At 36.3% G+C, this 71588-nt stretch overlaps 4 protein-coding genes across 9 annotated transcripts; 3 read left to right on the top strand and 1 right to left on the bottom strand.

The window, feature by feature from the left end:
* The first annotated feature begins 5680 nt into the window (after positions 1–5680).
* On the top strand, positions 5681–9590 carry LOC137959001 (probably inactive leucine-rich repeat receptor-like protein kinase At5g48380). Of its 2 annotated transcripts, none has more exons than XM_068806256.1 (4): positions 5681–5974; positions 6941–7045; positions 7130–8008; positions 8086–9590. In XM_068806256.1, the coding sequence occupies exons 3-4, from the start codon at positions 7172–7174 to the stop codon at positions 9100–9102; spliced, it is 1854 nt and encodes a 617-aa protein (XP_068662357.1). In that variant the 5' UTR covers positions 5681–5974; positions 6941–7045; positions 7130–7171; the 3' UTR covers positions 9103–9590. The 2 variants fall into 2 exon arrangements, with proteins under 2 accessions (XP_068662357.1, XP_068662365.1); XM_068806264.1 differs by having other exon boundaries at positions 6936–7045.
* A 17383-nt stretch (positions 9591–26973) lies between these two features.
* Positions 26974–28966, top strand: LOC137944970 (2-alkenal reductase (NADP(+)-dependent)-like). Of its 3 annotated transcripts, none has more exons than XM_068790817.1 (4): positions 26974–27265; positions 27649–27894; positions 28055–28221; positions 28324–28966. In XM_068790817.1, the coding sequence occupies exons 1-4, from the start codon at positions 27070–27072 to the stop codon at positions 28783–28785; spliced, it is 1071 nt and encodes a 356-aa protein (XP_068646918.1). In that variant the 5' UTR covers positions 26974–27069; the 3' UTR covers positions 28786–28966. The 3 variants fall into 3 exon arrangements, with proteins under 3 accessions (XP_068646918.1, XP_068646902.1, XP_068646911.1); XM_068790801.1 differs by having other exon boundaries at positions 26974–27270; positions 27675–27894; XM_068790810.1 differs by having other exon boundaries at positions 26974–27306; positions 27675–27894.
* A 478-nt stretch (positions 28967–29444) lies between these two features.
* On the bottom strand, positions 29445–48499 carry LOC137958982 (acetolactate synthase small subunit 1, chloroplastic-like). Of its 3 annotated transcripts, none has more exons than XM_068806226.1 (9): positions 47984–48499; positions 33235–33317; positions 32936–33004; positions 32505–32825; positions 31889–31975; positions 31644–31746; positions 31426–31524; positions 29891–29956; positions 29445–29752 (listed from the first exon to the last, which is right to left on the bottom strand). In XM_068806226.1, the coding sequence occupies exons 4-9, from the start codon at positions 32633–32635 to the stop codon at positions 29669–29671; spliced, it is 570 nt and encodes a 189-aa protein (XP_068662327.1). In that variant the 5' UTR covers positions 32636–32825; positions 32936–33004; positions 33235–33317; positions 47984–48499; the 3' UTR covers positions 29445–29668. The 3 variants fall into 3 exon arrangements, with proteins under 3 accessions (XP_068662327.1, XP_068662344.1, XP_068662335.1); XM_068806243.1 differs by lacking the exon at positions 29445–29752 and adding an exon at positions 30997–31113 and having other exon boundaries at positions 29889–29956; XM_068806234.1 differs by lacking the exons at positions 29445–29752; positions 29891–29956 and adding an exon at positions 30712–31113.
* Positions 48500–53072: 4573 nt separating this feature from the next.
* Positions 53073–61696, top strand: LOC137944960 (integrin-linked protein kinase 1-like). The gene is made up of 12 exons (XM_068790789.1): positions 53073–54023; positions 55053–55127; positions 55225–55329; positions 55732–55817; positions 57404–57524; positions 57795–57874; positions 57976–58038; positions 58160–58281; positions 58365–58450; positions 59530–59654; positions 60138–60269; positions 61237–61696. The coding sequence occupies exons 1-12, from the start codon at positions 53604–53606 to the stop codon at positions 61241–61243; spliced, it is 1422 nt and encodes a 473-aa protein (XP_068646890.1). The 5' UTR covers positions 53073–53603; the 3' UTR covers positions 61244–61696.
* The last annotated feature ends 9892 nt before the right edge of the window (positions 61697–71588 follow it).

Here is a 71588-nt window from a genome sequence, read left to right as displayed (position 1 = left end):
GGTTTGTTGGGTGTTAAACCGATAAATACTCTCATAGAAGTCAACCATAGTCTTCATAACACACAAGGGCCTACTCTCAAGGACATAACTCAATATTGACGTTTGGTAGGTAAATTGATTCATGTTATAGTTGTCAGGCCATATATTTTATTTGTTTGTGGGAATTGTGAGTTAATTCATGGAAATTTTGCATTAAGTACATTTAAAAGTTGTTTAGCGGATTTTATAGTATTTGAAGGGAAAAATGTCCGTTGTATATTTAGAATAGACAAATTGAAGTACTTGGATATTCTCATGTTGATTATGTTCGGTGTAAGATGGATAGACGGTCTACATCAAACTTTTGTTGTGTTGTTGGAGGTAACCCAATAAATTGAAAAAGTAAAAAACAGAAAGTTGTAGCTAGATCTAGTGCAAAGGTTGAATATCGAGTAATGGTTCACACGGTTAGTGAGCTTATGTGGATTAAATATGTTCTTCTTGATTTTGCTTTTCAATCTTATGGTCATGAAGTGTGATAATCAGACGGTCATCTTTATTGCAAGCAAATCTATATTCTACGAGAGAACTAAAGATATAGAGGTTGATTGTCATTTTATTAAAGATGCATTTATCCAAGGAAAAGTGGTAACTCCATATGTGAAGTTTTTAGATCAATTGTGTGATGTATTTACCAAGCTATTGGGAGGATGCGAACATGTATCCTTCTATGACAAGTTGGGGTTATTTGATATCAATACTCTCCAACTTAAGGATGAGTGTTAAAATATCAATTTAGGGCTATTTTGGTAATTTTATATATTATATTTTTATTTTATATGATGTCTATAAGGTAGGCAATGTAGATATGTAAGTTTATGTTTTGAGGAGTATTTTTTCTTTTATGTAAAACACACTTAAAACCCTGATTAAAAGAAAAGTGGGCAATCTTTATCAGGCAAGCACTCCAAAGCACCGGTGGTTGCTCCTCTTCAAGATCTTATTATCTTATATTTATCTTATTTTTCTCCCAAATATAAAAAAAAAATTATTTACAATAATAACATTTTTCATATTAATAATTATTTATAATAATTAAAAATGCATTATTAAATAAAAAAATAAAAATTATTATTATATAATAACTTAATCATTCTATTCTAAATAATTGTATAATTTGCATAAATTTAAATTTTAAAATAATAATTACTTTAAATAAGTGCGTTTTAAATAAAGTAAAATATAAAACTTTAAACCAATATATTTAAATACTTTAACTTACATAAATTTTAGTTTAAAATTCATAATTATTAGATTGTATTGAATTATATTATTTGGAAAAAAAAAAGAATTCGGAAACACACTAAACCCCTTAGAGAACGAAGGGTGAAATAAGGATGTGACACTGACCCATGTGTCCGCGTCATTCTCCTAGACAGGACGCGTTGCCTTTGGTTTGGTTGGTTTGATACTCCATGTAGTCTCAGTGGAAATGACAGGACGCGTTGACTGGCCCTCCAAGGACCGGAATCTGTGCACCACTCTGAAATTTGAAAGGACACTTGATTCTGCTACTTGTTTCCTCCATCTAAGATTCCAGGAATGCGTCGCTGTCCTACCTATTTTCCACTTCAGTCAAAACTTTAACTATTTGATTAGAAGAAAATTTTACCTAAAAAATTAGGATTATAGGAGAAAAAAATTTTAACTCTTTGATTAGAAAAAAATTTTACCTACAAAATTAGGATTATAGGAGAAAAAAAACTTAATTTATGTCAATGCACGAAGAGGTAATTAGAGATAAAATAGGAAAATAAGAAGTTTTTGGCCTAACCGACCTTTGGCACTCCTAATATCAAATCTTTCAAAATATAGCTCAAAATAAAGACTTTCACCTAAAGACTTTCTTTGAACATATCCTGTATTTTGAATCTTCTAGTGAGATTCTTATTTCTTCTAAGTCTTCTTCAAATTGACCAATTCTAAGTCTTTTTTTTAGCTTCATCAGGTTCCTCTCTCCTCTTTGTGTCTATAGGCGTCGTCTTCATATTACTATAGTGCCTTTGATAGATAAGTTTATAGAACTACCTTCTCATGCCCTGTTACTTCCTCTTTGCCAATGGGTTTTGTTCTATCAGATTTGGACTTACCAATTAGTCTACAGAAAGGCAAATGATCTTGCACTTCTCATCCTTTCTTTGAGTATGTTTCCCTTGACTTTTTATCCCATTTCTTTAAATCCTTTGTTATGTCATTGTCTACTTCTACTATACCCCGTTCAGTATAAGATGTTTTGTGTTTTCCAAAGTGAAAACAAGCTATGGATGATGGGATGAGTGTGTTCTTGTCTCGAGGAACTTGGTATCTATGTGATCCTTTGACAGATGCTGGTTCGGGGTGTCATTGGATTTATACTATAAAATATATTATTGATGGATCTATTGAACGACATAATAACCAACTAATAGCAAAGGGATATATCTTTGGTGTTGAAGTGTTTGAGACGTTATCTCTTGTTACTCGACTTACTTTGATAAGTATTATAATAAAAGTAGACCTTTTTTTCAGTTTAATGTGAAAAATATTTTCTTGTATGAAAATTTATATGAAGAAGTTTATACGGAGCAATATCCTAGGTATATTACCTAGTGGGAGACAAAAAAAGTAAACTACAAAAGGCCAATTAGGGATCCAGGGTGTGATTTGAGAAATTTAGTATAATAGAATTACGATTTGGGTTCCACCTGAGCCATTATAACCCTTCTATGTTCATAGTTAAAGAGAATATTGGCCAGGGATAAACCATGATAGTTAAGGCATTAAGTTGGTGAGTGAACGAAGGGTGAAATATTTCCGCGTCATTCTCCTAGACAAGACGCGTTGCCTTTGGTTTGGTGGTTTGATACTCCATTTAGTCTCAGTTGAAATGACAGGACGCGTTCACTGGTCTTCCAAGGACTGGAATCTGTGCACCACTCTGAAACTTGAAAGGACACTTGATTCTGCTACTTGTCTCCTCGATCTAAGATTCCAGGAATGCGCTGCTGCCCTACCTCTCTCCACTTGAGTCGATACTTTGGACGGGAAAAAAGTTCGCGGTCTTCACTTTTTTTAATGAAAAAATATTTTTCATGTAAAGTTTTCATCATTTGTTATTATCCATTATTGAAGGTTGGACACAAAAATGACATAGAGATTTATCTAGATAAAACACAATGAAGGAGAAAAAAATGGGTCCTAGCCTAATGATAAATCTCTGCCCACGATCAAAACGGTTATAGTTTGAAACACACTTTGTTCAACTTCAAATATGAAAAATTAATCTAATTTTAGGGCACCATAAAGAGACTACTTATTTTTTAAGGGTAGTTCAAACATAAATCACCTATTATGTGAAGAATAAAATACTTGACTTAAGGTGGATGTCGGACACACTCATATACTTTTTAGATAGTGGGTCTAGGTATTACTATGTGAAGTAATGAAAACACAAGATGATAAATTGAAAAAATACTAGAGGAAAACAACTTTAATCTAAAGGAGGCGACTATGCAACACTCGTACTTCTAAAAGAATCTAGAATGTCACACTCTTCTTCATTTTTTTTATTTTTTATTTTTGGAAAATAAGGGAGACTGTAACTGTAGAATTGTAAACATAACAAACAAGTTGGACCCAAGTATGACTTCAAAGAAAATTTTGGGGGGTGAGCATAATTTTTGGAGATGATAATACAAAAGATATACAACTAAGTAAAAAATATAAAAATTGACAATAACATCCAAGCAAGATATCACATACCATCTCGAATAAACATATCATAGAATGATTAAGTTTGATCAAAACTCTTTGATTAGAAGAAAATTTTGCCTAAAAAACTAGGATTCTAGGAGAAGAAAAAAACTCAATTTACGTCAATGCACGAAGAGGTAATTAGAGATAAAAAAGGAAAATGAGAAGTTTTTGGCCGAATCAACCTTTGGTACTTCTGATATCAAATATCTCAAAATATAGCTCAAAATCACTTTCAAGAAACTAGACTCAACTAGCTTTAATTTGATACCCAATTTGACAAAAAAAAATCATTTTTGAATTTGTTATTATTACTTGATTTGCTTTGTTCAATAGCATGATTTTTGCAATATCTCCTTACATATAAATTAGATTCACATAAATGTTACTCCTTCTAAAACTAGACTTTGACATATTTTATTCAAGTATAATATTTTTTTATGAAGTATACTTCTTTTGAGAGAGAATCATATAGATTTCAAACTCAACAATTGGTTGAACTAAGTAGTCTTTTTTTTTTTTTGTCCAACATGACCGTTGACTCTTTCGATATTGATATCTCTATCTAGAAAACTCAGATTGAAAATCTATTCAATAGGTTAGAAAATAGACTTACATATTTTTTTTTTTATATATATAATTTTTTATATAAAATCTCGTTCTTGATAGCGTAAAATGCCTAAAAATGAAGTTTTTTTTTGTTGCTCAAACATTTCTTATTGTTGACATTTTCTGTTTCAAATATTGATTTTTCTTTGTAAAAATTTATTGCTATTTTTTTTTGAGTTTGAAAGTAAACTCAAAGATGTTTCTCTCAATATATAATTTGCAATATGATAAGTTTACTATAGAGGTGCGAACACCATGGAAACAACGGGTACTTGGATAAGAAAGGAAAAAAAATATAAAATACGAATTCAAACTACTTGAGACGATAAATAAAAAAATAATCATATTATCTCTATGAGTTGATCGAGTCAACTCACAAAATCCACTCTGATGCCATGTTGAATTTCTAGAATCAAATTACAAATTAAACTACCATTGTTTCAATACACCCAAAGTGTACTACTAAAAGAATAAGTTTTAATATAATTAAATAACTAAACATAAATAGAAGATTAACCTAATTAAAATACCTTTTAACTGTGACTATTCTGTAAGACCCCCTTCCATGAGGCGCCTCTTAGATTCCATCATATTAATTTGGTTCTATGAGATTTCTTATTACTAGAGTAATGTAAGATTCTTTTATATATGTTCTTTAATTGTATTTTGATATATATATATATATAATTATTCTAAAAGAATATTTTTTAGTAATGCTACGAATTTGGACATGTAGATTTAATATTTTAAAAGTATATAAAATAACTATTCTATACTAAAATTGACTCGAGCGATTTCCAAGATTCTTCCCGAGTTTATTCATTTTTCCACAAGGACTGACCCGAGCGAAAGCAGAAACGCGCATAAATCACAAAGACTAGCGGGAGGTGTAGACGGTTGACGACGACCACTCCAACCTTCACGGTCTTTCTGGGATCGCTTCCAACCCTGTGGGCCCCCTTAACTGTGGGGCAGGGCCCACCAATTTACGTCAGAGTCAGGAAAAAAATGGAGTCTTTTTCTTTTCTGTTTTTTTTTTCCAACGTTCGGATGTCGGACCTCATATCGGATCTTAACCTTCGCTTCTCTCTTCGTTCTTTCGGCCAGTTGCAGGATTTTATTCCCAGTCGGAGTTCCGAAGCTAAAGCGGACCTAAGTCGATGAATCGAACCTGGAACTGCGACCCGTCTTAATGGGCGATGACGATCATCCGCAGTTTGCTTGAGAGAGGAAATGGGCCCCTCCTGTTCAATTGGAGAGGAGACCCGATGTGAAAGCCGAGAAGTCGGAACGGAACAGCTACGCAGGACGAAGGAGCTGATTCCAATTGCCAACTGAACTGAGTCAACTCGGAAGATAGACTTGATTCATGTCGTCGTCGTCCTTTTTTGCCCCAGAAAAAGTGATTCCTTAAGCTATTGGCTGGTTTTCAATCTTCAAAACTGCTCACACTTTTTGGTCTACTAGTGCGTAGAAGAAAAATTACCTCGAAAGTCTTTAGAACAGCGACGACGCTTCCGACCTCCTTCCTACTTAGGGCAGCTATCCGTGGATTGAGAGTGTTCCAGTCCTTTGGCTATGCACGAAGCTGCAGGTAAGAACTTGAAGAATACTTCTTTTCTTTTGATAAGGGATGTTGTTGATCTGGGTCGGCCGACGTGGTAGTTCTGTACCTGTTAAAAGAGGTGTATTGACCCTGTAAGTTACTGAACTTTGGGTTTTAAGGCTGAAAGAAGGGAGTTTCAGGGAGAAGTTTTATTTATTCAGTTAGGATTTGTGAAGCAGTTCTGTTTCTAGCTCTAACTCTGCGGCAAATAGCTGGTGAATTGAATTTCTTGTCTTGTGACTCGCGTGTTCATCTTTTCATGAAGGTCTTTTTAAGGCAACACTCTTACATCGGATTTTTGTGTCATCGGGGTCTATCCGTGTGTGATTCATTCGTTTTTTTTTTTTTCCGTTTTTCTTTTAATTTTAGAAATTAAAAACAAAGTGGTTCAGTTCCTTGTGTTCACCAACCTGGTTACTGAATTACATTATCCTGACCTTTAGAAAATTTGAAGAGACTTTATTGGTTGAAGAGATAAAGCTGGTTTTGTTCTGCCAATTTTTGTAGACAGAAAAATGACCCCTTGAATTTTTGGATTTAGGGTTTTATAATGCTGCATGGTTGTGATTAAGTCCATCTGATTGAACTTCTTTCGCATCACGACTCCTGCGAGATCGTTTTAGCTGAATATTGAATTCCATGAATTGAGATCGTAAGTACAGTTGAATGGAGTATGAGATTCTTCTCATATACGCTATAATTGCATTCAAGGGGTGTGATATACCCTCGCCTAGTAGTCTAATGAGCTGTGTGTTGGGTTTCTGTTTTTCTCTTGAAATCACATCCTAACTGCCTCTTGAGGTTAAGAGGCCTAGGGTTGAGTTCCTTAAAGAGTCTTATTGACAGTTATATAGGTATCCTCTTTCTGACTCTATTATGTCATCAAGTTTAGTAGTTGACATCTTTGTACTTTTTCTAACCCCTTACTTACATAATTCATTTTTTTTAGCTCAGGTCTTTCTTTGGACTTTGAAGGATTTGGTTAGGGGTTAGAGCAGAGCAGCAGTTCCTAGTTTCTCTTTGTTTCACAGTGGAAGTTGATTGAACTAGATTGGGCTCGTGAGGATCCCTTTTTTTTTTTTTTTTTTTTGTGTTACAAAGGCTTTCTTTTGGCTTTTTGACTTTCAAGGTGGTTAATGGCAGATAAGGATTAAGCAGAGTCGGTTTGATAGATCACTACGGCTGATGGAAGTTTTCAAGGATACTAAAGCTCTTGTCTTCCTTCACGCTCTTTGTTTGCTATCACTGTGCAATGTTGTCTTGGGTGTTGAAAGTGACATTCAGTGTCTGAAGGCATTCAGACATTCACTAAATGATTCTTTCGGCTATCTCCAAACCTGGAGTTTTGAGAACCATACTGAAGGGTTCATCTGTAAATTCGCTGGAGTAGAATGCTGGCACATCGATGAGAGTAGGGTGATAAACATTAAGCTTTCCAGCATGGGCTTGAAAGGTCAATTTCCATCTGGTCTTCAGCTGTGTACAAGCTTGACTGGATTAGATCTCTCAAATAATGAACTCTTTGGGCCTCTCCCTCACCACATCTCTCACTTGATACCTTTTGTTACAAGTCTTGATCTCTCATCCAACAATTTCTCTAGTGAAATTCCTGAAAGCCTTGCAAACTGCTCTTATCTGAACACCCTTAACCTCCAAAACAATCGGTTAAGTGGTCAGATCCCATGGCAATTCAGTACCCTGAATCGGCTAGCAACATTTAATGTTGCCAACAACAATCTATCAGGGCCCATTCCCAATTTCAGCTATGTAACAACACCATCAAGCTTTGCTAATAATCCAGGGCTTTGTGGGAAGATTTTAAATAGAGACTGCAAGGTGACTCCGAGGAAGTCTCATACTTCAGTCATCATTGGTTCTGCAGTAGGTGGTGTTATATTTACTGCGTTGGTTGTTGGTGTGATTTTGTATTTCTGCCTCAGTAGAGTGATTATAAGGAAGAAGGAAGATGATCCTGAAGGAAACAAATGGACAAAAAGTATTCGGGAGTCCAAAGGAATCAAGGCAAGCTCTTGCATTTTCTATTTTGATTAATAATCAATGATCGTGCAATAATTGACCATTCATTTTTCTCAATACAGGTTTCTACATTTGAGAAGTCAGTTTCAAAAATGAAATTGGGGGATCTCATGAAGGCCACTGATAACTTCAACAAAAGCAACATAATTGGATCTGGAAGAACAGGCACAATTTATAAAGGAACTCTTCTGGATGGTTCATTTCTTGCGATCAAAAGACTTCAAGATTCTCAGCATTCAGAAAAAGAATTTATGTCTGAGATGAGGACTCTAGGAACTGTGAATCATCGAAACTTGGTTCCTATTTTGGGAGTCTGCATTGCAAAGAGGGAGAGGTTTCTCATATACAGACACATGGGAAATGGGTCCCTCTATCATCAGTTGCATGAGAAAGCACCTGGAGAGAAAGTTATGGAATGGTCAGTGAGGCTGAAAATTGGTATAGGGGCTGCAAGAGGCCTGGCTTGGCTTCACCATAGCTGCAATCCTCGCATACTTCACAGAAACATAAGCACCAAATGTATTCTATTGGACAATGATTATGAGCCTAGAATATCAGATTTTGGACTTGCTAGACTCATGAATCCAGTTGACACCCATTTAAGTACTTTTGTCAATGGTGAATTTGGAGATCTGGGTTATGTGGCACCTGAGTATACACGAACTTTGATGGCTACTCCAAAAGGTGATGTGTATAGCTTCGGAGTAGTGCTGCTTGAACTGGTTACTGGTGAGACAGCCACCCATGTGTCTAGTGCCCCAGACAGCTTCAAGGGAAGTTTGGCTGAGTGGATTAGTTTTCTCTCAGATAACTCCATTCTCCAGGACGCTATTGATAAGTCCCTCATAGGGCAGGGTTGTGATGGGGAGCTCCTCCAATTTCTCAGAGTCGCATGTAATTGTGTTTTGTCAGCTCCCAAGGAACGGCCAAGTATGTTCGAAGTGTACCAGCTATTGAGAGCCATTGGGGAGAGATACAACTTTGCAGCCGAGGATGAATTGATAATGCCACCTGACAATGGTGATGCCGATCAACTCAATGAGCTTATTGTGGCTCAAGAAAAGAAAGGGTCTCAGTGAGTTGTTAAGGTTCAATGTATCACTTAGCAAATGTTTCTGTAAAAAAAGTCACCTGCGCTGCTATTTTCTCTAACATATTATGATAAAGGAGGTAGGGGTGCAGAGACAGCCAGGAGGTTTGCCTAGAAGCAGCCACCCTTGAAAGAGTGCGTAATAGCTCACTGATCGAGCGCTCTTGCACAGAAGATGAACGGGGCTAAGCGATCTGCTGAAGCTGTGGGATGTAAAAATGCATCGGTAGGGGAGCGTTCCGCCTTAGAGGAAAGCACCTGTGCGAGCAGATGTGGACGAAGCGGAAAGAAATAATGTGAATGTGTAGTTGTATTGTGGTGTTCTATCAGTTGCCAGAAGTAAAAAATCAGTACTATCTTATTAGCTCTCATACTTGGGAATCTTACTACAGAATGAAACATATTCTTCATGTTACTTGACATCATTTCCGTAATTTGTGTTTCGAAGGTAGAAGATGACAGGCTGTGTATTGGAAAACCATGGGGAACTTAAATTCTAATAGATGCCCAATTTTTCTAAATCCTAACTTTGATCCAAAGTAATTTGAAGTAATATGGCCACCTGACTCGACTCTTCTCCTCTCAAATGCGAGTCAACCTAGCTGAATGGTAGATCAACCCAGTGAGTCGCTTGACCATACTAGGATTTACTAGCTCCTGTGGCACAAACTTGGTTTTTGTGTTCAAACATTTGTTAGTCGAGAACCGGGTGATTGCTTCAAATAAGTAAAACTTTCATATTTAAGATAATTTGAAAGTTAGATGTAAAGAATTTTAAATATTTGATTAAAATAGCTTTTAGAAATAAAAATAACACAAAATTTGCCTACTTCAAAGGATGGGTAGTTGTCACAGGGAGAGGAAAATTGCCTTTATATTAATAAATTTAAATCCAAATTTCGTCGTGAATGAGTCTTAAAGTATGTTAGGGACAAGTTTAGATTAGCTAGTATGTGTACTAGCAATGGATAGGACAACTCCATTGAGAAAATCAATAATTAAACAATAGATGTTTGTCTCAAGATAGATAATTTTGATGACAAAAAATACTCAAGTTATTTATAATGTGCCTTAAATGTATCCTGCAGCTAAAACAACCTTTGGTAGTGTATTCACTCAAATGACAAAAGATTGCCTAAATGGCCCATACATCGAAAGCGAACAAATAACTTATACTAAAAAATACATCATCCAAATGGCCTAACATCATTGTTTGACTGAACAAGAAAAGGAAACAAGCAACCAACATAGAAGAAATAATAAGAATAAAATAGGCCAGATGAGTCAACTACATCAGTTAGAAAATTAATAAATTGAAGTGTCAACGGTCAAAAAAGTCAAACATATGGTAAAAAGGGTGCAAATAAATCAAGAAAACATAAGTTGGAAAATCAGGCTTGTACTTACTTATAGTAATTGATAAGATAAATCCATGCACATAAGGATTAACCAAAAGAAGTGAAAATTAACAGCAAAAACGTACCCACTATCTTTGAAAAAAAATCATCGATCCCTTCCCAAGATACAACGAACCTTCAAGTTCTTAATCAACACCAAATTAAGAATTCCACACATACTCGAAAATAATGGAGCTCGCATTCAAAGAAAAGGGATAATTTCACAAAAAATAATTTTTGGTGAGGAAAAACAACAAAAATGGTGAAGTAGGGAGAAGTCAAATGCACAAATAAAGGAATTTCTAGATAGAGAGAATTCATGTTCTCTTCCTCTCAATCTACCTTATATATAGGCTCATCTAGGGTTTAGAGTTCAAGTATGGTTTGATTTTCAAAACTGACTCATACTTTCCTAGAATAAGCTATCTTCTAATAATGCCTTTGTAGTTTCAAAGATGTATTCGGATTTAGAAACTATTGTAGATTTTGAATTTTAAAAAAATCTCCAATATTCTCCACTATTGGATTTGGAAATAGTAATATATATTGAAAAGATAAAAAATTTGAAGATAGGTGTCTTTTGGACTTGAGACTTCATCTAGTTGGAATTTTTCTACGCATAACGGTCTCAAGTGAACAACTTTTAAACTTGGACTACATGTATAAGATTTAAGAATACCAAACAACTAAGTGTTGGTTTTGCATATGAGTTCCAATGAGGTAACAAGTTATAATCATATGTACATATTTTGTCTGTGGAGTCTTTAATAAGCCATGATTCTCCATTTAACTATGGTCCCACACTCACACTCACACTTGTGATATCTTTAAAGGTATAATGAATCTCTATACGCTGCTATAATGACCATTGAATCATTAAGGTATTACACCATCCTCATATCTGATGTTGTTGAGTACCTACTGAATAGAGAAGAGATGTAAAATAAATCCACTTAGATTCGATGCTCCTACTATCCATGTGGTTGGTATATTGTTTTATTGAACCTTCATCATGGGATTTTCAGTCCAGATAAATTAGTTTGGCACTAATAGTGACTCAAAAAATGACTTTAATCCCATCCCTTCCAGGTAAACTGTACTTGTTCTCTCAACAAGCCTTATTTGTCAAGTTCTCTATTGATCTAGTATAACTTAAAGTTATAACCTTAGTGGATGTCAACTTCTTCAAAATTTTATATCAAACCTCAATGTACTCAAATGAATTTGAATTATGATTCTTACTTTTGACTTTTGTTTTCATAGTTAGTCTAAATAATAGGGATATGATTATTTATGATGGGAATGTTTGTTATCTAAATCATTCTACTTCTCCACCAATCAACTCTAAGTCTACCATCTCAGCCTCCATAGTCTGGTAATCAAGGTTTGCTTGGAAGATTTCCAATTGATAATTCCACCATGTAGCATAGATACAAAACCACTAGTGACATTCGTGTCATCAAAATCAAAAGACCAATTAGCATAATTATTGAATTTATGGAAAAGAGAAATATTTCACTAACTTATTGTAATTTAAGTATATGCGCATCTATTTATAATAGAGGAAACAAGTAGAATCCAAGTAGAAATAAACTACATTTTGTCCGCTTTACGCCCAAAGTTAAACACTAAAAGATAAATCCGAGAACAATTGAACAACTGAATATGAAATAGAAGACTAACATAAGTACAACAACTTTAACTTAGACTCTTCTATGAGACTTCCTCCAGTGACTCTTGTAAGACATCACCATATTAATTTTGGCTCTATGAGACTTCTTGCTGTGAGAATCATGTAAGACTTCCATACTTTCTCTTCAATACTCCCCCTCAAGCTGGAGTTTATAACTTCAGCTTACAATGAAAAAGATACTTGGTCTTCTATCTTCATTGGCTAAAAAAATTTCATATATGTAAAATCTTAATATTTTTTGAATATTTTGGTCACATCAAAATTACCACAACATGTGGAATAACATAACCTGAAGAAACACAAGAGGAAATCAACTTTAACATGAAGGAGGTGACTATGCAATAATCATACTTCCAAACGAATCTAGAATGTGACCCTTTTAAAAAAAAAAAAACAAGGGGAAACTATAAAGTTAATAAATTTGACCAAGTAAACTTTTTTGGGATGACCACAATTTTTTGAAGTTGATGATGCAGAAGATACACAACCAAATAATAAAAAAACAAAACTTAAAAACAATATCGAAGCAAGATATTCTATACCATGAATGAGCACATCATGGAGTGATTAAGTTTAACCAAAACTCTCTAATTAGAAGATAAATTTGTCTAAAAAGCTAGGCTTCAAGGAGACAACGAAACTCAATTTACATCAATGCATGGAGAGAAAGTAGGAGACAAAATAGGAAAAGAGAGGACAATGAGAGATTTTTTGCAAAATTGACCTTTGGTACCTTCTTATATTGATGTATCTCAAAATATAGCTTAAAATCTCAAATTTTTTGTTGGTAAAGAAACTAGACTCAAAGAGATTTAATTAATACCCAATTTGACAAAAAAAAATTCTAGAATTTTTATGACCACTTGATTTGCTTCATTTTTTAAGGTAACCCTTGCCGACTCCAAAGAAAATATCTCCTATATGTAGATCAGATTCACTTGAAAGTTACTACTTTTGAAACTAGACTTCGATATCTTTCATTTGCGTATGATTTTTCTTCACGAAATATATATATTTTTTTAGAGAAAGAATTTGATAGACTTTGGACTCTACAACCTAGCTAAACTGTTGAATTTATGGAAAAATGAAATACTTCATTGACTTTTATAACTTGTTGTAATCAGAGTACATGAACCTCTATTTATAATAGAGGAAGGTAGTAGAGTCCAATTACAATAAAACTACCCTTGTCTCATTTACACCCAAACTCTTTCACTTAAAGATAAGTCCTAACATAATTAAATAACTCAATATAGATGAAAGACAAATATAACTCATACTAAAACTCTTCTTTGATGTGACCATAAGATAAGATACTTTTGTGAGTCCTTCTTGATCTTCTAACTGATGTGATAAGGATGTCAGCTTATAGTAATCATTGTGGGTCCTACTTCTTATGGGCTTGGACCCATCTTGTGGGCCTTCCTTGGTCGTGGGACCCATCTTATAATAATTTTAGATATGTGGGCCTTCCTTGGTCGTGTGGACTTGAGCTTATCTTCCAACACTCCCCCTCAAGCTGGGGGTGAGAGAACAACACGAACTCCCAACTTGCTGCAAATGATGTATAGAATTTTTTGTATAAAATGACACATCTTCCAATATGTCTTCATCTTCCAACATTCCCCCTCACGTTGTTGCATCCTTCCATGAGGCCCTACGGCATTATATAAGTGAAAGTGAAAATCACTCCTAGTCGGTAAGCCATTGCTTCATACTCCAGTCTTAATGCTGGATGTAGGGCACACTCCGTCTTCTATCGGTAGTGTGTCTATGGGCATTGCTTTGAAGTGTCCACCACCGTGTCCCTCCACAAGACAACGACTCTCAAGCGGTAGGAGACATAAAAGCCATTACAGGGGGGGATAACATAGATGTAAGAATAAGTTTCTCCATCATGGTTTCCCAATGTGATATATAACACGAAAGAGAACCCAAGAAATAATGTCCCCAAAGAGACATAATAGCAGCAACTGTATATAATACGACCATCTTCCAACACATATAACACGAACCAAATAATAAACTTTGTAAAAGAACCCATAAAATAATCCGATATAAAAATTTCTTCTTAGATGCACAAGCTTCATCTTTTGTGTTCCCCCTTTCTTGAATATTTTTGTCACATAAACTTCTTCACAACATATAAAATAAAATACCTCTTTCTTGTACTTATTCTACTTCTCCCCCTCAAGCTGGGAGGTAATGACAGTGATCCCAGCTTGAACCAAATATCATAGATGTAGCAATAGGCCCAAATAACAGAGATGTATAAATAAGCCCTCAAACCAGGGAGAAGTGAGATATTTTCCTGATATATCAACTCAAAAAGTGACGCAAAACAATTGGCATAAATTTGGATTTTTCAATACAGCAGAATACCAGCATGATCTTTGATTCTTCCAATGCAAATATATATTTAAATATAGATCAAATTGACATAAATTTTTTTCATTCTAAAAGTAGACTTAAATAATTTTCATCCAAGTATAACTTAACTTCATAAAATATAATTTTCAAAAGATATATTTCAGTATCTGTCATCTGGCCGAACTAAATATTGTTTCTCCTATTTTTCCAGAATGACCATTGAATCTTCAAAGATCAATATCTCCTTATAAAAAGATCATATTGAGGATTGGTCGAATAGGTAAAAAAATAGACTTACGTTTCTTTATTTTGATATATAATTCTCCATATAAAGTCTCTTTCTTGATAGCATAAAATACCTCTGAATTTGAAGCTTTCTACTGCCACTCAAACCTCTTTTTCAATTTGTCCTTTGCTGCTTCAAATATCAATTTCTCTTAGTAGATAACTTAGATTAAAAATTGGTTCAATAGGTAAAAGAATATACTTACATATATTTCTTTTGATATACATTTATCCATATAAAGTCTAGTTCTTGATAGCAAAAAATACCTCGGAATCGGAAAATTGTTGTTGCTACTCGAACCTTTTTGCAATCTGACCTTTTCAGATTAAAATATCGGTATCTCTCTGTATATAACTTCGATTGGAACAAATAGGTTTTCTTTGGAAATTAGACTCAAATATCTTTCCGTAAATATATAATTTGTAATATAAAAAACTATGTATAGAGGTAAAAAAATGCAAATAAATTTACAGGTGAAGGGACTGGAAAAAATAACTACGAACCTAGACTTAGGGTTTAGGGTTTAGAGAAAAGGATCACATTACCTCCGTGAGTTGACCAAGTCAACTCACAAAACCTGCTCTGATACCATGTTAAATTTATGGAAAAGTGAAATACTTCATTGACATTAATAACTTGTTGTAATAAGAGTACATGAACCTCTATTTATAATAGAGGAAGGTAGTAGAGTCCAATTATAATAAAACTACCCTTGTCCCAATTACACCCAAACTCTCTCACTTAAAGATAAGTCCTAACATAATTAAATAACTCAATATATATAAAAGACAAATATAATTCATACTAAAACTCTTCTTTGACGTGACCATAAGATAAAATACTTTTGTGAGTCCTTCTTGATCTTCTAACTAATGTGATAAGGATGCCAGTTTATGGCAATCATTGTGGGTCATACTTTTTATGGGCTTGGGCCCATCTTGTGGGCCTTCCTTGGTCGTGTGGCCCATATTATAATAATCTTAGACATGTGGGTCTTCCTTGGTCGTGTGGGCTTGAACTTATCTTCCAACATGAACAAAGTACTCTTTCTTCTTTGGCCAGCATGTTTATTGACTCTTCCAATATTGATATCTCCCTCTAAAAAACTCACATTCAGAATTGGTTTGATAAGTCAGTAAATAGGCTTAAAAATATTTATTTTAACATGTAATTCTCCATATAAATTTCCATTCTTGATGTCATAAAATGCCTCAAAATATATAGTTTTTTTGTTGTTACTCGAATATCTCTTATTGAATGACCTTTGTTGCTTCAAATATTGACTTCTCCTAGTATAAAACTCCTATTGCCAAAATTATTGTTGTGTTAGAAAGTAGACTCAATGATCTTTTTGTCAATATTACAATATAAAAAGTTCACTATGAAGGTGCGAACACCAAGGAAGCAACGAATATTGGGACAAGAAAGAAAGAAAAAGGCAAAATACAAACCTAAACTATTAGAGATGATAAACCAGAAAAGGAGCACATTATCTTTGTGGGTTGACAAAGTCAACTCTCAAAACCTGCTTTGATACCATGTTGAATTTTTGGAAAAGAGAAATATTTCACTATTTTTTTATAATTTGAATACAATAAACGTCTATTTATATTAAAGGAAACAAGTAGATCCAATTACAATTAAACTACCATTGTCTTAGTTACACCGAAAGTTAAACACTAAAAGATAAGTCATTGAACAACTGAATACAAATAGAAGATTAATATAACTAAAAATACATTTAATTGACACTCTTCTGTGAGACATCCTCTTGTGAGACTCCTGTAAGACCCCACCATATTAACTTTGGCTTTATGAGATTTTTTGTCGTGAGAGTCATGTAACACTTTTTCATACTTCTCTTCAACAATAACTATACCCTTCTAATATAGTAAAAAATCTTTAATAATGTATTTCGAAGTTAATGGTACCTTTCATATAAATAGCATTCCAACAAGATAAGATGGGTGAATGAGACAGGTTTAAAAGTGCCAGAAATGTTGTAACGCCCAAATTGAGCGAAGCACCAATGAGAGCCATTAGTAGGGATGAATATACGTAATAAGCAAAATTGGTAAGGGATTTTCCATTGCTCGTATTGATTGTTCATAACCCTTTTCCACAATGTTAATGGATGGAACAAGGTAAGGAAGTCTTTCAATAGCATTCCAAAGAGATAAGATGGGTGAATGAGACAGGTTTAAATGTGCCAAAAATGTTGTAGCATCGAAATTGAGCGAACTACCAATGATAGCCATTAGTAGGGATGAATATTGGTAATAAGAAAAATCAATAAGGGATTTTCTATTGCTCGTATTGATTGTCCATAACCCTATCCCACAAGGGTAATGGATGGAACAAGGTAAGGAAGTCTTTCGATAGCATTCCAATGAGATAAGATGGGTAAATGTGATAGGTTTAAATGTGCCAAAAATGTTGTAGCGCCCAAATTGAGTGAACTACCAATGAGAGCCATTAGTAGGGATGAATATAGGTAAAAATAAAAATCGGTAAAGGATTTTCTATTGCTCGTATTAATTGTCCATAACCCTATTCCACAAGGGTAATCTCCTTTTAACACTCAAGATAGGCTTTTATTCCTATGATACCATTTTTTTAACACTCTCCGTTACTAAGAAGCCTAATCAAAGTATAGTAATCTATGACAGTATGAGACCTAAAGTTCTCTAGTAGGGCCCAACATACCTTCTGTTGCTACTTAGTGTTATTTCGGGTTTGACCCTATTCCTGTCAGTTTACCACCACGTGGGCTAAATCGTCATGCGACCTCGCGGTTTTCAGATGTCCCCAAGTTGTACATGTCAACCGATGCGGCTCCATGGCTGCTTCAGCAGGGTAGAGTACAACTCCGTTTCATTATCTACCTCAGAGCATAGCCGAATAATATTAAGTACCTAGCTTCTGTCCTATTTGGCACTATTTCGATATGATTTAAGTGACACTATTCTAAACAATTACTATTAAGATTACAAAATATGAATAACATCAATACCACACTTTGGAGATCAAATATATATATGCGGAATTTGAACATAAAAAAATACTCTAAAGATTCTAATATTACACTCATGCGAAAATTAAAACATTGTTCAGAACAAAACAAAATATAAACACTAAATTACATAACTCCCGAAGTTACCGACCGTGTTACCAGTCGGCTCCCTCTTTACTTCTCAGCCATTACGGTTGTTTTGCACATATCGTGCTTTAGGAACTTTGTCGGAGGAAGCTTGCCGAAAATTGCCTTCTTTTCTCAGACCACCTTCTTCTTTAGAAAACTTTGATTCATTTTCGAATGCGTTCAACTTCCTCTGGGCTTCGATTTTATAGCTAGGAGTGAAAAAATCTTTTCCCCCTTTGCCCTTGAACGAAAAGATCTAGTTTAAACACGAAAGGTATCTTTCGTCTTTTTCTTATTCCATTCTCACCCTTGTATTATTGTCTTTCGGCACCGAAAGTGGGGGTGAATGGGTCTTCTAACTTCTGACGAAAAAGAATCTTTTGGTTTAGCAGTTGCCATCATTCTGACATATTGTCATCAGATGGTTACTTTTTCTTGCACAGTTGACACGTATGCTTCTTCTGGAAGGTCTTCTGGGCCATATTGCAAAAACCTTCTTTTGTCAATTTGCTGAAGGGGATATTACCGTTATGTAATTTCTTCAACGTTTCTTCAAGACTCTTCTGAACTATTGTCGGGGTCTCTTTATAGCTTCGTTGTACAATTGTCAATGGTACTGAGGTTTTATAGACAAAACATTTCTTTTTCTATACCAGTTGTTCTAAGTACTGGATCAGAGTTTTGAGTCCATGTACTCGTCTGGTTTGCCAGACTGACTTGGGCAAGGCTTTGTTTTTGGAATGTGAGTGGGATCATATCCATTTGCTTCACCTCCTTTGACTACTTCAAGTGTGATGACTGCAATACTCAAAAATAACTTGATGTTTTTAATTATATCAGCAATACAAGAAATAATATTAAGTCGGATCCAGTTGCATTTAGTTATGGTAATAAAGCTTTTGCAAGCCTCCATAACTTCTTTCGGCATTCTCTCAAGTGTCGATAAATCGGTAACTTGCAACAAAATTTGCCCTATAAATCCATATGTATAAAGTATAGATACATATTTAGAGTCAAATTCTTGACTCATTATCACTTGATTCCAGCGATTGCTAGAATCTGTAGTGAAAAATGGGAGAATTCATCCCTTGTCCAATTTGTTCATCCCATCTCTGAAATTGAACAATATGATCGGACGTAGTTTTTGAATGTACGTTGTCCACCTTTTGAAGGTGTAGCGAAGGTTATTCAGACATGATGTCTGTTAGTTTTAGAGGTTTGATTTTCTTAAGAAAATTGTACTCATTAAACTCAATTTTATCCGTTTTTTAAGAAAATCGTACTCATTAAACTCAATTTTATCCGTTTTTCCAAGGCTTTTCAACCTGGTGAATTCGGATGGGGTAACTAACCTTGCCTTGAAAGAAGTATCTTTCTTTGGCTTATCCGTTTTCATAGGTTCTAGAGGCGTTATGGCTTCTTTTCCAACTCGAGACTGGTAGAAGTCCCTAATTCTTCTGTCTTACTAGAAGACTGAGTTATGACTTCCTTTCCAGCTCGAGATTGGTAGGTAGAAGTCCCTAATTCCTCTATCTTACTAGAAGACTGAGTTATGATTTTATTTTTATGCTGAGCATAATCAGTAGAAATCCCGATTAGACTCGTATTCATTAGAATACTATAGTCTTCCGTCTGCTGTGAAGCGGACGTTAAGGTTTCCTTTTGCCGTGAAGGGGATCCAGTAGAAGTCCCGGAAGAACTTGGCAGGCTTCACCTTTTTTGGAGTTCTTGTAGTTCATTGGTTAATTGCTTAATCTTGAGTTGTAAATCATCTCTGTTTAACCCGAAATGGTCACAGTTTTATGATAGTTCTCCTCGTTCAGAAAGAACTAGGAGGTTGTCGAAAAGCGATTGTAATGTTGAGAGCAATACCATAAGAGTGGAGATTGCTGCTACTAGATCCATCAACGTGCTACTGAGGGGATCCATTTTATTTACTTGTTTGTAACACAAGAAAATTCTCGAGTAAGAGTATCAGGTAAATAATTTTTGTCTCCTTTAATGTGTTCAACAGTAAATGAGAATTGAAAGAACCGTTGCTGCCATCGGAGTAATCTATCACTACAAAGTGAATCTTCTAAGTTTCTTGTCATAAAATCGACAAAAGTTTTACAGTCAGTTCTTTCTAGAAATTCTTTGGGGGCAAGATAAATGTAAAATTTCTTTATCCCATTTTTTATCGCTAAAATTTCCTTTTCATAGGAATGATAATTTATTTCAATAGATGTAAATGTTCTTGAGGTATATTTGCATACTCTTTCAGAATCATAGGTTTTACATTTTAGTACCGCTGCCCATGTATGGTCTGAGGCATCGATTTCTAAAATTATTTTTGCATCTAGATCAAGTAGAGTTAAAGTCGGGAGGTGTTTTAACATTTGTTTGATCCTGATTACTTTGGAACTATCATTGGGACTCCATTCCCATTTGACATCTTTCTTTAACTTTTGTTGGAAAGGTTTTCTAATTTCTGCTAAATTCTTTATGAATTGTTCAACATATGTTAGACATCCTAAAAAATGTTGAAGTTGTTTTTCATCTTCTATTTCATTCGGGAAAGCTGATAGTTTTTCCAGAATATGATTTTGGAGAATGATTTCTCCTTTAGAGATGTTTAAACCTAAGAAATCTATCTTAGTTTTAAATAATTACGATTTCTTTTTGCTGAATGTTATCCCAACATTTTTTAAATCATTTAATACCTTAAGTAATTGCTCTTTATGTTGATCTTTGTTTTCAGAGAAAACTAGGATATTGTCAACATAAACTAAGGAAAATTTAAAGAATGGTGTGAGGATATTGTCCATTCTTCTTTGAAATATATTGGGTGCTTGTTTTAACCAAAGGGCATGACAAGCCACTCGTAGTGTCTAGGCGGACAACTGAATGCAGTAAGGGGAATAACTCGTTCTGTTAGATGAATTTGCCAAAACCCTGACTCGCAATCAAACTTGGAAAACCATTGTTTTCCCCTTATTGCGGCTATTAATCTTTTTTTTTTAGAAAGATACTAGTCATCCTTTTTTTTGGCTTCATTAACCTTTTTATAGTTAATGACCATTCTTGATTTTCCACTTTTTATCTCTCCATAATTTCGTAAAAGGAAAGCAAGAGATTTATATGGAGAATAACTTGCTCTAATTAAACCTTGGGTTAGCAAGTCCTTTATCTAAGTTGAGAACTCTTCAATATCAGAGGGAGTGTATCTCAAATCTCTTTTTCAGGATCAAAAATTTCGAGATCGGCATATGGTTGTTGTTTATTCCACCATTCTAAGGGTTTCTCAGAACAAGTGGAATCCAGAAGCTTTTAAACTTCTGTATTGCAGGATTCTACGATGAGGAGAGATTCTAGGGGGGAACCTCTTCACCACGCTTGTTGCATTTTTTGAAGACTTGATGGAGGACTTCTCCATTGCCGAAAATGGCAAAAGCTTCGATGGATTTTACTGTGTATACATATACGACAGAATTATCTATTTCGCGTCTTGTACGACAAAGAAATTTGTAGTAGTTTTGAGTTTGTTCTATAGGGGCATGGAGCATTAACCATTCGTTTCCTAGGACTAAGTTGGGTCCTGAGTTTATATTTGGTCCTAAACTTATTAGTTTTGGGATCATAAATTTTTCACCTCCAATGTTGAGATGAACATTTTTGAACATTTTTGACTACTGCAAGAAGGGAAATGTTCTCTTCTGAGCCAATTGTTACTTGAAGCGGTACTTCAAGTGTTTTTCATAAATTGATTGGAAGTAAATTTTGTCGGGCTATACAATAAGAACTTCCAGTATCTACAAGAGCGTGTATATGGAATTTTATATATCCCAGAAGCTTTAGCATGACTGTGATATATGAATTTCCATAGGCTACATGCTCTGTAGTTATGCGGACACTCATTCGGAAAATGTTCCTGATGAGTCCAACATGTTTTCTGAGTTTTCTGAAGTAGAAGACTTTGTCTCGAGATGAAGTTCATATACTTCATCGTTTGACTGGATTTCATCATGATGAATGATTTCTAGTCCTTTTTCTTCGGCTAATACCATATAGGTATTGTAATGCTATTTTTTTCTTATCATTAGGACAATCGCTGGCAAAATGTCTTTCTTACTGGCATATCCAGCATTTGCATTTGCTCGGGGGTTTTCCTTTTGGTCAATATGCATTTGACCCTTTACTGGATGTGGAGGGGCAAGGATTTGTTCTTCTTCGGAAGTATCTTTTTCTAGGAGTATACTTCTTTTGTTAACTTTTTTGTATCCTAAATTTTTTCTTATAAAATTTCTTAGGATATCTTCTTTGCTTCTGGTTGTGGTTTTTACAACCATAGGCTCCTACATTTTTGTTATGGTTGGAACAACATAATGTTTGTTTATTCGCTTTACAACTTTTCTTTAGTAGTCTTTGCGCTTCACAGAGGTTTGCCAACATGTCTTGCACAAACCTTTGTCTTCTTCCTAGAGTATCCATATGAAGAAAAATGTCCATGGTAAGGGCTGAAAACTCTGGGTTGTTTTGCCAATATTTTGTAATGTAGTCTTTTTCAGCAACAGTTGCAAAAGGTTCTGGCAATTTTGAATAAAAGATGGGCAGATAAGGCTTTTGATCATCTTTTTGTAGCTTATAGAAGTAACTCGCAAATTCGCAATAATACTTCTCGTAAAAATAGATGTTACAGATTTGTACCTTGTTTAGTTTTTGAAGAGTCTCTAAATGTTTTCTTTGTTTAGTAATCTCGTTGTGAGCTTCTAGGGTGGGATGTATTCCTAGAAATTCTTTTGATATCTTAACCACTAATCCTTTTAAGATTGAGGCTATAGATGTTGATGTAGCTGTTTTTTGGTCTTTGGGAAGGTTGCCCCACCAATGAGCTACGTTACCCTGTAAGGCATGGGTAAAGAAGTTAAATGTTGAATCTTTATCCCAAGATTCGTGCATATTGGCAGCATTGCTCATGTTTCTTTCCCATTCTTTAAGAACTCTTTGTCCATCCTTGGAACAATCCAAGTTGAGATAAAATCCAAATGGGTTTATGCTATCAATGGATTGGTGTCCTTTAGTTGCATGTGATGGATCGACATTTGTGTATTTTGTCGAATATCTTTGTCCTCCCAATGATATTTTGGAGTGGGACCAATTTTCTCTTTTGCGAGAGTTATCCGTTGTGCGATCTCAGAAGTTGTCTTCCATGTAGGTATCTCTTACCCTTGAAGTTTTTGCTTCATGATGGCTGGTGTTGCTGCCTCGAAGCATTCTAAATCTTTTACCAAGATCATTTGCCTTTTTGTCTTTAGTAGAGTAGTTTTTTTTCTTGGTATTTTCTATTGCAACTTCGTCAGAGTCCCATACCTCTGGTTAATTGTCTTGTTGCTCTTTTTGTTTACTAGGGGATGGTTTTTCCTCTTGAACATAATAAATCAACTATCAACCAAAAGTATTATATTCTGCGTAAACTTCATCATCAGTGATGTTACTTTGGAAGCGATCCTAAAAGCATGGTGCAATATACACTAATTTTTTAAGCCATTCGGTTATGTCAAGAAGGCCTAATGGTAATGGAGTTTTCATATCTGTTAAATAGAAAAACTCATTCATTTTATAAAGCTATGGCATTTAGCTTTCTTTTAATTCGTCCGATCTTACATCTCATTTTGTAAGCTCGATCATTATTTCTCATCCACCAATAATGATACATTACTTGGGATAGGATTGTATCATCTTCTGGTTGAAGATTATTTCTTTGTTGTAGTGCGAGTGCTAGTTCTTCTCTACAATATTCTAGATGATCTAATAGTTTCCATCTATAGATCATTCTGGTGTCCAAGGTGTAAAAGGATTTTTATACCTTGATGGACTTAAAGAAGAACCTAAATGTTCTTTTAATACTAAGACTTCTATTAGAAGTTTCTGTATCTTTGTTTACATTTTCTAAACTTTGTTTTAGTTTTGTTAATTCTTGAAAGAAAACATGACTATTTCCGTGGTCAATTTTTTCTAGAATATTTTCTAGGATTGTTTGACATTTTATTATTTCTCTATGTCTATGTTCATCATAGAGGAAATTTACTTTTTGCCTTAAATTGTCAACAACATTTTCTAACCTGGTAAGGGTCTTTCCATAAGATTCTAAGGTTTGATTGGAATAGGTGATTATGTCATTGTTTCCTATTGTTGGGTCTAAGGTTTTATATGGGCTATGTGCCATCATCAATGTGAAGTAGAACATAGGCATTGGGCCTTGGGTTGCCTGTTCCTTCGAATTGGGAACTGGTAGAGGCTCTATTGGAAGAGGTAAAGGGCATATCCTATTCGAGGGAAAAGCTGGACCTAGCATTGGTAATCACTAGTTTTCCTTCTATCTCCTTCATGGTTTTTTGGGAGAGTGGAAGGTGTCTAGGAGCCTGAGGTTGGATTACCCATTATGTTGGCCAAGTTAACTCTCTTGGGTCGAGTTCTTCTATGGTCAAATTTTCAAAATATCCAATATTTTTGGATAATTTCGTAATTTTATTTGAATCTTTAACTGGAACCTTTCCAGTATTTATTCCTCTTGCAACTACGCATATGAGTATGTGCATTACTCTTCTTCCTGGTTGAATGCCATTTTTTCGACCAATTATCTGTATAAATTTTTAAGGACAAGGTATCTTGGATATGCTTGTTGTCTAAATTTATTTGTAGGTTGGACCAGGTTGTAAAAGAAATTGGGCCTAAACCTAAGTTTTCTCTAACTCCTCCAAGTAGGGCTTTTTCAAAATTATTCTACACTGAGTTATCTACGATAGCTGCTATGAAGGGTAAATTTTGGTTGATTCGTATTAAAGGGTCTAATCCTATACGAACTAGTCCATAATGTACATATTTGAATCGTTTTAGCTTAGCTAAATCAAATTAACTTAAGAATCTGTAGTAGAAAGTACCAGAATCGGTATCTTCTATTTCTATAAATAATTCCTTCTAGAAGATGAAGGATTTTTTTTGGAACTCAAATCCAGTCTTTGTTGTAGACTTCAGTTATCCTTAGGATACTGAATGTCCATCCAGTCTTTGTTGTAGACTTCATTTATCCTTGGGATACTGATTGTCCATTGTTGTCCATCCTACATAAGGTTAGGATGTTCTTCGTATTCTCCCTGTGTTTCATGATATACATGAACACTATTTTGAAGAGAAATACATTGTATTCCTAATTGTTCAGACATTTAGGAATTTTAGTTGAGATGTTGTCTTCTAATTTTGGAACAAAATCTGGAGAAGACGTTCCAATGGATATAAAGTTATGAACGGAGTGGTATGTTGAATAACAAGTTCTCTTTGTTCATTATTTTGAGTTAAAGCACAAATGTCTCGTATTAGACGATCTTTATCTACACTTTGTTGATTTTTTACTGAAGCTATTTTAAAAATAACTTCTTGTAATTCTTTTCTACTTGGTTTTTTATTAACCAATTTAGTTTTCATCTCTCAGATAAGTTCTAGTATCCTAGAGTGTTCAATTTTATGATCCACAAAACTTTGTAGATCTGTAAAAAGATTTACTATAGGTTGAGTATATCCTCCTTTTAATTTCTCAAGATGGGTTTTTATTCCTCTCTTGAGCAATTGTACTTGTTCATTTATGTCGCTTTCTATTCCTAAGCATAAGAAAGCTATGTATTCTGTAGTGTATTTTTCACATCAACTTTTCATAAAGAAACTGTGATGAATATCACCTACTAAATCCATTATATTGTTTAATATTGGATTATGTTTATCATGTCATCTATGTGGATAACCTATTATTGGATAAACATGAGTTTGTCCAGTTTTTAACAGTGTCATAAGAAGGTTCGTTAAGTTCCTTCTGACTGATTGATTTACATTTATGATTGACTGTTTTGGGAGTACGTAAACCTAAATAGAAATAACCAAAGTTAATTCTTGGCTTTGATACCAATTTTTTAACACTCTCCTTAACTAACAAGCCTAATCACGTTATAGTAATCTATGACAGTAGGACTGTTTATCATAGAGACTTAAAGTTTTTTAGTAGGGTCCAACATGACTTCTACTGCTACTTAGTGTTATTCGGGGTTTGACCTTATTCCTACTGGCTTACCACCACGTGGTCTAAATCGTCATGCGACTTCGTGGTTTTCAGAGGTCCCCAAGCCATATCTGTTAACCGATGTGGCTCTATGGCTACTTCAGCAAGGTAGAGCACAGCTCCGTTTTATTTTCTACCTCAGAGCATAGCCGAATAATATTAAGTACATAACTTCTGTTTTATTTGGCACTATGTCGATATGATTTTAAGTGACACTATTCTAAATAGTTACTATTAAGATTACAAAATAAGAATAACATCAATACCACACTATGGAGATCATATATATATATATATATATATATGCGGAATTTGAACATAAAAAAATATTGTAGAGATTCTAATATTACACTCATGCAGAAATTATTTTGTTATCCATTTAGTTACTATATTACCTGCAATTAATGGTTAAATAAAACCTATAAAATATAACGTATAAAATTATTATGTTATTATAAAAAAACTTATAATAACATCAAAATACTATAAAAATATTAATGAAGTATATAATAAATTATTTTTAACCAAAAATATTTAAATTAACCACTTTCCTATATTAGAGGGAGTTTTCCACATATGAAAGGAGCTAAAATTACAAAGTTATTTTTTTTATTTGGATAATCGGATACAAAATAACTTTATTCGTATTTGTTCCACTTAACGAATCAATATTTTTAACCCAATTACTAATCCAATCCATTTATTTGCATATTGGATCAGCCATTTGGATTCCAAGTCTCCTCAAACTGAATCAAGGTGATAACAAACTGAATCTCGTGTCATTTTTTCTGTGTCCACCTATTTAGGCTGTCGGTGCACTATCACATGGTTCCCCTTTGTCATGTGCGACAAACGCAAGCCACAAACTTCCTTCTTACCCTCCCTTTTCTCTCCCTCTTCATTTATTTTATAGGCTGAGACGCTTAGTTTCCGTCGCAGGAGAAATTAGCTTGGTCCAGAGCAATCGAATTTTGGCAGAAAGATGGCGGAGGAAGGAGCAGAAGTGTGCAACAAACAGATCATCTTTCGTGACTATATCACTGGTTTCCCAAAAGAATCCGACATGGTCCTGAGCTCCAGTAAGATGAGTCTGAAGGTTCCCCAAGGTTCTAAGGCCGTCCTAGTGAAGAACCTTTACTTGTCATGTGATCCCTACATGCGCAATCGAATGGAAAAACTGAAAGCTGCCAGCTACATTGACTCGTTTGTGCCTAGATCCGTAATCTCTCTCCCACCCCCGCTCAGATCTTACCTTCTTTTATGCGTTAGGTGTTTACAAGTTTGGTTTGCTTCTATAGCTCAACTGCTCCCACTCTACTTTCTTATTTCAAAGATCTTTGTGCAGCCTCACCTCCCCGAGACGAAAAGAATAATTCACATTGATCATGAATTAGTAAAATTGTAGATCAACGTTAACAGGAGAGCAGGAAGAAGCAGTTCATATAGATTATATTCTGAATTTGATCCATAGTTGATATTACTTAAAAATTACTAAAAGTAAAAAGTATAGACCCCAGAAAAATAAAAGAAAAAGTCTATTATCTCTAACAAAAGAAAGAAACTGATAAAAGTAAATTAATTTCCCAGACATGTAAATTATGTTCCTATAGCTTTGGCTCATTGTTGATAGGATTTGTGTTGCTCGGTGTTGCCAAAGTCATAGATTCTGGTCATGAAGAGTTCAAGGAGGGTGATATTGTATGGGGAAGGACTGGATGGGAAGAGTTTACTCTCTTAACGGAGCTAGAGACTCTATCTAAGATCAAATATACAGATTTACCTCTCTCCTATTATACGGGAGTTCTCGGTAAGGGTCGTCTCCACTGTCAGGTTTTGTTTTATTCTCTCTTTTTCAGTTAAAATAGCTATTCCTTTTTATAATAACAATGAATCAAATTGAAACAACGTACAAAATCTTTCCGGAGAGAGGCAAAACGAGCCTTAAGGTCGCAAAATTTATGTTGCAGGCATGCCTGGCCTGACAGCTTTTGTGGGATTTTATGAGGTCTGCTCTCCTAAAGAAAAGGAGTATGTTTTCGTCTCTGCTGCTTCTGGTGCAGTCGGCCAGCTAGTTGGCCAATTTGCTAAGCTCACGGGTTGTTATGTAGTTGGAAGTGCTGGCTCCAAGGAGAAGGTAACTTAACCTTGTCGATGCTAAAACAGGACTTGCAAGGCCTGTACAGCTTTTTTATTTCTTCATTTCTGCTGCAGCTCACTAAATCCAGTGCCAATTCAGGTTGACTTGCTGAAGAACAAGTTCGGATTTGATGAAGCATTCAACTACAAAGAAGAGCCTGATTTGGACGCGGCACTGAAAAGGTACTTCCCAGAAGGAATAGACATCTACTTCGACAATGTAGGGGGAACCATGCTTGATGCAGTTCTCTTGAACATGAGACTGCATGGTCGAATTGCTGTGTGTGGAATGATTTCTCAGTACAGCCTAGACAATCCTCAAGGCATTCACAACTTAACCAATCTCATTTCTAAGCGTATACGCATGGAGGGATTCCTTGTGTTCGACTACATCGCTGTACAACCAAAGTTCGAAGAGCAAGTCCATCGATATCTCAAGGAAGGGAAGATAGTATATGTAGAAGACACTGTCAATGGCCTTGAAAGCGCTCCAGCTGCTCTTGTAGGACTCTTTACTGGCCGCAACGTTGGGAAACAGGTGGTTGCAATTGAGCATCTCTGATCCTTGCAATAAAAAGTCTTCAGTGATCTGTTCATATAAGAATAACAATGTCTTTGATCTTCCAATTAAAGAACATTGAGGATGACGATATAGCAAGGATTCATGTAGGTTCGTGATCTGTTTCACTTGTATAGGGGTTTATCAAGAAGCCAATATGATTGAAGTTCAAGGGATAAACAAATTCCCCTTGTGCTTTTTCTTTTGTTTATAATCAGGCAACCATGTTTTCGTCTTTTGCCTGTATCATCAGGCTCTCCAGTTTTTAGGGCCTGGAGGCCAGAACTGCCAAAAGAGAGGGAAGGGAGACAAGAAACCCACCTTCCCTCTCCCTCCAACTTTTCAGCAATGCTAAGAACCTAAACTGTCAAACCCAGCTTGATCAACTGGACACCAACTTATTCCAAACTAATGTGCTATTGGACCCAGTAAACGCACCAAGTCTGGTTGAAGAACTTAAGGTCTGATAACAACTAGGGTGAGTAAGTGAACCATTTATTTGTCAATAAACTAAAAATAAGTAAAATTTTCAAAAGATATATAAATGAGAAATTTTGCCTGCAAACATAAAATGACTTAAATACTGCACAAAACCTTATAAATATTTACAAGACAAACTATCAGAATTCAATGGTTGGTCATCAGGAATATATTTCTGCATTTAGAAACATGGATTTCGTATCCACTAAAGAAGCTCACATACATAAGGCATTGAAAAATTTCTCCGTTTTCAAAACCATGTTCCAAAAACTCCAAAGCTACAACCACCTCTCTATTTTTTTTATTTTTTTAATCAAATAATAAATCTTACAAAAACAGGAACAGGGAGTAACAGCCTGATCTACTTATAATGCTCTACAACAGTGATAGAAAGAATCCTTATTGACTACAATGGAAGAGAGAAACCACAAAGGTACCTCGAGTCCACTCCACTCTCCTGTATGAGTGCAACACGCCCAGTTCGAGCCACCTACATGAAAGTACCAACCGAAAAGAGGACATTTGAAAATATTTCGTAAAACAACTAAACCATGAAATAAACAAACATAGTCAGAGAGACATTAACCCAAAGCGGTTTGTAATAGAAAGTAGATAAGTTCCAACAGACCTCACAGATGCCATAGGGCTCCAACAGCCTCTGCAGTGCAACCATCTTATTCAAATCTCCAGTGAGCTGATATGAGATAAACCAGAATTGCACTTAGTATGAACATAAACTACAAAAACAAGACAAACAAAATAACTTCTCTCCACACTCCTTCCAATCATATCTTTTATTTTGTAAAAAACACAATTTATTTATTTTTTGAGAAAAAAAATAAAATTTATTTATAATATATTACTTATATATGGGGAGAAAATAGTATCCTTTGGAATAAGGCATTCTGACTTAAGAATACTCTAGTACATATATGCAACATATATAACAGCTCCTAACATTCAAACCATGGCCATGAACTTTTTGATACATCAAGATCTTTTTTTTCTTTTTGAAAGATGACATCAAGATCTTGTCAAGCCCAATACATTAATTAATTCTGCACCGTGGCTGACATTGGAAGCTCCTAATTAACCTCGTCTTATGAACCCACTCCAATAAACAAGTAACACCATTGTCCAACAACAGTTCCCAAAAGAAGTGCAAATCTCAGATATGTTTTTCAATAAACAAGTAACACCATTGTCCAAGTGAATCATAGGATCACTCACCAACCAGAAGTTAACAGCCCCATCAGACTCCCTCTACCAAGATAAAGAATAAAATTAGAATATACCCTTGCAGTACAAAGATCCACAGTTGGCTTGCAGAAGTCCCACAGGGCCAGTTTCCTTACAGACCATTTTCCATAAAAGATAGTCTTTAATTAATAATTATCCGGCTTAAGTATCTCAACAACCAAACCAAACCTTAGTTGAAAGCCATAAGAATTGAAAGTGAGAAACTAATTCCAATCTCAGTTACTTAGGATCACAGCTACAGTTTGAATACATGCCAGCAAGCAAAATTTTCAAAAGCTATACCAACAAATGGACTTAATTTGTCAATTGCACAATAGCCAACAAGAATTTCACTTGAAAGTGGGTTTGAAGAATTTCCTCACTTCTAGAAATCAAAAGTTTAATGTATAGCACTGACAAATAAAATGATAAAATATAAATAAAGCACATCCATGCGTCTCAAGAGTGATTGTGTGATCAGACACATCCACGGACTTTGGCTCAAAAGATACTGGCAATGTCGAGTACATTCCTACAAGCACTAGTATTCGCAGCAATTTTTATTAACATCAGCTCTCGCTCAGCAAATGGCAAATGTGTCAGATCCTGAACCTGAAATGCCAGTTATCACTCTTAGAATTTCACCAATCATTGCCACACAAGATTACTCAACTGAAGTATGAAGCCACCTCATGAATTTCAATGAGTTTATACAATTGCTGAACCAACTTGCCAATAGATTCATCAGTCCCAGGAACTACATTGTGATGCAAGAAACCCCCTTTTTTTCGGCTGGACCCACAGCTAGACTCTAAAGAATGCATGAAAAAGCAGTAAGCATGTGTAAGTGTGTGGGTGCAGGTCTGGAGGGTGCTGAGAGAGAGTGGAGAAAAACTGAAAGATGCATGTCAATCCAAATATTACCTGAATATTGTAACCCCTACGAGAAAATACACCAGTCCCAGGAACTACATTTGTGATGTAAGAAATCCCCTCTTTTTCGGCTGGACCCACAGCTAGACTCTAAAGAATGCATGAAAAAGCAGTAAGCATGTGTAAGTAAGTGTGTGTGGGTGCAGGTCTGGAGGGTGCTGAGAGAGAGTGGAGAAAAACTGAAAGGTGCATGTCAATCCAAATATTACCTGAATATTGTAACCCCTACGAGAAAATACACCAGTGACCCCATTGAGAACTCCCGGTGCATCATTTACAAGCATAGATAATGTGAGATTGAAGGCCACTGGACTGAAAGATACAGCACAGAGACTGAATATTAGATAAAAGCAAACATAGAGCCATAGTTAAAGGTCAATACTTTTGAATCAATCTAATAATCTTGGCATCAACCTAAGCCAATCAATTAGGATTAAGAGGAGTTTATACTTACATCTTCATCATCAAGGACACCCCAATGAGCATCAAGCACTTGAGTCGCCCAGGAACTCCCACTGGATTCCACAGGATAAACATCCCCCTGCATGCAACACAGGGTCAGGAAATTCCAAAAAATCAAATTAATACCAGAATAGCAAAGAAATGTTTTGAAAGGGGAAAGGGAACAAAACACTCAAAATGGAGACAGCAGATACAGGAAAATGGAACAGAAGAACAACATAGAAAACCTGAATAATGAGGTCAAAAACAAGAAAATGCAAAAAAAAATCCATCAGTCATAGAGCAGGGATACTAAAGAGTACATATCTGTCCAGGAAAAAACTATTCTCGAAAAACATGCTGGTAAATAACAGTTAGGACACGAAATGGTTTGTACTTCTTTGAGTTAATGAAAGGTTATCTGAATTTATCAAGAATTTTGATCAGGTAGTGATCAATTGAATGCAGAAAATTCATCCAAAAAAAAAAAAAAAATTTGAATGCAGAAAACTCCACAAATTTGTGGTACAGAAAATATATCTCAATAAAAGAAGATGCATGCATCTAAATAAGGACAAGAAGAAATGCAAAGATTTCAATAATGAAAATGAATAATGCAAAAAGCATACCCTAATGGAAGATCTGAATCGCCCGCTAATGATCCAACTGCAGCTGCTGCAAAAGATTCTACAAGCATTGCACCCACAATATCTGGATAGGAAGCAGCAGAAAATCTCCAGAAAGGTGCAGTTGCTCCCATCTTCTCTCTTCTTATAGCAATCTGTGGGACCCAACAGATTGAAAATTTGCTCTAGAAGTATGTCAAACGTTGATCATTACAGAAGTAATGACATCAAAACAGATGCCTTGCCAGTTCTTGCAATCTCTTTAATCCCAAACTTGGTTAGATTTCTTTGCACAGTAGCTAGCTTTCCAGGATCTCCTGTTACCTGAATTGCAGTCATTAAACAACACATTATCATTTTGAGGCATAACAGTCTTGAAATGACACAGATGAAAGTAGCAGGTCACTCGTTGTATATTACAGTGAATTTGTCACCTCAATTGTTAGGGTATCTTCTGAAACATCTACAATTTTTGCTCTGAATATATTCACAAGTCCCATGACCTGAAGAACATTAAACAGGGGTGAGATAAATGTGTCCCTAAAAGATGGGTGACATGCAAAATGATAAAAAGTAAGTGGTCCAACTAAAGAAGAGTTCTTGGAGAGAAACCCTATCCTCTTTCCTTGAGTAACTATTTGTGGCGCTAATGTAAAAAGAATTAGCATAGCAACCCTGCTATCCACAAGAAAAAACTGATGTCTTCTCAATTTGATGAGATCTAGTCACTCACCTTCCCACGCTTGCAGGGTCAATATTGAGTTTTATCAGCATCAGTTCACGTTCTACCTGAGGCTCCTTAGATAGGTCTTCCACCTAGACACAAGAATCAAGATGTTTCTTCAGCAGAAGGAAAAATGCAGTACACTGGAATGTAGAAGAGCTAGCTGACAAATACAGAAGGAAAAATGCAGTACACAGGAATGTAGAAGAGCTAGCTAACAAATACTAAAGGACAAGATATCACCCAGACATCTCTCAAGTTTATGAAAGAAAAAGAAAGAAGCAGACTCAATTTAAATAGACCTGAATTTCCTATTTTTTGCTCAAATTCCAAGAATAGAAATTCCTAAAATCAGAAAGTCTCTCTATGTTGCAATATCCTATTTCAAGCATACTGAAAGTAGAAATTTTAACTAGACCAATAACTTCTTGTTTTTAGCAACTTGCTGTTTTGGTTAAAAAAATTAGAAAATCTGTTCTAGTACTAGTTTCTTATTTTAAGTTTGGGTCTTTGTTTCCAAATTAATGTAGCCCAAAGTTAGCAGGCATTCAATTTGAAAATAGTTTCTTTTCCAGCAATTAGAATTAGATATAGAAAGTCCTAATTAGAGTCAATAAAAAGTGAGTTGATAAGAAGAAAAAAAGTAATAAAGAAGGAAAAGGGAAGTGCAAGGAGAAGATGAGGGGAAGAGTGCAGAGAGAGCACTGATTGGGGTCAGGAATTCAACCTCCCCCTTTATTATAAAAACCACTTAAGTGCAAATGTTAATTTAGCCCTCTCAACAAAAACCCTTCTATCTTCCTAAATACAACTCATACTAAACAGAAAATTGAAAAATAGAACTTCAAGCTGAACGTAAACCTCCTACCATCTTATGAAGAACATAAAACCATATAATTTTACCAAAATACCACTACATAAATATTTCAAGACTCCCCCCCCCCAGCTAGAGCATAAATGTCAAATAGTCTCAACTTGTCACAAAACACTGAATGCTCACGTCTTCTAAGAGGTTTAGTTAATACATCACCAAGCTGTTCCAATAATTTCATATATGGTGTTCCAATCTTCCCTTGAGTTACAGCATCTCCAATAAAATAGCAATCTACCTTGATGTGTTTGGTTCTCTCATAGAAGACTAGATTACTTACCATAAAAAAATTGTTGCCTGATTGTCACACTTCACAAATATAGGATTTTTAATCTAGACTTTTAACTCAACAAGAACTGATTTCACCCAAATGAGCTCACTCATTGTATGAGTAATTGCTCAATACTCTGCTTCGGCACTTGATCTTATTACTACACTTTGTTTCTTACTCTTCCAACTAACTAGGATAACCCCAACAATATAACAGTACCCAGTCATGGTCCTCCTATCTAGTTTGCATCCTGCATAATCTACATCAGAGTATCCTAAAACATCAGTTGCTCCATGAGGAGTATATAATAGACGCTTGTCAAAAGCACCTTTCAAATATTTCAGGATTCTGTGAACAGATTCTAAGTGTATTTCGCATGGATTCTCCATGAGTTGGCTAACAACTACCACTGCAAATGATATGTCCAACCTAGTAACAACGGCATAAATTAACTTACACACTAGGCGTTTGTACAATGTTTTATCCTTAAGCTCAAGACTGATCATCATGAAAACTAGTATTGACTTCCCCGGGAGTATCCGTTGGACATGCACCCAATAATCTATACTCTTGTAACATATCTCAAATATACATCCTTTGTGGCAGGACAATACCTCTCTGACTTCGGGCCACCTCAATACCAAGAAAGTAGTCCAGTTGTCCCAAATTCTTTATCTGAAAATGTTTTGTCAAATACTTTTAAACTTGTTCAATCCCTTTATTATCACTTCTCGACAGCACAATATCATCCGCACATACAACAAGAACAACATCCCAGATTGTGGTAGGACAATACCTCTCTGACTTCGGGCCACCACAATACCAAGAAAGTACTCCAGTTGTCCCAAATCCTTTATTTGAAAATGTTTTGTCAAATACTTTTAAATTTGTTCAATCCCTTTATTATCACTTCTCGACAGCACAATATCATTCGCACATACAACAAGAATAACACCCCAGATTGTTTCTTAAACATAAATATGGAATAATCACAATAGCTTCTCAGAAAACCAAAATTAATAACTACTTGGCTAAAATTTTCAAACCAAGCGTGGGGCTCTATTTCAGACCCCAAATAGCCTTCTGCAATTTGCATACCTTCCCAATCTTCCCTTAAACAACATACCCAAAAGGTTGTTCCATATATACCTCCTCTTACAAATCAAAATAAAAAAATGTGTTTTTGATATCCAACTAATTTAAGAGTCATCCTTTTTTGACTACCATAGATACCAAAATCTTGACAGAAGTACGACGGGCAACAGGGGAAAACGTTTCAAACATATCAATCCCATAGGTCTGGGTGTATCTTTTGGCCACCAAACGGGTTTTGTACCTCTCAACACTTCCATCTACTCTATATTTAATGGTATTCACCCAGCGACATCCAACAATGGCACACTCTCAAGTGGGTCACAAGTGTCCATGTACCCCTAGAACACAAGACCTCCATCTCCTCATCCATAACTTGTTTCCACTCAGACAACCCTAAAGCATCCTACATGGTATGAGAAATAGAAGTAGATAAGGACAATGCAAAGGATTTATAGGTTGGTGACAAAAAATCAAAAGACATATTTAGATACTAGAAGAGAAGAACATGACCTTTTTCCTTTTCGGAGTGCAACCGGTAAGGTGGATTAAGAAGCTCAAAATCTGCAGATGAAGAATTCAATAGTGGGACTTGAGAAGGAGGCTCTGTTTGATGTGCATGGAGTCGTAGATATACTTGCAGTGGCTTCAAAGGTGATGGTGGTGGATGAGTGGGTAGAGTACCTACACTTGAACTATCCAGAACAACTATAGGAACTGGATTTTGGACCATTCAATGTTCTTCAACAAGACTCGATGTAATTGGAGGAGACACCCGATGATGAAAAATGGGGTGTAGTTTTAAAAAATGGAACATTAACAGAGATATAGTTTTCCTTGTAATAGGATTATAGCACTTGTATCCCTTTTGGCAACATGAATAACCCAAGACAACACGCTTGGTAGACCGAGGTGACAATTTTTTACTATTATTCAAAAGCTAGTGAATAAAACAAATAGAACCAAACACTCTATGACATACATCAAATATTTTGCATTGAGGTTTTAAAACTTGGATTGGAACACGCCCCTGAAGAACAAAAGATGGCATACGGCTAATTCGATAACAAGAAGTAAAGATTGCCTCACCCCAAAAAGACAATGGAACATTCTCTACTTGCAGGCCTTGCAGACTAGGACCTCCTCTTCAAATCCTTATCTACCTTGGCGAGGACGGGTATGCTCCTTTGCACATCACTATCTCAGCTATGCCCAAGTTCATTTGGCTTGAATGGAAGGAGTTCACATTTTCGACTCAAATTGCCTTTGTAGGTCAGGATATTGAGAAGAAAATCCAAGCAATCCTCCAACAAACCAAGCTCCTCTCAAATTTTCAACAGATCCCTACAGCAATAATTAGAGCAAAGTGGCATGAAATTGTGAATGCCGTGATTCAAGCATAAGACAATGACTGCATGGTCTCCCCCTCGCCTAGGTCACCTCAAATTAAACTTTGATGATAGCTCGTTAGGCAAATCAAAGCCTTCTGGTTATAGGGAAGTGTTTGTGACAAGGAGGGTTGGGTTCCCCTCTCCTGTTTCAGCCCTTTGGGTAAAACTGGCTCGAACAAAGTTGGAAGTTCATAGCCTCAATGGAATTAAACTTTACATCAGGCATTTCACTCTCCCCGTGACTGTGAAAAGCAAATCCAAATCAATTATTTATTTTGTGTGCAAAAGTGCATAGTCAAATTAGTTGGCGCTTTGACGAGGTCACTTGGTCTAAAGTGCCTAGAGAAGCAAATAATATTGTGGATCTGTTCACTAGATTAGGGCATCAACAGCAATGCATTATAGTTAGCATTAGCAATTCTTGTATTGTTAGTACCCTCTCACTCCAGCTCCCCTTGTTAGGAAGCTCATGGGCCAGCTACATTTGTTTCCGTTTGCTTTCCTTTTAATAAAAATTCGAAAATTTTCAATGAATAAATAAATAATTTTTTCATATAGAAGCCCAAACAAGCAGAAACCAAGATTGGAGATAATCTTACAAATTTTAATTACTAAAACAATAACTTGGACAAAATAAAAAATGGGCCTGGTAGCATGATTAAGCCCCTACTCCCTTAATTACAAAGTGAGGAGAAATAGCAGTCCCTAAGAAAACAGCGTCAGTGAAGGAATCACAGAAGGAGATTTAGGATTTGTCCAGACATCTCGTTGGTGCATGTTCCTGGATCTGCTAAAGTGTTGGCAGACTGCCTTTCCCGTGAAGGCACTTCTCTCAACGACATAGTAGTGAATTAACATATTTTGTAATTGTTCTCATGTAATTTTCTTGCTTTCATGCTAAAATTCTCTTGTGGTGGGTGCCCCCCAGTCTTGTAGAGGCCCCATTTGTTCCCTTCACTTAATAAATTCTTATCACCTTTAAAAAAAAAAAAAAAAGATCCTTGGACTTATGCCTGGTTGCTCATACACCTATTAAAAAGAACATGAGAAGCACAGAAAAGCAAGTCCATTTTCCACATTAGACTTATGTCCTATCGTTGAGTGATGCAACCAGGTGCTGGACTGTTGAATTCTATCAGTAGTCCTTTCACAGAAGATTACACAATGGCAGTTCCATAAATAAGTCAAAAACCCAGCAGAAAGAACAACAATAGAATTTTCAGATATGGGCCCAGCCACAAACACTTCAACTGATTACTTTCTTCAGCAAGCCCTTTAAGGAACAAAAGAGAACCTTCTTAGCTGGAAGCAAGAATTGATCTTTAGTAATCACCGTGAAAGCAACCTAAATATAGTAACAGTGTATCACTCCAAATCCATGCCTAAAACTTAATTTAGATAGGAGTTAATCTGGTAAGGGTCATACACAACCAAGAATGGCTCATCCTACTAGCACACTCAGGCCCTTTATGCACATGCCACACAACTGAAACAGATACCCAAGCTCTATGGAAAAGTTTAAATTTGGATCAAGCAAAATTCTCTGCCCCAGTTATCATAAAGGTGATTCAGCCTCTGTAATATGCTGGATGAAAAGAAAAGCTAAGCCTCCATGCAGACTCAAATACATATTCGGAGAGATTATACATCTTTGCTATCAACTTACTGCTGAATGGATGCATATAGTAGAAAAGCTAACAGTATATCAAATTCCCTTGATAAAGAGGGTGCTTCCTGCCCCTCCATTAGGCTGGAAGCTCATTTCCCCTAATTGGATCAGAAATCTTCCCATTGTACAAATTCATTATTCAATTAAGCTTCTCAAAGTAATAGAAGCTAAATTTTCAAAAAGTAAAAATAAAAGAGTCTGTTATATATTGATATCCCTAGGTAGAATGCTCACCTTCAAGACATTTACAAGTTTATGAAGCTGCTCTACTATTTGTTGCAATGTCCTCTCAGTCCCACAGACAACTATGGTAAAAAATGCCTTGTCTTTGTTCAAACCAACAGCAAGAGAATCAATGTTATAGCCTCTTTTGGCAAAGTGTTATGCATGCAATAACATTATTATTTTAATTTTTTTCTTTAATTTACTTTATTTTATTTCAGTTAAAGAATTCATAGGCCATAGGGGTATTTTTGGAATATTTTATTTACAAGGGTATTTTTGTATTTTATCTTAAACCTTGTAAGGGTGAACCCTATGTGAAGGGTAAGAATAACGAGAAAGACAAGGCTTAGATTTAGAGGAAACAAGGGTTTTGATTTTCGTCTTTCTCTTCTTCTTCCGTACGAATCCATGTGTCAAATCCGGGACCATAACAACTGGTATTAGAGCGAGAACACAATGAGCGATTCTTCGTCTCAAGAAAAATGTATTGCCATACTCGATTTATTGGAAGAAATACGTGCAGGACTTATAGTATGGGAAGAATCTTTGTGGGAGGGAATGCGTAGAAGAGAAATGCAAATTTCTGCAATGGAGAGGTATCTTGATGCCGTAGAAAAGAAGGTCATACGACCTAAATCCTCAAAGCACGAAAAATTCACAGAAGGAAAGGCAGCAGACGTTGTCTCGGACGGGAAGATAGGCCACGGGCCAGACAAATTAAAAATTTCCCGAGCAGGGAAATCGTCGTCCTGTTGTTCACCAGCCGAAGTCGCTGTGGACGATTTGGGAGCGACCTCAAATCCGAATTCGGACTCGGACCTTCCGCAATCAGACGGCGAGGACCCCAATTTTTGGAAATTGAAGGGGTATTACACAACCCCCTTCTCACGGGATGCCATACGTCTTCCACAGGCGACGCAAACAAATCCGAGAAACCTCCCTCTCGGAAAATCGACAAGCGGAGAAGCCCCAAAGGGGTGCTGTTCGCCGTCGAAAAAAACCCAACAGGCAACCAACCACAACGCCTTTCCGTCGGGGTCCATCATTCCGAAAGCCGGCATGGCGAGGAGAGAAAGGGAGAAAGGGCGACAAGAGAAAGGGGAGCTAGAACACCACTCAGACCATGAGACGGAAAATTCCCAAGTGGAGAAGCCACGACGTCCTCTTGTTCGCCACCGGAGAAAGAGGAGGCTCCGTCAGCTCCGTCGGACAAAATTCCGGTGGGATTTGGCTTTCGGACAACTGCTATCACCCACAAGCTCGCTCTCGGCAGTCCAGCGGGGAACCAACTTCAACGTATTTTGGGGTAAGTTTCTGAAATGCCGTCAATTGATACGTCTAAACGATTTTTCCATGGGGTTGTAGGGTCTCCAAGGGGCTGAGCAGCAGCGACGCTACTCGAATTTTTGGCCTGGTGGTTTTCTGTTCCGGGAAGCAGAGAAACAGAACCATTTTGACGAAATTCCGGCTTGTATGTCTGAAATACGAGATGAAATTTTTTTGGGGATTCCGGGATTGATAGAAAATGTTTTTTGGATGTGGTTTTATTTTTCTCCTACTGAGAACAGCAGCAATGAGCCTCTTCAAATTGATGTTGCACGTATGGATGAAGGACGTGTTTCATATTCTTTGTTGTCTAACCTTGATAAACCAACTGATGACATTCTTATGAAGAAGATTACCCTCCTTCTGTGTGGACTGCCTCTGGAGGAAAGGGTTCTTGTGCCCTAGGGCCAATGCCTTTCAAGCAAGAGTTCACTTATCAATTGCCTTTGAATTTAGATCTTCTTGATGGAGGAAATGAGTCGAGCGAGAATTCTCAGATTTCTACTCAACAATTTAAGAGGCCTCCTGAAGTGAACTTGAGAAATGTGTTGAGTGGTATATATGCTATCATAATAGGTAGTTATAAGGGCCCTGCTGTGATAGGAGATTCACGGGATAGTAAGTCAAATTTGTCATTTCTTGGTTCTAAAAAGAATGGAGATAGAATTTTTTTGGGTGTGCCGGGAATGGTATTGTGGATGAATGATTTTTCTATTGATGGGACCAGCAGCAGTGAGTTTGTTCTTGGTCAAATTGACAACGTTGTGCTGAAATTTTTGGGTCCCATGTATGATGCTCGGGCCCTGTTCGTGCTTAATGGGATGCTCCTGAATGATAAGCAAGTTTTTGTTGGTCCATTCGTTCGTAAACAGGAGCGAGAGACTTCTGTAAACAAGACAAAATTTAATAATGTTTATGTCAAGAATCTGTTAGAATCAAACAACTGAAGAAGATTTGAAGAAAATATTTGGCGAGTATGGAAACATTATATACGTTGTAGTAATGAGAGAAGGAGATGGGTCTGTTGAGAAAGGTGAATTAGTGATGAATGATTCTTCAATGTTAGAAAGTAAAATCATAAATACCTCTTCTGAACAAGAATTGGTCACAGAGGTTATAGATGATGCAAAATTAAAGAGTGAGGTTTCAAACTCTGCTTATATTAGAGAATTGATCACGGCTGACACGAGTTCGGAAACCAAAAATACAATTGACTCCCTTGAGTGTGTGGAGACAATTGTTGATGTAAACAAGAGTGGTTCTATTACAGGTGAGGCACAAATTGGCAATGCAAACGCAAAATATTCTGTCAAAAATGGGGAATTGACTTCTTTGGATGCGACAATATTTAAATGTGAAACTTCAGATGCTTCTATAATGGAGGCATTGCAAACAAATACTGGAAAATTTTTTGTAGAAGAAGAAAGATTAGCTTCTGCCATTAGAAGTGACTAAATTGAGATTGAAGAAATAAGGTCTAGTTTTGTTGAAGATGTCAAACCTGAAGCAGAACCTGAAAATTACTTTGGTAAAAGTGGGCAAAACATTGCAACTTCTCTTCAGAAAGATGTCAAAACAGAAAGAGAAGTTAGTCTTCATTTTTGTGAAAACAAAAGCAATTTGTCTGTAAATCTTGGTGATAGCTTGGAATCAGAGGTTGAATTTGGCAATCTTTATGTTAAGTTAGAAAGCAAGGATGAAGTTGCAAATGGTGACAGCTTGCCAGTTTGTTCTATTAATGAGGTGAAATCAGGGGTTGAAGTCACCAATAGATATATTAAAAAGGCTAAAAGAGTGTCCATGCAAGCTTCAGGTGAAACTGGAGTTAATTTTTGTGGAAAGAAATGAATGCTTGCCTGCTGTCCCTATTGATGGTTTTGGTTCAGAGGCCAAATTTCAAAAAGACAGTGTGGAAAGCAGTGAGTATAAGCCTCTTGCCCTTGTTGACAATGTGAAGGTGGAATCTGATAGTACTACTACCAGTGTGATTGAAAATGAAGATAGCTTGACCAACAGAAATAGCGATGAAAAACTTATTTCTGAAGATGTTGGAGGGCATCAAGGGGTCCACCCGGCCCCTCAAGAGGATTCTACCGCTGCTTCTTTGGATGCACAGAAGGCTGAGATGGAAGCCATAAAAAGAGGATCTAGTCACATCATTAGAGTCCCAAGATTCATTAATAATGAACTTAGGGCAAAGATCAAATGGGCACAGTTAGAAGTCAACCAAAATACCTAGGAGAGGGACTCCATTCGAGTAGCTTTACATAAGAAAAAGGCAACTTGTGTCGAATACTGGGACAATGTTCTAGCTACTAGATCAGAAGAAAGAGCTACACGGAATGTTGTCAATGCGAAATTTCGGGAAATGGATTTCGTCCACTTGATTATTAATAGGATGAAGAATGCAACTTCCATTGATGAGATTGATGAAAGGATGCATGGCATGGAGCATAAGATACAAAATGAGACCATGCATTTGCAAGAAGAGAAACAACTCATTCGTGAGATCAAACAACTGAAACAGGCCAAAGAGCAGCTTTGTGCAAGTATGGGCACACAGGCTGAAGTTCAAGAGGCATTTGACCAACGGAACAACATCGAAGAACGCATTAAGGCTTTGAGACAGGAACTGGATTCTCTTAAGAGTGAACTTTTACATGTTGCATGTGTTAAAGTCCTAGGCAAGAGTACTTCCCAGGTGGTCACCCATCCTAGAATTACTCTTGCCCAAGCTCGCTTAACTTCGGAGTTCTGAGTCAAATACCTAGCCAATACAACCCGAAAAGACTAGCCGTTTAAGGTGCGGAAAGCCAAGTACCTAACTCAGACCACAAACTCTAACAAGAGTGGACGGAACCACTCTAACACCCACCCTACCCATTCTGGAGCTGCTTCTCACGGGATACGAATGCGGGCCGTGGCGTGCCTAGCTCTGATACCATGTTAAAGTCCTAGGCAAGAGTACTTCCTAGGAGGTCACCCATCCTAGAATTACTCTTGCCCAAGCTCGCTTAACTTCGGATTCTGAGTCAGATACCTAGCCAATACCACCCGAAAAGACTAGCCGTTTAAGGTGCGGAAAGCCAAGTACCTAACTCATACCACAAACTCTAACAAGAGTGGACGAAATCACTCTGACAGCATGTACCTCTATAGCTGCTAAGAAGAAGCATTCAGATGAGTGTGAGGTTTTGAAAATTTTGCAAGTGCAGTTTAAGTATGCGGATTCGCTTCGCCAACAAGCTTATGCAGAATTCCAGAGTATGAAGAAACAAATGTATGAGAAGAGTAAATACTTTCACATATACCGCGGATGCTACTTGACAACAGGTGGAAACGTCGGCCTGGGAAAGCAGACCCTATCTTCGAGCTTGAGGACAAGCTCTTTCTTCCAAGGGGGGGTGTAATGTCATGCACGCAATAACATTATTATTTTAATTATTTTTTTTAATTTACTTTATTTTATTTCAGTTAAAGAATTAATAGGTCACATGGGGTATTTTTGGAATATTTTATTTATAGGGGTATTTTTGTAATATTTTATCTTAAACCTTGTAAGGGTGAACCCTATTTAAGGGGTAAGAGTAATGAGAAAGACAAACATTGATTTAGAGTTAACAAGGGTTTTGAGTTCTCCTCAACGAACTCAGGGGTGTGCGTTCTCCTCAAAGAACCTAGGATTTTCAAGCTTCCATTTGGCTTGATTTTCATCTTTCTCTTCTTCTTCCTTACGAATCCATGTGTCAGATCCGGAACCATAACAAGACACCAACTATCCGATTTATCATTCCACTTTCATCTCCAACAAATACTGGGCTCTTTGTCTTGCACTTAAAATATAGAAGGAAATAACACCTCCACTGGTTCTGATATGGACATAAATTGGCAACATAAATAGAATCTAAGCAGTGGTATACAAAAAACAAAACAAAAAAACATTAGAATCAGATCAGGATTTTCAAAGTATACATAGTTTTAGTTTCTCCACAACATGCTGAGATTTATGGCTCCATGTTACAAAACAGAGACGAGAAACCTCCACATAAGGAATAAAGAACGCACTATTGGAAGTAAAAGTCAATTGCTAGGAAAATCCGCATGAGTCAAATGCAGCAAAGGAGTGCATAACATGAAATAGAATAAAAATCCTCATCAGTCGACCAATTGCATCCATATCACGTTTGACATCAATCATTCAATGCATACTGAGGGGAAAAAACAAGTAAAAGAACTACCTAAGTACTATAGCAAGGAAAACAAGTGATCATAGCAGGAAAATGCATGTCTGAGTATTTACTTAGTATTAGTCCTATAGTCCATTACGGCAATTTTAGTACCGCTGCTCAGCTTCTCTATGCTGTTCGCGGAGACCGCCATTTTACGCCGATCAAAGAGCATACTTTTGGACCACAGTCCGCAGCTTCTGTGCAAAAAACTAAGGGACTGGTAAATTCTGATACTGAGACTTGAGTGGGAAGAGGTCTGACAAAGCAATTCCACGGTTTTCACTGGAAATGGATGAGCTGCAAATGTAGTACCCATGGTTGAGTGAAGCTCCCAGAGCGACTTCTGTTAGGGTCTTCGAATAGCAAAAATGATGGGAAATGATATCACCTCCATGGTTTAGCAAGTCGGCAGGTCAATGCACAACTCGGTGCGTCAACTCGCAACTCGGGCAAGACGAGCCGGATTTTCGATGTGGCGAGTCAAATCAAAAACGTGAATCGGGCGATTCGGGTATCCGAGCCAGGGCGAGTTGTGGTTCCTAGACCTGCCTCGCCGCCTCGAATAGCCTCCTCGAGTAAATTCGCCGAAAATAGGTTGAGAACTCAGGCCACTTACTCTGGAGTTGATTATCATGAAACATTTAGTCATGTTGTCAAGCCTACCACTATTCACATTGTTCTTAGCCTTGTAGTAAGTCTTGGTTGGTCGCTTCGCCAACTTGATGTTAATAATGCGTTTCTCCAAGGCACTCTATCTGATGATGTATTTATGACACAACTATCGGGTTTCATTGATCATGATAATTCGAATCATATCTGCAAACTTCGCAACGCTCTCTACGGTCTTAAGCAAACACCTCATGCTTGGTATCATGAGTTGCGCCAATTTTTCATTATCTTGGGCTTCTCCAACTCTCATGAAGACTCATCTCAATTTATCTCACACATAGGTTCAGATGTGTTATATATTCTGGTCTATGTTGATGACATTATTATTACAGAAAACAATGTTCAAGCTATGACGACATTCATTCACCTACTTGCTCAGAGATTCTCACTCAAGAATCTTGGCCCCTTGGCTTATGTTCTCGGTATTGAAGTTGTTCCTCATTCTCAAGGCCTTCTTCTCGCTCAACGCCGGTATATCTGTGATCACCTTGTTCGCACACGCATGACCAATGCAAAGCCTGTCGCTACACCCCTTGCCACATCATCTACATTCACACTTCAGTCTGACACGACACTCTCTGATGCATCTGAATATCGAACAGTTGTTGGAAGTCTGTAATATTTGTCTTTCACTCGCCCTAACATTGCTTATGTGGTAAATAAGTTATCTCAGTTTATGCATTGCCCCACTACTGATCATTGAGATGTTGTCAAACGTTTGTTACGATATCTCTGTGGGACTTTGGATCATGGTATCGTCTTACATCGGCAATCTTCTTTGTCCCTTCATGCGTTCTCTAATACTGATTGAGCAGGTAACAAAGATGATTTCACTTCAACCGGTGCATAAATTGTTTACCTAGGTCGCAATCCTATCTCTTGGAGTTCTAAGAAGCAACGGATTGTGGCTCGATCCTCTACCGAGGGGGAATATCGATCTGTTGCAACCACTGCAGCTGAGATTCGTTGGATTTGCTCTCTTCTCACTGACCTTGGTGTTTTTCTTCCACAACAATCGGTCATTTATTGTGACAACATAGGTGCTATCAATTTATGCTCCAATCCAGTTGTTTACTCGCGAATGAAACATGTAACTTTGGATTATCACTTCATTCGAGAACACGTTCATAGTGGTGCTCTTCGGGTGACTCATGTATCATCTGCTGATCAATTAGCAAATGCTCTTACTAAACCGCTTCCCCGAACACGCTTTCTCCTCTTGAAGACCAAGATTGGAATCTTCTCTCGTAGCTTCATCTTGCGGGGGCATGATAGAGATCAAGATGATCAAGATAAGAGAAGTTGAAATTGTCTCAACTTCTAACTCTACATTCATGTACATCCTTTTATCATTTTGTAACTATAAATACATTATATCAGAGCTTCTGATCTATTAATCAGAACCAGTTTGCCGTCACTGGAAATCTTTATCAAAAGCGGCTTCCATAGTTGTAGCCAACAGCTGCCAGAAGTATTTTAAAAAAAAAAATGCCATGCCACAACCGCCGCTTTGCCCGACATCCCCGTCGCCGTCACCCCGCTGTCGCCACCGTCCGCTCTGTCGGCAACTCCCACTCTCGGCCGACCTATTTTACTCCCTCCCCCCGAAGCCACCGTGAGCCGCCGACGATTCCGTCGTCGTCGCCGCAGAAGCAGAGTCCCGAAACTCTACTATGCTCAAAGTTCCCGTGGACAGTCCTGCAACGCGGAGTCTCTTACCTTCATCGACCATCGAGAATCATCGCTCGCCGAACTTCTGCAACCGTCGACCGCTCCCATCGCCCGCCGAAAATCGGCACCCGACAGCCGCACGCAGTAGCTAAGCGACCAGCCGCAAGCTGTCGCTTAGCGACCAGCCCCTACTCACCACTCAACCGCTCTCAGCAGCACTCCATTGCCGCTCGTAGCCGCACACCGCCGCACGTCATACACTCCGACGACCACAATGTCGGTGCCGCACAGACTCATCTCTCCCAAAGCAGTCTTCATCACGATTCTATCTCACCGCAGCCATCACCGTTGCCGCCATTCGCCCCTCCGGCCACAGCGCCGATCGCCCCCAGCCAGCCGGCGCCACACAAAACCCCCCGATATTCCTTCTCTCTTCTCTCGTCGCCGATTTACCATCGAAATCGGTCGACCCCGCTGCCGCCTGCCGCTGTTCGCCCCTCCGGCCACAGCGCCAACTACTCCCGTCTGCCGCTGCTCTGCCACCTGACAATGAAATTCCGTCCGCACCAGCTGCCTCCTATGCAACTGCTCTTCCACCAGACGATGCGATTTCGTCCGCCCCAGTCACCTCCAGTGTCGCTGCTCTTCTTCCGAATAATGCAATTCCATCTACCCTAACTGCTTTCAATGTCGCTGCTCTGTCACCTGACAATGAAATTCCATCCGCACCAGCCACCTCCCGTGCTGCTGCTCTGCCACCTAACGATAAAATTATGTCCGCACCAGCCGCCTTCAGTGCAACTGCTCTTCCACCAGACTGCGATTCTATCCGCCCCAACCGCCTCCAGTGCCGCTGCTCTGCCACCTGACGATGAAATTCCGTCTACACCAGCCGCTCCAGTGCAACTGCTCTTCCACCATAATGTGATTTCGTCCGCCCCAACCGCCTTCAGTACCGCTGCTCTGCCACTTGACGATGAAATTCCATCCGCACCAGCCGCCTCCAATGCCATTGCTCTGCCACCTGACGATGAAATTTTGTCCGCACCAACCGCCTTCAGTGTTGCTGCTCTCTCCAAACCACTTCCAAGAACATTTTTTTTTAAGATCAAGATTGGACTCCTGTAGGAGCTCCATCTTGCGGGGGCATGATAGAGATAGAGATAAATATAGTGATAGATATAAAGATAATGATAGAGATAAAAATAACTAATGTTTGAATTAGAGATAGACTCAGATTATAGAGTCCTAACTACCTACAATCTCTCTGTGTAATTCTATAAATAATTTACACCTGATCAATAATAATCACGGTAATATTATTCATCTAAATTATATACTTACCTAAGCAGAGTTGAAATAAGCATCAGGCCCTTTTCGCCCAGGGAAGGAGTCACCGAGGGCACCGATGAGGGAGCCGGCGTGGAAGGAAGAAGAAGAAGGCAGACCGGCGAGTATGGGGTCTGCACACTGTAACTCCCACTCCGAAACTACAGAGCTTTGTTTGGGCTGATTTCCACGCCCATGAGCTCCTGGGGAGAGAGTATGTACTGGTCGCCGAGAAGCAAACAGAGTCTTGGGGGGTCGATGCAGTACCAGGAACGTTGCCCGATAGTTGATGACGGTTATGAAAGTCTGTTGGACATCAAAGAGCAAGCTAGAGGATTAAGATGGTTTAAGGAGCTGGAGTCGGCCGAAACCGCCAACGGACTGCTCCACCAGTTCTTCGAGGGAAACGACCGGATTGTGTAGAACCTGACCTTCACCCAGAACTTTCACCCAAAAAAAATTTTGAACTGTTTTCCCGATGCCTAGTCGCGAAAATCTTAATCACCTCACGGTTTTGCCTGAGACCGGAGAGATTTGCTCCTCGTCCTGTCGGGCTTCGCTCTTCTATGCTGAGTAATTAGTTTACACACTTGACCCACTGGAAGAAAAGGTTAATCCTTCGAAAGTAATTCCTCAAAGAGAAATTGAAAGTGAATGAATTTTATAGATGATCTACTTTTCTTTGATATAATTTTCTATATAAAATATAAATAAATATGTAAAATGTACTCTTAGGATTTCGGGTCAAATTTTAAAAAATGCATGTAAGCAATTCATATTGTTACTTAAAGACAGTATTTTTTATTGTATAAAAAGTAGGAAAAATAAGATTAAAAAATAAAAATTTGACCATTATTATCCCCAAAAATAGTTATTATAAAGGAGAATTTGATCACTATCTTATTTTCACTAACTATTTTTGGAAATAATAATGGTCAAATTCACATTTTATTTTATTTTATTTTATTTTCTAAGGGCTCCAAACAGACCCTAAGAGTTGAAAGAACAATAACACATGAATACTATCAACCAACTTGAAACTAAAGCCAATTGATTTAGGTACCAGCTTAAAATTGTTTTATGATAACATTGAAACTACTTTGTTGTATAGTCTTCACACTTTGAATTGATAAAGTCTTTTAAGGATACATTAAAAAATTCGGGCAAGTTTTAATAGAGAAGTCGATTTAACCAAACCCATTTGAGGTGGGGACAAGTTTCACATCTGACTTCACAAGGTGGACAAGGGTTTCTCTTAAAAAAACCCAACCTAAACTAACAAAAAGGTATAAGTATATCTTTTGTAAGCAGACCATTTGTCTTATTTTAAATGATAAGATAAAAGGTAAAAAACAATGCAATAACAAAAATTTTAGATAGGCAAAATAAGATAAACAAGCATAGGGTAGGTTAGAAGGACCGTTAGGTTTTGGAAGGACATGTAAGGTTTTGAGGGGACAACTTTCAAGGATGAAAGTGCTGAAATCCAATCCCATCACAGTTTTTTCATATAGACAAATTAGCAAGGTGGGATTTAGCTTACTCCAAACCTGGTCCCAACCCATTGCCATCTCTAAATGAGTTAGAGAACCAAACCTAGGCAACTTGTTAGTCTCACATGGGCCATCTCAGTCCACTAAAATTGTAAAAAGCTAAAAAAAAAAACTAATTAAAAATAACTTAAGCTATCCAATTATATAAATATGATGTCATAATTTAATTACTTTATGAAAAAAAATATAGACTATTTTGAGGGTTTAAGGTTGTGTTTTAGTAAGAGAGAACAAAATGTTCGAACCTTAATTAAAAAGAAAAACTATTTGGACAAATGAAAAATTATGTCAATATAGTTAATATTTATTATAAACACATATAACCCTTAACTATTAATATATTAAGTAATGAAGAAATAATTAAGCACGATTACATATGTAATGTTCAAAAAATGTGAAAAATATATGTCCATGATCAAATGTGCAACATGATAAGTAAAATAATGAGCACTAGACCAAATTTATAGTAATTTTAGATAATCAAATATTAAAATGTGAAAATATCAATAAAAAATAATAACGTAACAAAGGCTTCAAAAAATATGTCACGTTATCGCCCCATGTCTCAAGTAGGGGATATTGTGTTATATTTGCATATCGAGCTATAACACCATAACCCCTATAAAAACACTAGTATAAGGGCTTTACTTGTTATATATCGATCATATTTGCAAATAAGTAACATTAAAAAGAGACCTTAAGCTTTCTTTTGTTCATATATTGCAAAAAGTGTGAATTTGATCATGAAATTTTAGGAGAGGGATCTTGAGGAGATCGCAAGCCTTTGGCTTGTAGTTTGGTTGTCATTCGTTGTAAATTGAAGAAGAACAAGCCACCAAAAATTACATATGGGAAGTCATGTGCTAGTGAGTCATTTATTATCTATTTTCTACCAAATGATGCCCTAAACCTTGTCATTTATATTTTTTTTGTATATTTGAGTAAATTACTATTTCATACTTTAGAAATAAATAATTGTTAGATGTAGTGAAACCTTAAAGTTTGGGTTTTGTATGTTTAGTTTTCTAAATATTTGTTCATTTCTAAGTTGATATTATGATAAAATAATTAAATATGTAATATTGAACATGATCAAATCAAATCTAATTATAAGTGACATATTAATATTAAACTTAATTTTGATTAAATTCATATTAAGTTAAATTATTCATACCTAATTAATATTACACACATATTCTCTCTTAATTAATAACAAGTAATCAACATTATAATAATTAATTTATGATGAAGTAAAAATTTAACTTATTCTTAATTCTCCTTTCCAAATGGATCCTAATTAGGTTTTTCCCTGATTCCAAAAGACATCAAAGGACTCCAATGGAAAAAATCTAGCAAAGCTAATACTAGAAAATGTAAGAACAAGCAAGGAATGAAGAGAAAAAACAAATCCAAGATAGTTGAGATTTTAAAAAGGTAGATATTGTGCTAAAAAGGCTTGATGATAATAGTAGGTCATACGAAAGAGAAGTAGAGACATATAGGGTTTTCTAGGTTTTTCATTTAGAAAAAACCTTTTATCCCTTACTACTTGACCCACCTAATTCTCTAAGTCTAGGGTAGATCATGTAGTTAAGGAGGTTCCACCTAGGGGTGACATCGAGTCGAGCTTGATTTAAATATTTCGAACTCGAGCTCGAGCCGAACCTAGGCTCGAGCCTAAAATTGTTATCGAGTTCGAACCTCAACATACATTTAAAACTTTTCAAAAAATACATGTCAAGTAAATTGTATATAAAATTATGCATATATTTTACATAAAATTGGGAATGACGTCTACTTAAAATTGGGCATAAGAGTGGCATTGAATCGAGTTGAGTCCGAACCTTGTTCAAGCCGAACTTGATTTAAATATTTTGAACTCGAGCTCGAGTCGACCCTAGCCTCGAACCTAAAATATATGCTCCATGTATTTGGCCTTGTAAATATGGCTTGATCACACAAAAGGTTTAGAAATATGACTCAAAATAAGTTGTTAGATAATTTCATATGATTTAAAAAAAATCTAAGAACGTCACTTCCTACCCAAATTATAAGGTGGGGCAACCCAAGGATCTAAAAATAAGAATTTTGTCTTACTCAAAGTGTAAAAATAAATTCAATCAATACAAGGTTAAAAAATCCAAGCTCAACTAAATTTGCTGAACTAAGAAATATGATTTAACAATCACTGAGACTAGTTCTAAGATATGTCCAGTTAAGACATATTAAATATTTTAAAAGAAAAAGCTTTAATATTTTAACAATCACTGAGACTAGTTTGGGCATGAGAATATCGAGTTGTTTCTACTTTCTTCTTTGCCTTTTTTTTCTTTCTATATTCGAGTACTCTTACCACTCAAAAAAAAAGTATTATAAGGTTTTAAAATGCTTTAGAAACTTGTTGACAACTTACTCAAACCACATAATTAATTCCAAATATGTGCTATGCTGAAAAACTTGGTGGAAAGATAATCTTGATACCAACAATCCTTTAATGGTCTTCATATCCTAGAATACAAAATTATCACTTGATTGATATAATTAGCCAAATGAAGATCAACAAAAAGAAAAGCTATAAAATGCTCAAACAAAGTTAACTATCATTGATCAATTAACAAAATCACAAATGCGGCTATCATATCATTTCCCTTATGTCTAATTGGCGATAGAAAGAGAGAAAAATGAAGAACCAAAATTGTAGTGAATGTGGAAGGTTGGAGTGGAATTCATTTGAAATATGAAATGGAATTCACTTTTCAGTGCAAGTATCGTTTTCGTTTTTGGCATTAATCCCCCCAAAAAGTCATTCACTAACAAAGAAAACTACATTCTCTTTAGTAAAGCAAATCACCTAAAATTTTTCATTCACTTTCTATTTTTCTAGGTGATCTACTTTTCAAATGTCATAAATGCTTCCAAAGGTCCTTTTGTCCTTCTTTGTGACATGCATAGGAGATGTAGCATTGTGTGGACAGCAGGAAAAGAAATCTAAATGAACCGATGACCACTACTTCAAATATCCTTAACGTAGAAAGAAGGCGCATGAGAGAACTGACTTGGAAATGAAGATCTCTCCACTTGAGGGAGGGACCAAAAGCAAGTGGATCTTGAATGGATTCGATGTGACAAAACGTGGGGCGATCATATTGAAATGGGAAACGGGTCCATGAATTTGTTTTTATTTTCTTGCTTTTCCTGTTGCTCACGTTACATCTAATCCCACCCATGCTATTGATTATTTAATAAATGCCGTGAAGAGAAGACCCACGGGAGGAGATGGGATATAAATTTGGTCGACTGTACTAAGCATTTTGGTGTCCTACTAAAACCAACCGCGTTGGCCGACAACTTCTCAATCAATATTTTAACCTGTTGATTTGCTTGGCTTTAATAATTAATAGGCCACACAACATCAAAGAAAGAGTGTTAGCGTCGTGTGATTAGAAGCGGTTTCCGGGGGCAAAAAAGAAAATATACGGCACTCTATATAAATGAATAATTCTAAAATAGCACACCCATCTCTCCCCCGCCACACGCGGAAGCGGGTGAAGACGTCTTCTCCTTCCTCTGCTGGCCCCTCGTTTCTTCCTTCACATTGCTTACCTGTTTCTCGCTCTAATTTTTTGTCTCTATCCCACCGCTTCCCTCGGATCTACTTACCACCTCATTTCACTTCTTCTCTTCTCTTCTCTTCTCTTCTCTCTCCTTTCATCCCCTTGCCCGGTCTCGATCGAGTTAGGGGGTTCCAGGAGCTAAGCTTCGACCTCTCCGTCGTTACTCCTGCCCTAATTCCGCTCGATACCAGGCTTTACTTTCTTTCTTTCGGCTTCCGCATTATATAGATTTTTTTTTTTATGCTGCAGATATTGTTTCTCTGCCTCTTATAGGGACTGATCTTGTCTGGAACTTCTGGTTTAGAGTGGAAGTGTTACTCACTTTCGCTACCTGCCACCATTTCGAGAGAATTTGAGCTCGTTTCTCGTCGTTTCAGTAGTGATGACTTCGTTTTTAGCATAATTCTTTGGTACATCGCGATCTTGAAAAGGCCAAAAAAAAAAAAAAAAAAAAAAAACGAATACAATATGCAGGATCTCGCCGCTCAGTTGAAGCGGGGAATTTCCCGGCAGTTCTCCACGGGATCTTTGAGAAGGAGCGGAAAATTTAGTTTCTCTAGGCAGGCCTCCTTCGATCCTCGGCGCAACACATTCCGCTTCAGCTTCGGGCGTCAGTCCTCCCTCGATCCCATCCGCCGGAGCCCGTCACAAGATGCTCTCACCGTGCCGGAGAATCTCGATTCCACGATGCAGCTTTTGTTTATGGCTTGCCGTGGTGACGTCAAGGGGGTTGAGGACTTGCTCAACGAGGGCATTGATGTCAACAACATCGACTTGGATGGGCGGACCGCCTTGCATGTCGCCGCCTGCGAGGGCCACGTTGAAGTTGTAAAGCTTCTGCTCGTTAGGAAAGCTAACATCGATGCTCGCGATCGGTGGGGAAGCACGGTAATTTGCCCTTTTAGCTTCTCCTCTTTTACAATTTGACCTTGATTTGGTTTATAGCCGCTAGCTGCATTAACTTTGTACATAGATGACGAATGATGCTTCGGCCACTTGCGCTAGTGATCACAAATTTTGCCGCCTCTGTCAGCCACCCCGGCAGGCGGCAGCTGACCTGCGGTCTGAGCGTTAAATTCTGAGTGTGTCCGAGCCTGGAATTTCTGGTTGCGACTGTTGACTTCGAATGAGTTGTGCCCTTTCTCGAGTTCGTGAATGTCTGGGAAATACCCGAGGCAATATATGTTCATTTTACGCATATTACCACATTTCCTTTGTTTATCTGGTCAAAATCCCTGGATTGGGCAACTTTTTCCAAACGTGACCTGATTGAGCTGTACACAAATCTGGATTGTAATGGGAGGACGTGCCGCAAATGTAAAACGATATTCCGTTATAACTCTTATTCAAAATGATGGGGTCACTGGAGAGCCTTTGAACCGTTATCATTTTCATTCAAAATGTTGGGTCACTGGTTTTTTATCATGCTGCTTTTCTTGCCAGTGAACCTTTCTCATTCATTTGCTTTGCGATTGCTGCTACTAAGCGTACGGAAACTTTACGCCATATCTCAAGGTCTGAAGTTAATGAAAACAGTACGGTCCCCTTTTATTTCCTCTTGATCTGCATCTTTCTTGCCAGTGAAACTTTCTCATTCATTTGCTTTGAGAATGTTGCTAGCAAGCCTATGGAAGTTTTATGCCATATCTCTTAGGTCTGAAGTTAATGAAAACACTATAGTCCCCTTTTATTTTCTCTTGGCCTCGGCAATTCTTCTTGTGGAGGAAGAGTCCGTCGACTGATAAATAATTATCTGGGCGTTTATAAACTGAAACATGAAAACCGCCGTAAAATGGGAGCTAGTTGGTTATCTGTTCGTAATTTTTAGTGTCTTAACACTGCTACTGGTATGAGCCAGATATTATTGTCCTAGAATGATTTTCTTCTCTGACCTTTCCTGACCGCTTACCATGGCAGGCAGCTGCTGATGCGAAGTACTATGGGCATGTTGAAGTTTACAACATGTTGCGATCCCGTGGAGCTAAAGTGCCGGTATTCGTAGTTTCTGACACCGAAACTTCACTTCTTTTTACATAGTAGGCACTTTTGTTTTTTTCTAGGTTTCTGCATCTGACTTACGTGTTTTCAGAAAACAAGGAAAACTCCGATGGTCGTTACAAATGCTCGAGAAATTCCAGAGTATGAACTTAATCCTCTAGAGCTTCAGGTTCGGCGAGGTGCTGGGATCTCGAAGGCAAGCTCTTATTTCCTTTTAGTGAATAGCTGTTGGTTACATCATCACGTTGGTTTTGTTTGTAGCAGTGCTCTAAAAATGTTTGTAGCAGTTCTCTAAAATTGCTAAATAATTGCTAAAAATGAAAAAAATAATTGGATGCCTCATATTTCATGAAATTATCCTTATGATCTCATCTGCAATATTTACTGCATTGGCAAGACAAGGATTGTGACCTTAATAGGTGGTTTCTTTAGGCGACAGTTGTGAATGTGTATTTATAGGTTCCTTTGATGCATTACAACATTCTTAATTTCATTGGTGATCCAGATGAGCTGTCAAAGTTTTCTACTGTTGTCTCTAAATCATTTACTCACTGCAAATAGCTTGATAATGGTCACGATCTGTTTATTTCCTTCACAGGGCTCATATCAAGTGGCTAAGTGGAATGGGACAAAAGTTTCTGTCAAAATACTTGACAGGGACTGCTATGCGGATCCTGAGAGCATGTATGAACTTCCTTCCTTCCATTTTGTTGGATTTTTTAATGATTGTTTTTGTCAAATAACTGAAATTTTGCAAATTCTCTTTGTCATTTTAGCCTATCCTATGATCCAAGGTAATGTGATTAGGACTTGAGAAACCCAACTTGGCCCTAGTTAAATTTTCTCGATTCTAGAGGACGGACTCGGGGTGAATCGGGAAAATTCTCGGGAAATAGAAGGGATGAGTCTGACCACCCAACCCGACTTGCCTCCTCCCAATTCTAAGTTGATTGGGCTGAATGGCAGGTCAACCTTGTTAGTCACTTGACCATGCTATGATTTACTAGCTCATATATCACATAACTTAAGTTTTAGCTTCAAGAATTTGTCAGTTAAAAACTGGGTGATTTCATTAGGCAAATTTCATCTTTACCTTTTTCATTCTGTCATCCTTTGGCATACCACTCTTGTCTCCATGAAAGCTGACATCCAGCCTGCAACTTAGTCTTGAAGTATGGCTTCTATTTGATGAAGTAATATGAACACAAATCTCAAATCATTATGTATAAAACTCCTCATCTTCTGGATTCAGTATGAACATTGTTAGATAGATCTAGTAAATAGCTTGGTGCAGTTGCTAGCTACTGCAGAATTTTGATTTCTGTAATTTAACTGGGATATCAATTAGGGAAAAAGGAGCATCCGCAGATGAGATATCAAACTGTTCCATTCTAGTTTCATACATGATCATTCAGGAAAAAGTAAAACTTGAAATGGACTATTAACTACAGTAATCAGAAGAAACAAGGAAATTAAATATATAGCTCACATGAAATGTCTGGAAGTCAGGTCACAAAATTGAGCGTCTCATTTGCATAATTTTTTTTTTTATCATTTGATCATAGGACGTGCAAAATTTAGTGTCACTGAGACCAGTCTCTAATACTTATCAGCTTCAAAGGACCCTACTAAGGAAGCATTTACCCTACTTATGGTCATTTGTGTCACACTACAGATGAAATAAATAGGTAGCAGGAACATTGTATTGTTCATGGGTTTCTTCATGCCACAATGAAAGCTTGGACTACTGTATTTCATTGATCTAAAATCGATTGTTGTGGACAATAAGCTGTCATTAATTCCTACGGAAGTTAAACTGAGAATGGTTAGGTGGGACATTTAACTGGAAGCAATCTGGTTAAGATTTCTCTGTATTCTGAATCTTTTCATTGTTCAAATGTGAAAAGTTCAATGAACTGTCTGATGCATGGTAGCTTCAACATTCAAGGCAGGTACATGTTTTTATCTCCTGGAATTTTCTGAAAATAGTGAACCTTGAAATGTACTGTGCGTGTTTGGAAACAGAACACTGCAGAAGTTAGCTAAATCAGTACTTTTTTTTGCTTTTTAATCTGTTCCTTTTCTGATGGTTTTGCTTTAAGTACTGAGCTTTTGTTATATTTTGCATAATGAAAAAAACCTTCTGTTTGAGCTCAGCTCTTTTTTGTCCTCATTCCCATGATTGATTTCAATGTTCATTTCTGAAGTTTCACAGCCATGACAATGACTAATTTCTATAAGTTATATTATGGTTGTTACATTTGGAGCAGAAATGCATTTAAGCACGAGCTGACGTTGTTAGAGAAGGTTCGCCATCCTAATGTTGTCCAGTTTGTTGGTGCTGTAACACAAAATTTACCCATGATGATCGTCTCAGAGTATCCCCCAAAAGTAAGCCTTCTTGATGATTCTTGGATCTTATTGTCTATTGTATCCAAGCATTCTCTTGAGAGATCTTTATTGATTTAGAAAAAAAATGACAACTCTTTTAGCTTCTAGATGCTAGGATATTTTCAACTAGCCACCGACTTGAGTAGATAAAAGAAATGGTGAAGTGATGATACCTCTTATCACGAAGCTTGTATCACTTGCATGAGAAATGCTAGCATACTGGGTCTTTTAGATCTTCCAACCATAATATTAGCCAAAAATGCATTTTAGGGTGATCTGGCTGCATACCTTCAGAAAAAAGGACGTCTACAGCCATCAAAAGCTTTAAGATTCGCCCTTGATATTGCTAGGCATGTTCTCTCCCTCTTTTGTGACATTTGTTGTGAGTAATAGTTCTATCTAGAGATCATTGAAGTGGTCTTAACATGTGTTGGTTGTTGACTTTTATCAGGGGAATGAATTATCTTCATGAGTGCAAGCCAGATCCCATTGTTCATTGTGATTTGAAGCCAAAGTAAGATGACTAAATGCAGGAGAAACCATCCAACATATAGAACTTTGCAATGCTAATTTTAATTCATACTCATTGCGGTGCTGTACTGCTCTTTACTATTTGAATTTTGGTAAGGTGCCAGAAATATTTTGCTCGATATTGGTGGGCAGCTGAAGGTTGCTGGATTTGGTTTGATAAAGTTGTCAAAAATTTCTCCCAGCAAAGCTAAGTTAGCTCAACCAGAGAGTTGTATTGATCGCTCAAGTAAGTAGTTCTTATTTTTTTTACTTAGCAACATAATAGTGACATATGCTATTTGGATTGTTAACAATTTGTTATCATGCTAGATTTGTACATGGCACCTGAGTTGTACAACGATGAAATATTTGATAGAAGTGTTGATGCGTTCTCCTTTGGTCTCATTATTTATGAGGTATTTTTCCTTACAATGTCATTATTTCTGGCATTTTTATTGAATTATTGTATATATGGCTTCTAGCTTCCTTAATCTATTGGTTGAGCCCTTCTCAGATATTACACCGAATACTCATGGAAATGATTTTTTTTTTTATACTTGTAAATGGACATATTAAAGAAAGAACAGTGTGCACATTATGATGGAAGTTTAGTTGGGATGAGTGAGTTCTAACTTGTCTTTTGTTATCTTAAATTTCAAAAGTCTTCAGCATGCTATGAAAATATGTCTGAAATGTAATGCAAAAATATTCTTGAAATTGAATCTTCGAGCTTATTAAAAAAGTTTGTCATGACCTGTTGAAGCCTAGAAGTTATTATGTAATTGGGTACATGAATTAATTTACACGAACTTCTAATCACTGTACTCCAGAATTCTGCTGGGCAGTTTTCCTTCACAACACATCTATAGATATTTTTCTATTGGCATGATTATGGTCTTGAAACTCCAAATTGTACATTTACCAATTTTTTAGCTTATTTAAGAATCTCTTTATGGAGTATGTGAGCTAAAAGCTTGTGCCTTTGAATCACTATAGAAAGACTCGTCCTATCAAAAGAAAAAAGAAAGAAAATTAAATCTTAGATGTCAACTTCTAATTAATAATAGTCGATTTGCATCACATATTTGCCCTTAAAAACACTACCCGTATTTGTATCCCATCTAATAAAAAAATCCAACATTTTTTTCTAATAGTGCATGTGGTACAATATGTAGAGAAATGCATGTTAGTGATGATGTCTCAAGGGTGCGAGTTATGTCTACATTGTAAAACAAGGATGTAGCACAAAATTTGATTGCAACCCAATTCATGTTAGAAATGGTCTTTGATTAGTTTGAAATTAAATTGCAGAAAATAAAATGTTAGTGCCAGAAGGAAGGGTGCAAGGTTCTTCCCATTTTTACCTTTATCCAGTGCTTTAGACTGGCTGGCTTGAAATAGTTTGTACTGCTTCCAAAATGTTAAGATGTCACCTTGTGTTTATGATAATGCTTTTAACTGCCTGATCCATGAATTTGTACTATTCCAAACCCAGATGCTTGAAGGACTGCCTCCATTCCACCCAAAGCCTCCAGAAGAAGCTGCAGAGATGATCTCAGTTAAAGGACTGAGACCCTCTTTCAAGACAAAATCAAGAAGTTATCCGTCTGACTTGAAGGCGTAGGTTTCCACCCATAATATTACTCTTTTTAGTTCTGACTAGATTTACAATTTTGCGAGTATTTTAAATTTTCGATGTAGTAGATGTTAATCTTTGATTGGCAGATTCCAGCATCTATGATGGTTGTAGATGTGTTAATCAATCATTTTTATATCATGTAACTGAATGAATCTTTAACAATTTTAGAGCAGCTTTCAGAGTCTCAAATCTTTTAAATTGTTCTGACAAACAAATCTTTGAAAAATTCTATTGAAGGATTTAATGAGTGTCTGGAGTTAACTTCAACCTGTTCAAAAGAACCCATCTTGTTTATGATTGAATCTCCTTGTTGGCTCTTCAATAAGTTGGATATAAAGTATTGAGCTATTTGACCAATTGTAATATTTCTAAGAATGCTAATTCTTTTTGTTTATTATGCTCTTTGTATTATATCAAAACTTTATCTAACCTTCCTAAGAGTATTGACATGCCACCTATTGCAGATTAATTGAAGAATGTTGGGATCCAGAGCCTGTTGTTAGACCAACATTTTATGAAATTATTGTGCGGCTGGATAAAATTGTTGCAAACTGTGCAAAACAAGGATGGTGGAAAGACACCTTTAAACTTCCCTGGTATGTAGTTATCTTTTATTGGTTAAATTATGATACCCTATGTTAAGATCGATAGACCTGCATCAAAGACCATGGCTACCTGGTTTTCTTGATAAAATTGCAATCGTGGATACCAATGTGTAAAGAAAAGGTGATAGTTTTCTGCACTATAGTACTTAGCAGTAGTGTCTTATCAGTATTTTCTGATTATTTAATACCCTTGTTGTATTTTATTTTGTTGAAATATTATCTCGTCTATTCACCAATAGCTCCAAGTTTCGTCTCCTATATACTGAAGTTTCACTGTCTGAACATATGTTGTGTAATGCAAAGTTCTATCTGATAAATAATAAACTATTAACCTTGAAATTTGAACTATTTGATTTATGTATTTGCTCTATAAGAAAGGGTAGAGTATCATTAAAAAAAAATTGATAGAAGTTTATGATGTAATGTCATGTAAATTGATCTTATTATAATCATACCTGTAGTACTCTTTAAAGTTGAAAACTCCCTAACATCAGTCGTGTGTTCGTTTCATTCTTGGCTGAATAGAAACAATCTCAACTTTATGTATGCATTTGTGTGGCCATAGTGCACATTAACATTTTTCATTTTATAATTTTTGTTGGAAATTTTTAGCTGTCGGCTTCTTGGCCACTTTAGATTATCCTTTTTACGAGGCAACTTGGTTCTTCTGTGCTCCTATGGGCTGTAACTGGTCAAGACTAGTAATAGATCAAAATGAGGCATGCTGGTCTAAGCAGCTTTGGCCTGGATGGTGGTCTTTCATTAAATCCAGTTCTTTACACTGTTTTTTCTCATGAAATTAAGATTGCTATTTCAACCCTACTTTTAATAAATTTCTATGAGATTTACAGCAAAAGTTTCATATGGACCTGTTTTCTTCTTCAGTAAAACAAAAATCTAGAAATGATTAAATTACCAAGTTGTGTCAGGTGATAGTAATGAATCCATTGCTGTGCAGGAAATGAGGGTTCAGATGTTATGCTCCATCTAATATCATGTCCGGAGGAGAGAAGAAAACCGGGCAAAGAGCAAAAAAAAAAAAAAAATGGAAAATGAAAATTTACAGGTTTTGGAGAGATTATTATAGTAGTAGTAGTACTACGTCAAATAAAAGGCTCTGGGACAATAAGTATGTACATGAAAATAGCTTCTTATTGTAGGAACTGGAACAGTTCTTATTTCAGTGAGAAGAAGTCTGCAAATTGGCCCTTGAGATTTTAATTTTAGTCATTTTTGGCCTTCCACACACGATAAGAAGTGTTTGAATGTCTACATCTACACATTCTCTTCTACACTGTTCTGTTAAAAATGATAGGTTAAATTCTTGTCAAGGTTGAGTAACACATGCTTTCTTCTACACCGATCCAACCAGTTTGTATCTCTTCCTCCTATATACGGTTTGAGCTCGCTTGACTCGGCAGACCCATCGATTCTTTGGTTAAGATAATAAATTTTATCTTTTTTACTGCTTGCATATCAGCTTCATTACTTCTTCTGTCATTCTTGATCTCTCGAAATGTGATACGAATCGTGTAACAACCGCGCTGTACAGTAAAATTGTGCCAAGTTAGGGGACATAATGTTCCTTGTAGCTCTCTTGAAAAATATAAAAAATGGCTCCATTTTGTATCCGTAAAATCTATTTATTAACTAGTTGATTAGAATTATAAAAGCACTTTTTGTGATTCTTAAAGTGAAAGTGAATTTGCTAGATACTTCACTTTCACCCCCAACTTTTCCTGGGAACTAACTGGTTACTGGTATTGAAGCTAAGCTTTCTGCCACTTCCGTTGAATTCTAATGGAGGAGCGGATATGGGTCCACAAATACAACCTTCACCTGTTAGGCTCTTGGTTTCGCTATTTTTAAGTGATGTGGAACTACAATATGTAAATAATGAGGCTTGGACAAAGTGATATTACTATTGCTTATTTTTAGAAGAGGGTCAGATCCTAATGAAATGCATATTTTATTAACTTAACCAACGACTATGTCAATGACTTAAATCAGCTAAATTTTTTTTTTTACTTTTTAAAATAAATATGCTAAAACAACTAATACATTGTTTTAATACTTTTTTTTTCTAAAAATATTTTAGGGTAAATGGAAAAGAAGACTTTATTTGGCTAAGTAACATAAATTTAGTCATCTTTTACAAGTAGACACTACATATTTGTTCCATGTGTAGAAAAGATACGTACATACAAATGTAGCTGGTGTGTTTTTGTTGCTATCGTTGTTGTTGCTTTTGGCTATCCTCTCTTTTATACTATTGCTTTGTTAAAGTATGGAACTTTCTTCGATGGATATTTTTTTTTTCATTGATTAGGTCAATCTTTTGAAGAAATGCAGTTCGGGTTTGACACACATAATTTTTTTAGCCAAGTGGTTAACAATATATTGTTGAAGAATAGGTATGGAAGAGACTTACATGTCACTCACAATAAGAAGTTTCACAGAGCCAAAATTAATACGGTAGACTCTTACATGAGTCTCATAGGAGGAAGTCTTAGTAAAGAGTCTCAGTTAAAAGTATTTTAGTTATGTTAATCTTCTATTTATATTTAGTTGTTTAATTTTTATAAGACTTAACTTTAAGTATTTGACTTTGAATGTAACTATAACAAAGGTAGTTTAATTGTAATTAGATTGTAATTGTTCTTTTATTATAAATAGAGGCCCATTGTGCTCAGTTAACAAAAAGTCAGAGAATTATTTATCTTTTCCAGAAATTCAACATAGTATCAGAGTTGGTTATGTGAGTCAACTCGGTCAACCCATACAAATAATATGATCATTTTCTAATATATCATCTCTAGTAGTTTAGGTTCGTATTTTAATATTTTTTCTTTCTTTTATGTCTCAATAACCATTATTTTCTTGGTGTTCACACCTCCATAATAAACTTTACATTTTATACATTATATATGGGCCGAAATATCTTCGAGTCTACTTTCCAACTCAAAAAGATTTTTGGTAATCAGAGTTTTCTACAAAGAGAAATAGATATTTGAAGAAACAAAGATAAGACTGCAAGAGAGGTTCAAGTAGTAATAGAAAGCTTCAACCTTTTAGGAATTTTATATCATCAAGAATGAGATTTTGTATGGAGAATTATATATCATAAGAAATATTTGTAAGTCTATTTTCTTTCCTATCCAACCAATTATCTATCTGAATTTTTTAGAAGAGGATATTGATCTCGAAAGACTCAGTGGTCATGCTAGCCAAAGACAAAAAAGTACTTAGTTCGACCAAATTAAAGAGTCTGAAATATATCTGATTCTTTCTTTGAAAATAAGTTTTTTTATGAAAAAAAGTTATCAAAGTAATTTGATGAAAGGTATCAAAGTTTAATTTCAAAAGGAGAAACTTGTATGTCAATCTGATCTATATTTAAGGAGATATTCACATTGGAGTCGGTAAGGGTCCAACTTCAGAATAAAGAGATCAAGAGATCATAACCAATTTAAGAACAAAGTTTTTTTTGTCAAATTGGGTATCAATTTAAACCTCTTCAAGTATAGTTTCTTGAACATCAAATTGTTTGTGATTCTAATTTATATTTTTAGAGATATCAATATCAAAAGTACCAAAGGTCAATTCTACTAAAATATATTTTTTTTCCTATTTTCTCTCATATTATCTCTCCATGCATTGACGTGAATTCAGATTCATTTTTTCCTAAAATTCAAATTTTTTAAGCCAAATTTCTCTTCTAATCAAAGAGTTTTGGTCAAACTTAATCACTCCATGATGTGCTCAATCAGAGTATGCAATATCTTGCTTTGATGTTGTTTTCAAGTTTTGCATTTTTGTTACTTGGTTATGTATCTTTCGAATACATAACTCTAAAAAATTATGGTCAACCCAAAAAAGTTATACTTGGTCAAATTTATTAAGTTCTATCGTTATAATCTCATGTAGTTTTTTTTAAAGCTCATATTCTAGATTCATTTGGAAGTATGAGTGTTGCATAGTCGTCTCCTTCTGATTAAAGTTGTTTTCCTCTAGTATTTCTTCAGTTTATCTTTTTGTGTTTTCATTACTTTAGAGCAATGCCTAGACTTACTATCTAAAAAGTATAGGAGTGTGCCTAATATCTAGCTTGAGTCAAGTCTTTTTCTTTTCATCCAAGAGGTAATTTGAGTTTCTTGATTTTCAGGACTCCATAGATTTAACTCATGGAGAAAAAGAGAGAGAGACCCATTGGGAGAAAATAGGAGGAAGAAGATGTTATGGACTTATGTCCTAACCCTCCCCTAAAACCCAATTTATTGATTAATAAACCTATAATATTACAATTATGTCCATGGAGCTTCAACTAATTACATCAATGTCATCTCTATGAGATGACTCTTTATTTACTATCCTGCCATTACTATGTGAGTCTAAGGGCCTTCTCCTTGATTTGTGGGCCTTGAGCCCATCTTCCACATCTCTTGGATGTGTGGGCCTTCCTTGGTCATGTGGGCTTGACCCATCCCCCTCAAGCTGGGGGTGAGAGAACATCATAAACGCCCAACTTGTTGTAAATGTATAGGATCTTCTCGTATAAAATGGCAATCCACCATATCTTCTAACACTCTCCCTTAAACTAGTGGTCTCTTCCAAGAGGCCCAACTAGCATAATATAAGTGAAAGTAAAATCACTCCTGCCTATAAAACATCGCTCCATACTCTAGTCAAATAACTCATATTGGATGTTGGGCACACTCCTATCTTTCGTAGGTAGTAGGTCTATAGGCATTGCTCAGAAGTGTAATAAAACTTCTCCATCACTGTGTCCCTCCATAGGACACCGACTCCCAAATGGTAGGAGTAAAGATGCCAAATAAGTGAGTTAACGGGTAACCGCCCGGAAGATAAAATTCTAGGGCCACCATAGGCTTTCTACTTCCTAAAAATAACCAATACTAACAACAATTAACTGAAAAGTCCTTCAATAATAATGTCTCAGTAAAAAAGACACAATAGAAACAATTGAAATGAGCCTGGGCCCATATAACATGAACCAAATAATCCTTAAAAATGACCCATAAAATAATCCGTGCAAGTTTGTGCACCAAATAATATGTTGACCAAGGAATAAGCTGCCAATATTTCAAAATAATAATCCAATTGGAGACAGAGCAACTGAGTTGAGCTGAGTCAAATAGTAGATTAATATAGCCAAGTCATGGGAGGAATTGGCAGATAACTCATGACCCAGACCCGTATAACCAAGGCAAAAAAACAAGAGGGCCGATTCGGGTTGATTGGACCAAGTTGACCTAGCCAAGTTGACTTAGTCTGAGTTGACCCGACCCGATGGGTTAACCCAAGCGAAAAAGAATGAGTCTAGTGTCTGCCTGATGGGTTAACCTGGTGGAATAGAAGTCTTCTCTACGACGATCGCTGCGGTCATCTTCAACCTCCAGAATGGAAATAATTTTGGCGCAACGCTGGCTTCCAAGGAGCACTCGTATAATCAATTGAGTCATATGAAAGCTTTCCAAACAGAGCATGGTTGTCCGAGTTATCGTAAAACAGAACCAAGAGAAAAATGATTGACACGAAGTCGTTATCTTTCTTAATAGAGATAAATCTCGGGAGAACTTTCCAAACAAAGGAAGATAAATCTAGTAGAGAGATCTTGAAGACGGAAACAAAAACTTTCCAAATAGAAGCCAGCGCGATGAGACTTCCTTTGTTAATAGCGGCAAAAATGAACTTTTGAAGATATGATGGGTGTTGGCTGTTGATTCCTAGAAATCAAATTGTTGTGCTGGAAATTGGATTGTCGCTAATTGAAGATGAGCCAATGAGGAAAATGACAGAGATTACCCTCTTAGGCTAGTAAACTTGCTGGCCAAAAAATTCTACAATCAATTATCTAGTCTTCCTTGTAGAGAATAGCAAAAATCAATCAATAAGCATGATATCAAGTAAGGTTAGGTGGCAATTCCGAATTAGATCTTTCCATAATCATTCCAAAAATATTTTTCACTCCAGCTTGGAATAAACCAGTCTAGATCCAGTTCCTCATTAATTACACAAGATATGATTGATTTAAAATCAAACAAATCAGGCCTAATAAAGAATATATTGATTGAATGTGTGATCTCAAAAAACAATAACCTTTCTTCAAATAGATTGGTGCCAACTAGACTTTCCAAAGGATCACTTCCTTACTTATTTTGTGTTTGCTTCCTTTTATGTAAAACACAATATTCTATTCTTGATTTTCCAAGAACAATCAGCCAACTCGTGGCTCTCAAAAAATTCTCCAAAAATTCACAAAATCAAGTAGAGTTCTTCAAACAACACGGTTAATGGAGAAGCTTAGCATAGAAGCTAAGTAATTTGATTTATGAAATCCAATGGATAAAAAACCACTCATAATTGGCTCAAGAACATTTTTATTCATTAGGAAAATATTTTTTCCTTAAAATTATAAATTTTTATGCAGAAAATCTCAACATAAACCGATTTTCAGCCAATAACTTGCAAATTGACAAAGCTGCCTTGGTAAACTTCTTCTAATCCGAGATGCATAAATCTCAGTAATTTTATAAGATGAAGACAACAATAAAATCATCTCTGAAACATCTTCTAAAGGTAATAAAAATAAGAGCATGAAGTCATAATAACAAGAATGAAAAAGTTATCTCACAAGCTTCAATCTTACTTCACAAAGAGCCTTCTATTAGTAGCTTTGATCATAACTTCTTAGAGCATTCTTTTGATGTGGGGATCCAGTGATTTTGATTCTGGTAGTTCATTTGGAAGTGATTCTGATGGTGCTAAAGCTTCATCTCCTGCCAATGTTGTCAAGGACACTACCGCTTCTAGAGCAGCATTGGGCAAGGAGAGTAGCAATCTTCTAGACCCACTATATATAAAAAAAACTACCAAGGTAGAAAGGAAAAAAAATTCAGGCAAAGAATCTGAAGAAAAAAAAAAGGAGATGATGTAGAGGCACACGCCCAATATAAAAAATAGGAAATTCTTAAAACCATAGCTACAAGTCCTAAAAATAAATGCTCTGATACCATGTTGAATTTAGGACCCCAAGCTTGAAACCTCGAGCAGGATGAGAGAGGGAGAAGAGAAGAGAAAAAGAGCAAAGAGAGAGAGAGCTCAGGTAGAGAGGAGAGAAGAGAAGAGAAAAGAGAGAAAAAAGACTTTAAGCTTGAGAGAGATTCTTCCACGAGTTTAGAAGAGGAGAGCTTTTAGCAATGACAACTTCATCAGAAAAATTCTCACGCCAGCAAAGAGCTTTCCAAAAAATTAACACAAGGAAGATCAGTTGCTGGAATTGCTCCATCACTGTATTCAAAGACGAACTTAAGTGGTATAGCATAGAGAGGAACCAAGGTCAAGAGGACTACTTTGGCAATGACACATTGTTCGCCTTCGTAAAGCAGCTCGGCCTCGCCATCTAAGGACACAACGTCTTCTGAGACGACTCTAAATACTAGATGGGCGGGATGACAAAGATATCGGAGAGAAAAAGGAAACCGCATGGGAAAATCTTCCCATGAGATCTACAGATGAAGAAGCGTCACCATTTGTGCTCAAAATGTAAATGTTGAGATTTAGCCTCAGCACCAGCTTCCCGAGAAGAAACTGACCTTGGATCTCTTAGTTCTTCGAGATGAAATTGGATCCGTTTTTATGGTGACAAGTTCTAGTTTCCCGTCGGTGAACCATGATCTCAACATTTATAGGAATCAAAGTAAGGTGTGAATTTCTTCTGGGAAGAGTGCTCTCACAATCCTCTGGTCAAACGACATGTGGAGCTGGTGTTGTGTATAACTTAGAGAGAGAAGGCAAACAAATACAAATATGAATGAGGCTACTACTTGCATGCCTGGACAAGATCAGACAAAGAGGCCTAAAAAATCATGTTGATAATCTAAATAAAATAAGGAGAAAACGCAGTGGCACGTGCCCAATATAAAAAATTGGGAATTCTAAAAACCATAGCTACGAGCCCTAAAAACCAATGCTATGATACCATATTGATTTTCAAGACTCCATAGATTTAGCTCATGGAGAAAAAAAGAATAGACCCATTGGGAGAAAACAAGAGGAAGAAGATGTTATGGACTTATTTGTTATCCCTCCGTCTGAAGCTCAATTTATAGATTAATAAACCTATAATATTACAATTATGTCCATGGAGCTTCAACTAATTACTTCAATGTCATCTCTATGAGATGACTCTTTATTTACTATCCTGCCATCACTATGTGGGCCTAAGGGCCTTCTCCTTGATTTGTGGGCCTTGAACCCAACTTCCACATCTCTAGGATGTGTGGGCCTTCCTTGGTTGTGTGGGCTTGGGCCCATCTTCCAACAATGTTTGAGCTACCCTTAAAAGTCAGTATGCTCTTTATTGTGCCCTAAAGTTGGGTCATTTTCCTGCTTTTAAAATTGAGAGGAGTGTGTTTTAGACTATGACAATTTTGACTGGTGTATGGATCTTTGTCGTATGGCTAGGAGTGATTTTCTTCTCCCATATTGTGTTTTTTATCCCCAACTTGAGGGGGAGAAGTAGAAGAAGTACAAAAAGAGGTATTTTGTTCCACATGTGGTAATTTTTATGTGAACAAAATATTCAAGAAAGGGGGAGCACAAAAGATGAAGTTTTTGTATCTATGAAGAATGTGTTTTAAGCAAACAAAAAAATTCAAGACCAAAAATCCTTTTCATTGTAAACTAAAGTTATAAAGTCCAACTTGAGAAGGGGATGGGGTGCTAAAGAGGAAGTCTCACTAAAGAGTCTCAGTTAAAGGTATTTTAGTTATGTTAATATTCTATTTATGTTTAATTATTCCAACATTTATCTTTAAATATTTGACTTTGGGTGTAACTGGGACGAGGGTAGTTTAATTGTAATTGGATTGCACTTGTTTTCTCTATTATAAATAGAGGCTTATTGTACTCACTTAACAAGTCATGAATTATTTATCTTTTTTAGAAATTCAACATAGTATCAGAACGGGTTCTATGAGTTGTAACTTATAGAGATAATGTGATCCTTTTCTAATATATCATCTCTAGTAGTTTAGGTTCATATTTTAATCTTTTTTCTTTCTTTATAGTCTCAATACCAATTGTTTTCTTGTCATTCACACCTCCATACTGAACTTTTCATATTAAAAATTATATATGGATGAAAAGATCTATGAGTCTAATTTCCAACACAAAAATAATTTTGGCAATTAAAGTTTTTTATAAAAAGAAATTGGTATTTGAAGCAATAAAGATAAGATTGCAAGAGAGAATCCTGTAGTAGTAGAAAGCTCAAAATTTTGAGTCATTTTATAGCATCAAGAATGAAACTTTATATGCAGGATTATATATCAAAAGAAAGAGTTGTACATCTATTTTCTTATTTATCCAACCAATTTTCTATTTGAGTTTTTTAGAAGGAGATATCAATCTCGAAAGAGTAAGTGGTCATGTTGGCCAAAGAAGAAAGAGTATTCAATTCAGCCAGATTAAAGAATATGAAATCTATCTGATTCTTTCTCTATAAATAAGTATAATGAAAGGTATCAAAGTTTAGTTTTAGAAGGAGAAAATTTTATGTCACTAATCTATTTTTAAGGAGATAATTGCACTAGAGTTGGCAAGGGTCAAGCTATAGAATGAAGAAAATTAAAAGGTCATAAAATATTCAAGAACAAAGTTTTTTTTATGTCAAATTAGTTATCAATTTAAAGTTGTTTGAGTATAGTTTCTTGAACAACAACCATTTTTTATTCTGAGTTATATTTTTGGAGATACCAATTATTGAAACTTAGGATTCTATGATGTATAATCACAACATAGGAGGATTAAGGGGTGCGAAGAAGAAGAGTTGTGGAGAGAAAGTTTTAGGAGGAGAAAAGGAAGAATGGCGAATTTGGAGAAAAGAGGAGGAAGAATAGGGTAATGGACTTACTCCAAAACCTCCCCCTTAAGCTCTATTTATAAATGATAAAAGTACCAATATTACAATTATACCCTTCAACCTAGTAAGAGTGAAGAAGAGACAAAAAAAAAAACTAATTACATCAATAACACTCTAATTACATCATATCTTTCAACATCAATATCAAAAGTTCCAAAGGTAAATTTTGTAAAAAATCTCTCCATGTATTGACGTGAATTGAGTTTCTTTTTTCCTAAAATTTGAGTTATTTTAGCCAAATGTCTCTTCTAATCAGAGAATTTTGGACAGACTTAATCACTCCATGATGTATTCATTCAAAGTATGTAATATCTTGCTTTGATGTTGTTTTCAAGTTTTGTGTTTTTGTTACTTGGTTGTGTATTTTCCGCATACTTAATTCTAAAAAATTCTAGTCACAAAAAAAAAGTTATATATGGTCAAATTTATTAAGTTTTATCGTTATAGTCTCCCTTAGTTTTTTTTATTTAAAAAAGGTCATATTCTAGATTTGTTTGGAAGTATGAATATTACATAGTCGCCCCCTTTCGATTAAAGTTGTTTTCCTCTAGTGTTTCTTCACTTTATCTTCTTGTATTTTCATCACTTTAGAGTAATGTCTAGACCCACTACATAAAAAGTATAGGAATGTGCCCAACATCCAGCTTGAGTCAACCCAATAGGTGATTTGTGTTTGAGTTGTCCTTAAAAGTGAGTAGTCTCTTTGTTGTGCGCTAAAGTTGGGCCAATTTTTTGTCTTTAAAATTGTACCAAGTGTGTTTTAGACTATGACCATTTTTTATTAGTGTATGGATCTTTGTCATACGGCTAGGAGTAGTTTTTCTTTCCCATATTGTGCTTTGTCCAAGCTGGGTCTCTATGTCATTTTTATCCCTAGCTTGAAGCAGAGAAGTAGAAGAAGATGTATAAGAAATAGATATTTTATTCCACTTGTTGTGTTTGTTGATTTTCAGGACTCCATGGATTTAACTAATGGAGAAAAAGAGAAAGACACCCATTGGGAGAAAACCAGAGGAAGAAGAGGTTATGGACTTGATGATCCTAACCCTTCCCTTGAAGCTCAATTTATAGATTAACCAAACTATATTCTTACAATAATACCATTGAAACTTAAACTAATTACATATGTCCCATCTCTATCAGATTACTCTTTATTTACCATCCTGCTGTCATTATATGGGTATGTGGGCCTTCTCCTTGATATGTGGGCTTGGGTCCATATTCTACATCTCTTGGATGTGTGGGTCTTCCTTGGTCTTATGAGCTTGGGCCCTACAGATATGTGGGCCTTCCTTGGTCGTTTGGGCTTGGGCCCATCTTTCAACACTCTCCCTCAAGCTCAGCATGAGAGAACATCATAAACT

This window comes from Aristolochia californica, unplaced genomic scaffold (genome assembly GCF_029961685.1).
Source record: "Aristolochia californica isolate CCGP_79_NKW_82.1479 unplaced genomic scaffold, dmAriCali1.0.hap1 SCAF_1, whole genome shotgun sequence".
In the NCBI taxonomy this organism is placed as follows: domain Eukaryota; kingdom Viridiplantae; phylum Streptophyta; class Magnoliopsida; order Piperales; family Aristolochiaceae; genus Aristolochia; species Aristolochia californica.
Note: the sequence above shows the minus strand (reverse complement) of the source record. Positions and strands in the feature narration are given on the sequence as shown.

Coding starts and splice junctions, on each gene's coding strand:
- LOC137959001 (XM_068806256.1), top strand. CDS start 7,172: ATGGAAGTTTTCAAGGATACTAAAGCTCTTGTCTTCCTTCACGCTCTT. Junction 8,009..8,085: donor GGGAGTCCAAAGGAATCAAG/GCAAGCTCTTGC, acceptor TTCTCAATACAG/GTTTCTACATTTGAGAAGTC.
- LOC137944970 (XM_068790810.1), top strand. CDS start 27,070: ATGGCGGAGGAAGGAGCAGAAGTGTGCAACAAACAGATCATCTTTCGT. Junction 27,307..27,674: donor ACTCGTTTGTGCCTAGATCC/GTAATCTCTCTC, acceptor TTAATTTCCCAG/ACATGTAAATTATGTTCCTA. Junction 27,895..28,054: donor CTATTATACGGGAGTTCTCG/GTAAGGGTCGTC, acceptor TTTATGTTGCAG/GCATGCCTGGCCTGACAGCT.
- LOC137958982 (XM_068806226.1), bottom strand. CDS start 32,635: ATGGGAGCAACTGCACCTTTCTGGAGATTTTCTGCTGCTTCCTATCCA. Junction 31,525..31,643: donor GTAGGGGTTACAATATTCAG/GTAATATTTGGA, acceptor TGCATTCTTTAG/AGTCTAGCTGTGGGTCCAGC. Junction 29,957..31,425: donor GTAGGGGTTACAATATTCAG/GTAATATTTGGA, acceptor ATCTCATATCAG/CTCACTGGAGATTTGAATAA.
- LOC137944960 (XM_068790789.1), top strand. CDS start 53,604: ATGCAGGATCTCGCCGCTCAGTTGAAGCGGGGAATTTCCCGGCAGTTC. Junction 58,039..58,159: donor CATTGTGATTTGAAGCCAAA/GTAAGATGACTA, acceptor GTAAGGTGCCAG/AAATATTTTGCTCGATATTG. Junction 58,282..58,364: donor GAGTTGTATTGATCGCTCAA/GTAAGTAGTTCT, acceptor TTATCATGCTAG/ATTTGTACATGGCACCTGAG.